The 70,353-nt window shown below is 48.8% G+C and overlaps 5 protein-coding genes across 5 annotated transcripts in view; 3 read left to right on the forward strand and 2 right to left on the reverse strand.

Moving 5' to 3' along the window:
• The first annotated feature begins 12,875 nt into the window (after window positions 1-12,875).
• Window positions 12,876-15,981, forward strand: LOC109779391 (cell number regulator 6-like). The gene is made up of 4 exons (XM_020338004.2): window positions 12,876-12,986; window positions 13,080-13,194; window positions 15,423-15,688; window positions 15,802-15,981. Exons 1-4 carry the CDS (start codon window positions 12,876-12,878, stop codon window positions 15,979-15,981), a joined length of 672 nt encoding a protein of 223 aa, XP_020193593.1.
• A 5,619-nt stretch (window positions 15,982-21,600) lies between these two features.
• On the forward strand, window positions 21,601-23,357 carry LOC109779390 (putative 12-oxophytodienoate reductase 11). The gene is made up of 4 exons (XM_020338003.4): window positions 21,601-21,831; window positions 21,922-22,193; window positions 22,307-22,480; window positions 22,571-23,357. The coding sequence occupies exons 1-4, from the start codon at window positions 21,668-21,670 to the stop codon at window positions 23,155-23,157; spliced, it is 1,197 nt and encodes a 398-aa protein (XP_020193592.2). The 5' UTR covers window positions 21,601-21,667; the 3' UTR covers window positions 23,158-23,357.
• Window positions 23,358-40,309: 16,952 nt separating this feature from the next.
• LOC141022043 (uncharacterized) lies at window positions 40,310-41,023 on the reverse strand. The gene is made up of 2 exons (XM_073497922.1): window positions 40,677-41,023; window positions 40,310-40,556 (listed from the first exon to the last, which is right to left on the reverse strand). Exons 1-2 carry the CDS (start codon window positions 41,021-41,023, stop codon window positions 40,310-40,312), a joined length of 594 nt encoding a protein of 197 aa, XP_073354023.1.
• A 25,167-nt stretch (window positions 41,024-66,190) lies between these two features.
• On the forward strand, window positions 66,191-69,584 carry LOC109779397 (glutathione gamma-glutamylcysteinyltransferase 1). Its single transcript, XM_020338012.4, has 6 exons — window positions 66,191-66,759; window positions 66,838-67,001; window positions 67,604-67,655; window positions 67,749-67,976; window positions 68,070-68,432; window positions 69,133-69,584. Exons 1-6 carry the CDS (start codon window positions 66,289-66,291, stop codon window positions 69,217-69,219), a joined length of 1,365 nt encoding a protein of 454 aa, XP_020193601.1. The 5' UTR covers window positions 66,191-66,288; the 3' UTR covers window positions 69,220-69,584.
• A 299-nt stretch (window positions 69,585-69,883) lies between these two features.
• Window positions 69,884-70,353, reverse strand: part of LOC109779398 (aquaporin NIP3-3-like) — a 1,512-nt gene continuing 1,042 nt past the window's right edge. The window contains exon 4 of the mRNA XM_020338013.4: window positions 69,884-70,111. Coding sequence (XP_020193602.3) covers window positions 69,964-70,111 — 148 coding nt within the window. The 3' untranslated portion in view covers window positions 69,884-69,963. The remainder of the gene's footprint in view (window positions 70,112-70,353) is intronic.

Here is a 70,353-nt window from a genome sequence, read left to right on the forward strand (position 1 = left end):
AGTTTCTACCGGAGAGTCAAGACGAAAACGTGTGCCAACCCCTATGCATAAGTTCACAATGTTACGGAACCCGCAAGTTGATCACCAAAACATACATCAAGTAGATCACGTGAATATCCTATTGTCACCACAGATAAGCACATGCAAGACATACATCAAGTGTTCTCAAATCCTTAAAGACTCAATCTGATTAGATAACTTCAAAGAGAAAACTCAATCCATTACAAGAGAGTAGAGGGGGAGAAACATCATAAGATCCAACTATAATAGCAAAGCTCGCGATACATCAAGATCGTGCCAAATCAAGAACACGAGAGAGAGAGAGAGATCAAACACATAGCTACTGGTACATACCCTCAGCCCCGAGGGTGAACTACTCCCTCCTCATCATGGAGAGCGCCGGGATGATGAAGATGGCCACCGGAGAGGGATTCCCCCCTCCGGCTGGGTGCCGAAACGGGTCTAGATTAGTTTTCGGTGGCTACAGAGGCTTGCGGCGGCGGAACTCCCGATCTCTGTTTCTTTCTGGAAGTTACTGTATATATAAGAGGTTTTGGCGTCGAGAAATGTTGGAAATATGCCCTAGAGGCAATAATAAAATGGTTATTATTATATTTCCTTGTTCATGATAATTGTCTATTGTTCATGCTATAATTGTGTTATCCGGAAATCGTAATACATGTGTGAATACATAGACCACAACATGTCCCTAGTGAGCCTCTAGTTGACTAGCTCGTTGATCAACAGATAGTCATGGTTTCCTGACTATGGACATTGGATGTCATTGATAACGGGATCACATCATTAGGAGAATGATGTGATGGACAAGACCCAATCCTAAGCATAGCACAAGATCGTGTAGTTCGTTTGCTAGAGCTTTTCCAAATGTCAAGTATCATTTCCTTAGACCATGAGATTGTGCAACTCCCGGATACCGTAGGAGTGCTTTGGGTGTGCCAAACGTCACAACGTAACTGGGTGGCTATAAAGGTGCACTACGGGTATCTCCGAAAGTGTCTGTTGGGTTGGCATGAATCGAGACTGGGATTTGTCACTCCGTATGACGGAGAGGTATCTCTGGGCCCACTCGGTAATGCATCATCATAATGAGCTCAATGTGACCAAGTGTTTGGTCACGGGATCATGCATTACGGTACGAGTAAAGTGACTTGCCGGTAACGAGATTGAACAAGGTATTGGGATACCGACAATCGAATCTCGGGCAAGTAACGTACCGATTGACAAAGGGAATTATATACGGGATTGATTGAATCCTCGACATCGTGGTTCATCCGATGAGATCATCGTGGAACATGTGGGAGCCAACATGGGTATCCAGATCCCGCTGTTGGTTATTGACCGGAGAGTCGTCTCGGTCATGTCTGCATGTCTCCCGAACCCGTAGGGTCTACACACTTAAGGTTCAGTGACGCTAGGGTTGTAGAGATACTAGTATGCGGTAACCCGAAAGTTGTTCGAAGTCCCGGATGAGATCCCGGATGTCACGAGGAGTTCCGGAATGGTCCGGAGGTGAAGAATTATATATAGGAAGTCCAGTTTCGGCCACCGGGAAGTTTCGGGGGTCACCGGTATTGTACCGGGACCACCGGAAGGGTCCCGGGGGTCCATCGGGTGGGGCCACCTATCCCGGAGGACCCCATGGGCTGAAGTGGGAGGGGAACCAGCCCCTGGTGGGCTGGGGCGCTCCCCTTGGGCCTTCCCCTGCGCCTAGGGTTGGAAACCCTAGGGGTGGGGGGCGCCCCACTTGGCTTGGGGGGCAAGCCACCCCCTTGGCCGCCGCCCCCCTTTGGAGATTGCATCTCCTAGGGCAGGCGCCCCCCAGGGGACCCTATATATAGAGGGGGGAGGGAGGGCAGCAGCACCCAAGCCCTGGCGCCTCCCTCTCCCTCCTGTGACACATCTCTCTCCTCCCGCAGCGCTCGGCGAAGCCCTGTCGGAATCCCGCTACTTCCACCACCACGCCATCGTGCTGCTGGATCTCCATCAACCTCTCCTCCCCCTTGCTGGATCAAGAAGGAGGAGACGTCGCTGCTCCGTACGTGTGTTGAACGCGGAGGTGCCGTCCGTTCGGCGCTAGGATCATCGGTGATTTGGATCACGACAAGTACGACTCCATCAACCCTGTTCTCTTGAACGCTTCCGCTCGCGATCTACAAGGGTATGTAGATGCACTCCTTCCCTCTCATTGCTAGATGACTCCATAGATTGATCTTGGTGATACGTAGAAAATTTTAAATTTCTGCTACGATCCCCAACAAGAACAAGTTAGGGGGGTCTCCAGGCTGTCCACGAGGCAGGGAGGCGCGCCCAGGGGGGTGGGCGTGCCCCCACCCTCGTGGGCAGCCCGGGACTCTTCTGGCCCAACTCTTTTACTCCATGGCCTTCTTCTGGTCCAAAAATAAGCTCCGTCAAGTTTCAGGTCAATTGGACTCCGTTTGGTTTCCCTTTTCTGCAATACTCAAAAACAAGGAAAAAATAGAAACTGGCACTGGGCTCTAGGTTAACAGGTTAGTCCCAAAAATCATATAAAATAGCATATAAATGCATATAAAACATCCAAGGTTGATAATATAATAGCATGGAACTATAAAAAATTATAGATACGTTGGAGACGTATCAAGCATCCCCAAGCTCAATTCATGCTCGTCCTCGAGTAGGTAAATGATAAAAACAGAATTTTTGATGTGGAATGCTACCTAACATAATCATCAATGTAATTTTCTTTATTGTGGCATGAATATTCAGATCCATAAGATTCAAAACAAAAGTTAATATTGACATGAAAACAATAATACTTCAAGCATACTAACAAAGCAATCATGTCTTCTCAAAATAACATGGCCAAAGAAAGTTATCCCTACAAAATCATATAGTCTGGCTATGCTCTATCTTCATCACACAAAATATTTAGGTCATGCACAACCCCGATGACAAGCCAAGCAATTGTTTCATACTTTTGATGTTCTCAAACTTTTTCAATCTTCACGCAATACATGAGCGTGAGCCATGGACATAGCACTATATGTGGAATAGAATGGTGGTTGTGGAGAAGACAAAAAGGAGAAGATAGTCTCACATCAACTAGGCGTATCAACGGGCTATGGAGATGCCCATCAATAGATATCAATGTGAGTGAGTAGGGATTGCCATGCAACGGATGCACTAGAGCTATAAGTGTATGAAAGCTCAACAAAAGAAACTAAGTGGGTGTGCATCCAACTCGCTTGCTCACGAAGACCTAGGGCATTTTGAGGAAGCCCATCATTGGAATATACAAGCCAAGTTCTATAATGAAAGATTCCCACTAGTATATGAAAGTGACAACATAGGAGACTCTCTATCATGAAGATCATGGTGCTACTTTGAAGCACAAGTGTGGTAAAAGGATAGTAGCATTGCCCCTTCTCTCTTTTTCTCTCATTTTTTGTTTTTTTTGTTTTTTGGGCCTTCTCTTTTTATGGCCTTTTTTCTCTCTTTTTTTATTTGGGCTTCTTTGGCCTGTTTTATTTCTTTATTTTCGTCCGGAGTCTCATCCCGACTTGCGGGGGAATCATAGTCTCCATCATCCTTTCCTCACTGGGACAATGCTCTAATAATGATGATCATCACACTTTTATTTACTTACAACTCAAAAATAACAACTCAATACTAGAACAAAGTATGACTCTATATGAATGCCTCCGGCGGTGTACCGGGATGTGCAATGAATCAAGAGTGACATGTATGAAAGAATTATGAACGGTGGCTTTGCCACAAATACGATGTCAACTACATGATCATGCAAAGCAATATGACAATGATGAAGCGTGTCATAATAAACGGAACGGTGGAAAGTTGCATGGCAATATATCTCGGAATGGCTATGGAAATGCCATAATAGGTAGGTATGACAGCTGTTTTGAGGAAGGTATATGGTGGGTGTATGATACCGGTGAAAGGTGCGCGGTATTAGAGAGGCTAGCAATGGTGGAAGGGTGAGAGTGCGTACAATCCATGGACTCAACATTAGTCATAAAGAACTCACATACTTATTGCAAAAATCTGTTAGCTATCGAAAAAAAGTACTACGCGCATGCTCCTAGGGGGATAGATTGGTAGGAAAAGACCATCGCTCGTCCCTGACCGCCACTCATAAGGAAGACAATCAATAAATAAATCATGCTCCGACTTCATCACATAAAGGTTCACCATACGTGCATGCTACCGGAATCACAAACTTTAACACAAGTATCTCTCAAATTCACAACTACTCAACTAGCATGACTCTAATATCACCATCTTCATATCTCAAAACAATCATAAGGAATCAAACTTCTCATAGTATTCAATGCACTTATATGAAAGTTTTTATTATATCCCTCTTGGATGCCCATCATATTAGGACTAGTTTCATAACGAAAGCAAATTACCATGCTGTTCTAAAGACTCTCAAAATAATATAAGTGAAGCATGAGAGTTCATCTATTTCTTCAAAATAAAACTACTGTCGTGCTCTAAAAGGATATAAGTGAAGCACTAGAGCAAATGACAAACTACTCCGAAAGATATAAGTGAAGATCAATGAGTAGTCGAATAATTATGTAACTATGTGAAGACTCTCTAACATTTAAGAATTTCATATATTGGTATTTATTCAAACAGCAAACAAAACAAAAGAAAATAAAATGATGCTCCAAGCAAAACACATATTATGTGGTGAATAAAAATATAGCTTCAAGTAAAGTTACCGATGAACGAAGACAAAAGAGGGGATGCCATCCGGGGCATCCCCAAGCTCAGGCTCTTGGTTGTCCTTGAATATTACCTTGGGGTGCCTTGGGCATCCCCAAGCTTAGGCTCTTGCCACTCCTTATTCCATAGTCCATCGAATCTTTACCCAAAACTTGAAAACTTCACTACACAAAACTTAACAGAAAACTCGTAAGCTCCGTTAGTATAAGAAAATAAATCACCACTTAAGTACTGTTGTGAACTCATTCTTTATTTATATTGGTGTAATATCTACTGTATTCCAACTTCTCTATGGTTCATACCCTCCGATACTACTCACAGATTCATCAAAATAAGCAAACAACACATAGAAAACAGAATCTGTCAAAAACAGAACAGTCTGTAGTAATCTGTATCAAACGTATACTTATGGAACTACAAGAATTCTGAAATAAATTGGTGGACCTGAGTAATTTATCTATTAATCATCTTAAAAAATAATCAACCTAAAAGCACTCTCCAGTAAAAAATGGCAGCACATCTCGTGAGCGCTAAAGTTTCTGTTTTTTTACAACATGATCATAAAGACTTCACCCGAGTCTTCCCAAAGGTTCAACTTGGCACAAACACTAATTAAAACATAAAACCACATCTAACCAGAGGCTAGATGAATTATTTATTACTAAACAGGAGCAAAAATCAAAGAACAAAAATAAAATTGGGTTGCCTCCCAACAAGCGCTAACGTTTAACGCCCCTAGCTAGGCATGATGATTTCAGTGATGCTCACATAAAAGATACGAATTGAAAGATAAAGAGAGCACCATGAAGAATATGACTAGCACATTTAAGTCTAACCCACTTCCTATGCATAGGATTTTGTGAGCAAACAACTTATGGGAACAATAATCAACTAGCATAGGAAGGCAAAACAAGCATAACTTCAAAACTTTAAGCACATAGAGAGCAAAATTTTTGGACACGATACGATCATGAAACAATTTGCATTGGAGATTTAAATGATCACGTTCATTGCAGAGTTCACAAGGATGGCAAAGAAATTTTAATTTTTTAGCACAAACACCTAGCCTTTCTTGCAACCATTTAGTTTCTAAATACTTATGCCTCTTGCAAAATCTATCTTCCCTATTTGATGTGTACTTGCAAACTCTATGCACTCCACAAAAATTGACATGCTTATAAGAGACATTTTCATCATGACTAGTGCAATCATCATTAGTACTATGGATATTCAAAGAGTTCATACTAACAACATTGCAATCATGCTCATCATTCAAAGATTTAGTGCCAAACATTCTAATGCATTCTTCCTCTAGCAATTGAGCACAATTATCGGAATCCTTATTTTCATGAAAGATATTAAAAAGATGAAGCATATGAGGCACCCTCAATTCCATTTTTTTGTAGTTTTCTTTTATAAACTAAACTTGATAAAACAAGAAACTAAAAGATTCAATTGCAAGATCTAAAGATATACCTTCAAGCACTCACCTCCCCGGCAACGGCGCCAGAAACTGCTTGATGTCTACTACGCAACCTTCTTATTGTAGACGTTTTTGGGCCTCCAAGTGTAGAGGTTTGTAGGACAGTAACAAATTTCCCTCAAGTGGATGACCTAAGGTTTATCAATCCGTGGGAGGCGTAGGATGAAGATGGTCTCTCTCAAACAACCCTGCAACCAAATAACAAAGAGTCTCTTGTGTCCCCAACTCACCCAATACACTGGTAAATTGTATAGGTGCACTAGTTCGGCGAAGAGATGGTGATACAAGTGCAATATGGATGGTAGATATAGGTTTTTGTAATCTGAAAATATAAAAACAGCAAGGTAACAAATGATAAAAGTGAGCGAAAACGGTATTGCAATGCGTTGAAACAAGGCCTAGGGTTCATACTTTCACTAGTGCAAGTTCTCTCAACAATAATAACATAATTGGATCATATAACTATCCCTCAACATGCAACAAAGAGTCACTCCAAAGTCACTAATAGCGGAGAACAAACGAAGAGATTATTGTAGGGTACGAAACCACCTCGAAGTTATTCTTTATGATCGATCTATTCAAGAGTCCGTAGTAAAATAACACGAAGCTATTCTTTCCGTTCAAACTATCATAGAGTTCGTACTAGAATAACACCTTAAGACACAAATCAACCAAAACCCTAATGTCACCTAGATACTCCAATGTCACCTCAAGTATCCGTGGGTATGATTATACGATATGCATCACACAATCTCAGATTCATCTATTCAACCAACACATAGAACTTCAAAGAGTGCCCCAAAGTTTCTACCGGAGAGTCAAGACGAAAACGTGTGCCAACCCTTATGCATAAGTTCACAATGTTACGGAACCCGCAAGTTGATCACCATAACATACATCAAGTAGATCACGTGAATATCCCATTGTCACCACAGATAAGCACATGCAAGACATACATCAAGTGTTCTCAAATCCTTAAAGACTCAATTCGATAAGATAACTTCAAAGGGAAAAACTCAATCCATTACAAGAGAGTAGAGGGGGAGAAACATCATAAGATCCAACTATAATAGCAAAACTCGCGATACATCAAGATCGTGCCAAATCAAGAACACGAGAGAGAGAGATCAAACACATAGCTACTGATACATACCCTCAGCCCCGAGGGTGAACTACTCCCTCCTCATCATGGAGAGCACCGGGATGATGAAGATGGCCATCAGAGAGGGATTCCCCCCTCCGGCAGGGTGCCGGAATGGGTCTAGATTGGTTTTCGGTGGCTACAGAGGCTTGCGGCGGCGGAACTCCCGATCTTGGTTTCTTTCTGGAAGTTTCTGTATATATAAGAGGTTTTGGCGTCGAGAACAAGTCAGGGGGTCTCCGGGCTGTCCACGAGGCAGGGAGGCGCGCCCAGGGGGGTGGGCGTGCCCCCCACCTTCGTGGGCAGCCCGGGACTCTTCTGGCCCAACTCTTTTACTCCATGGCCTTCTTCTGGTCCAAAAATAAGCTCCGTCAAGTTTCAGGTCAATTGGACTCCGTTTGGTTTTCCTTTTCTGCAATACTCAGAAACAAGGAAAGAACAGAAACTGGCACTGAGCTGTAGGTTAATAGGTTAGTCCCAATAATTATATAAAATAGCATATAAATGCATATAAAACATCCAAGGTTGATAATATAATAGAATGGAACAATCAAAAATTATATATACATTGGAGACGTATCACTCCACACATCGACCGCTATCCAGCATGCATCTAGAGTATTAAGTTCATAAGAACAGAGTAACGCATTAGGCAAGATGACATGATGTAGAGGGATAAACTCAAGCAATATCATATAAACCCCATCTTTTTATCCTCGATGGCAACAATACAATACGTGCCTTGCTGCCCCTGCTGTCACTGGGAAAGGACACCGCAAGATTGAACCCAAAGCTAAGCACTTCTCCCATTGCAAGAAAGATCAATCTAGTAGGCCAAACCAAACTGATAATTCGAAGAGACTTGCAACGATATCAAATCATATATAAAAGAATTCAAAGGAGATTCAAATATTATTCATAGATAATCTTGATCATAAACCCACAATTCATCGGATCTCGACAAACACACCGCAAAAAGAATTACATCGAATATATCTCCAAGAGAATCAAGGAGAACTTTGTATTGAGATCCAAAGAGAGAGAAGAAGCCATCTAGCTAATAACTATGGACCCGAAGGTCTGTGGTAAACTACTCACACATCATCGGAGAGGCTATGGTGTTGATGTAGAAGCCCTCCGTGATCGATTCCCCCTCCGCCTGAGCACCGGAAAAGGCCCCGAGATGGGATCTCACGGGTACAGAAGGTTGCGGCGGTGGAAATAGGGTTTCGTGGTGCTCCTCGATGTTTTCGGGGTATATGAGTATATATAGGCGAAAGAAGTCGGTTGGGGGAGCCACAAGGGGCCCACAAGGGTGGGGGCGCGCCTACCCCCTGGGCGCGCCTCCCTGCCTCGTGGCCACCTTGTCACTTCCTTGAAGTCCACTCCAAGTCTCCTGGATTGCGTTTGTTCCAAAAATCACTCTCCCGAAGGTTTCATTCCGTTTGGATTCCGTTTGATATTCTTTTTCTGCGAAACACTGAAATAGGCAAAAAAACAGCAATTTGCACTGGGCCTTTGGTTAGTAGGTTAGTCCTAAGAATAATATAAAAGTGTATAATAAAGCCCATTAAACATCCAAAACAGATAATACAATAGCATGGAACAATAAAAAATTATAGATACGTTGGAGACGTATCAATGATCACCATCGTCACCGGCGCGACACCTTGATCTCCATCGTAGCATTGTTGTCGTCTCGTCAACTATTGCTTCTACGACTATCGCTAGCGCTTAGTGATAAAGTAAAGCAATTACATGGCGATTGCATTTCATACAATAAAGCGACAACCATATGGCTTCTGCCAGTTGCCGATAACTTCGTTACAAAACATGATCATCTCATACAATAAAATTTAGCATCATGTCTTGACCATATCACATCACAACATGCCCTGCAAAACAAGTTAGACGTCCTCTACTTTGTTATTGCAAGTTTTACGTGGCTGCTACGGGCTGAGCAAGAACCGTTCTTACCTACGCATCAAAACCACAACGATTTTTCGTCAAGTATGTGTTGTTTTAACCTTCACAAGGACCGGGCGTAGCCACACTCGATTCAACTAAAGTTTGAGAAACTAACACCCGCCAGCCACCTGTGTGCGAAGCACGTCGGTAGAACCAGTCTCGCTTAAGCGTACGCGTAATGTCGGTCCGGGCCGCTTCATCCAACAATACCGACGAATCAAAGTATGACATGCTGGTAAGCAGTATGACTATTATCGCCCACAACTCACTTGTGTTCTACTCGTGCATATAACATCTACGCATAAACCTGGCTCGGATGCCACTGTTGGGAAACGTAGTAATTTCAAAAAAATTCCTACGCACACGCAAGATCATGGTGATGCATAGCAACGAGAGGGGGAGAGTGTTGTCTACGTACCCTCATAGACCGTAAGTGGAAGCGTTATGACAACGCGGTTGATGTAGTCGTACGTCTTCACGATCGACTGATCCTAGCACCGAAGGTACGACACCTTCGCGATCTGCACACGTTCGGCTCGGTGACGTCCCACGAACTCACGATCCAGCAGAGTGTCGGGGAAGAGCTTCGTCAGCACGACGGCGTGATGACGGTGATGATGAAGCTACCGGCACAGGGCTTCGCCTAAGCACTACGACGATATGACCGAGGTGGATTATGGTGGAGGGGGGCACCGCACACGGCTAAGAGATCAATGATCAACTTGTTGTCTATGGGGTGCCCCCTCCCCCGTATATAAAGGAGTCGAGGAGCGGGAGGGCCGGCCCTCCTATGGCGTGCCCCATGGGGAGTCCTACTCCCACCGGGAGTAGGATTCCCCCCCTTGCCTAGTTGGACTGGGAGTGGAAGGAAGGGGGAGGAAGGAGGAAGGAAAGGGGGGGCCGGCCCCCCTCCCAATTCGTATTGGGCTTGGGGGGCCCCTCCTTTTCTCCCTTCTCCTCTCTCCCACTATGGCCCAATAAGGCCCATATACCTCCCGGGGGGTTCCGATAACCTCCCGGTGCTCCGGTATATGTCCGATCTCACCTGGAACCATTCCGATGTCCAAATATAGTCGTCCAATATATCGATCTTTATGTCTCGACCATTTCGAGACTCCTCGTCGTGTCCGTGATCATATCCGGGACTCCGAACTACCTTCGGTACATCAAAACACATAAACTCATAATACTGATCGTCACCTAACGTTAAGCGTGCGGACCCTACAGGTTCGAGAAATATGTAGACATGACCGAGAGGCATCTCCGTTCAATAACCAATAGCGGAACCTGGATGCTCATATTGGTTCCTACATATTCTACGAAGATCTTTATCGGTCAAACCGCATAACAACATACGTTGTTCCCTTTGTCATCGGTATGTTACTTGCCCCAGATTCGATCGTCGGTATCTCTATACCTAGTTCAATCTCGTTACCGACAAGTCTCTTTGCTCGTTCCGTAATGCATCATCCCGCAACTAACTCATTAGTTACATTGCTTGCAAGGCTTATAGTGATGTGCATTACCGAGAGGGCCCAGAGATACTTCTCCGACAATCGAAGAGACAAATCCTAATCTCGATCTATGCCAACTCAAGAAGTACCATCGGAGACACCTGTAGAGCACCTTTATAATCACCTAGTTATGTTGTGACGTTTGGTAGCACACAAAGTGTTCCTCCGGTATTCGGGAGTTGCACAATCTCATAGTCATTAGAAACATGTATAAGTCATGAAGAAAGCAATAGCAATATACTAAACGATCAAGTGCTAAGCTAACGGAATGGGTCAAGTCAATCACATCATTCTCTAATGATGTGATCCCATTAATTAAATGACAACTCATGTCTATGGTTAGGAAACATAACCATCTTTGATTCAACGAGCTAGTCAAGTAGAGGCATACTAGTGACACTCTGTTTGTCTATGCATTCACACATGTACTAAGTTTCCGGTTAATACAATTCTAGCATGAATAATAAACATTTATCATGATATAAGGAAATATAAATAACACCTTTATTATTGCCTCTAGGGCATATTTCCTTCAAGATTGTTGTCCCCGGCTCTAAAGACAAGTTTAGAGGCTACTAACGGTGTCCTGGACTAAGGGGTACCAACCTAGTTGGCCCACAGTCCATGGGCCGAGCTTATGGCCCATCAATTGCATAACGAAGGAATCCGGAGGCCTCGAACACTCGCGTGGTGATGATGGACTCTGCCGAAGACTTGATGTGTACCCCAAGGATTGCTCCGGCTATTGGCATGTGTTTCTACAGTTAGTAACCGATCATATGTAACCCTAAATACCCCCGGTGCCTATATAAGCTGGGGGGTTTAGTCCGTAGAGACAGACTCATCTTTACTCACCTTAGGGTTAGAACACAACATACGATCTCGAGGTAGATCAAGCCTATACTCGGTACATCATAATCAATACAATCAAAGCGGGACGTAGGGTTTTACCTCTTCGAGAGGGCCCGAACCTAGGTAAATATTGTCCCCTTCGTTTCCTGTTACCCATCGATCCGAGATCCATAGCTCGGCCCCCCCTACCCGAGGTCTGCCGGTTTTAGTACCGACACTTATGATCTCCATGGTTGACGAGCCCAATGGTGCATCGCAAAAGTTCATGATGGTGTACCACCGATGCATTAGTGACTTCACAATGCGCACATGGATAACATGCATGTCGTAGGGCGCGAAGTTCTTTCGCTCATGAAACGAAGCATGCAAGCTTTGCCAAAAGGACGGACCCTTGTCTCAGAAACTGCCAACCTTGCATCGCACAACAAAGTCGCCATTAAACACCGAGTACCCTGCCATCGTGCTTCTCTGAAAAACAACAAGAAGTTCAAAAAAAAAACTCAATGACATTTGACTAAACACCAACCAGGCGCGGTATCCGTCATGGACGGCGTCAGTAGGGGTTAGAAGGGTACCTAGCTGCGGAGGGATTCTTGGGTGGACATCGGCGTAGTCCAAGGTGGCCAGTCGCGTGAGTGGGGTCTGTGGACGTCCGAGGATGCCTAGGGGCGGCCGGAGAGGTACATTGGCGGCGGCAGACCACGAGGGTGCGGATGAAAGGAAAGGGAGCAGGATGGAGTGCAAGAAAAAGGGACCAGGAGGGGATTTCAGTGAGGTGGGGGTGTCAGAGACCTACGTGGCTAATGTCCGGATTCCCGCACAACCTCCCTAACCTTGCCTGTAGTTTGCGGAAAAACGGACGTTCGGACCGGTTCATCGGATGGATGAAGTACCGCATTGGATGATAATCACGTCCGGACAGCTTAGCGCGAAGGGATGCCGATGGTTTGATAGTCGCCTTAAACGGCAGAATGAACTCCCCGCTGGCCGTGTGATCGGGACGGAGCCGTGCGACGCGAACGGAGCCCAATGGCGTACTGGGATGGAGCCGTGCGACGCGAACGGTCCGGATTGTCTCGCCCGAAACTACTTTGCATGAATCTGATCGTCCAATCCTTCCCTAGGACTCGGGCCCATCGTGCCTGGCCGGCGAGGAAAGCGACCAATGGCGGAGGAGAGCCAGGCGCCGCGCTACGTGAAGCTCACCCGGGACCAGGAGGCGCCCGCCGAGGACATCTGCCCCGGCGAGCTCAACCAGCCCGTCCACGTCCCACGGGTACGTTCTCCTTCCTCGATCCATCTCGTTCCATCCTCATTGATTCTCAATCCACTGATCCCTTGCCTATAATTTGATCTGGTCGATGCACAGCCCGGGTGCAGATGGTGCGCCGAGTGCGGCCAGGTCCTGCCGGAGTCCTACCAGCTGCCGGCCGACGAGCCCTGGAGCACCGGAATCTTCGGATGCACCGCCGACCCCGCGAGCTGTACGTAATTAAACCTGCCTTCCCATTTCCATTCTCTGATCCGTTGTCTCGGCCACTCGATTGATCGGAGAAAACAAAAACGATGCGGTCATGCATGTGCCCATCGATCTGATGGGACGCTGCATTGTCCCTTTCCTAAATTTTCAGCATTTTTCCTACATGCTGTTTTTTCAGAATAATTCTCTCCATTCATGTTGAATCAACATACTGTCACAGGCATGGAGATTCTCAGTAGATCGACTAGTAAAATTCCTACATTTGAGTTTATAACCATCTAAATTTTGACCGTTTAACGCAATTTCAAGGAATTTGAACAGGAGGAACGCTCATTTTGAAGTTGTGTAACGCAATTTCAACTATGTGCAGAAAATGTCCCTCTAGTATGTGAACCCCATTTAAATAGATCCTGGTTTACCAAGAGTTCGATCCCGCTACCTTGAGTACTATCTATCCTATGCCAACAGGTCAAATGTTGACCAGTAAGTGTTTGTCCAAGATTAATAGTGTACGATACTCAATCTAAAACAGAGGTGATGGTGGAGTCTTTGTTGCCCCCCCCTGGGGGCGTCGCCTTTGGAGGCCCAGCCTGCATCTGTTGGTTGTGCTATTGCCGTGTTGATTGGTCTTGTTGGCGGAGGTAGTGGAAGTCGAGACTGTGGTCTCGAGTTTGCTGGTTGGATGCCGGGGTGGCGAACCCGGGCTGCGGTGCGGTGGTGGCCCTATGAGGTGGGGCCGTAGCTTCGCTCCGTGTTAGTGGCATTCCGGCGCTTCATGAGCGGTGGGGTCTGTCATGGTTGTTCTGGGTTTTGCACGTTATGCCTTAATCAATCGTGTGATCGGGGTCTTATCACGATTATCCCTAAATCAATCGTGGGGGCTCTTTTTTTTTTGCATGGTTGTTCCTTTATCAGTCGTGTGGTGTGTGCGTGGTTTTTGCCACTTTTTCTCAATTAACTGTGCCTCTGTATCGGGTTTTCGCCCGGTTATCCATATCCCTGATTAACCGGGCAATTCTCTTCTTCTGTAATGCGATGCAGGAGCTCCCTGTCCCTCTCGGGGTGTTCTAAAAAACAGAGGCGATAGTGGCATTTATATTCTGTAGGTATTAGAAACTTCCTCCGTAATTACCTTGAGCAACATTTTAATAAGACGGCACTTATTTTGTTCGATCAAGGTCCTGAATCCCCAATTCACCACTGAGAGCATATACATATACAAGTTTAGAGTAGAACTAACTATGTTTAACACTACATTTAAGTATGTATGGTCAGAGAGCAAGGGAGCACTCACTTCCCATCTGTGCAGATAATAGGATTAAGAACAGTGCTTATTTTTCATAAATCATGGAATAAATGTTATACTTACAGTGTCTGAAATTGTTCCTAAGCAACCTTGAGTAGTAAATTGTTCTGACTTATGTTATATTAAGCGCCTCACCTATCTCTTCACCATTCGCCCATATATTAGTATATATTGTTTCTTGATTTTGTACTGCAATGCAGATCAGGATAAATTTATGTTGGTTGATTGTATATTCATTCTTTGCTTGACTTATTAGATGTTTACTTATGTTTTCTTTTGCCTCTTGCGTGTCACCTGCAAATCTTTGCTAAGCAGTTATGCATATCCACACCCTTCTTGAGCATAAGTGGATCGTATAATAGAATGTATCTTTTAGCCAACATGTGTGGTGGCATAGTCGTCGGAGAGGACCTCCACACTCTCCTACATAGTCAATTTTTCAGTCTTATATGACTTTAATTTTGCCTTATGTCTTCTTTACACTATGAGACTGTTTGTTTTGACTATTTGCATCCTAGTCATGCCGAGGCCGGATGCCTACTAAATATGCTTTGTACCCGCTTGATACTACAATATGAGTTAATAAAAGTTCCCTTTATCGAGAAAACAAGGCATGCACTATCAAGTTGCCTCACTTGTTTTAAACCTATTTGTTTCTGCTGGCATTTGCCATAGATGTAGTGTCTTCGACTTGACTATACTCTATTGTTAGGTATGCGCGCATGTGCTGTATCTGTATACATTGTTAGTTCATATATATTGGTCCCATGGTCATGCTGCTTATTAAGAAATCGTCGAAAGCTGACTCATAATTTTTGTCTTCCATTCTTTTAACTAATGTATCCTTCTTGATGAGGCTATGTCTAGAATGTTGTTTCCACAGAATGCTAGCTGACTGTAAAACTGTGCATTTCTTCATGTGTTAGGCCGAACTGGATGCTTCTGTCCATGCGTGTTGTTCGGGCGCAATGTTGCGGCTCTTAAAGAGGATACCCCATGGACAGCACCGTGTGTTTGCCATGCCGTCTTTGTGGAAGGAGGGATCGCCCTTGCGATCCTGACAGCAATATTCCATGGGGTTGATCCAAGATCGTCGTTTCTTATTGGAGAAGGTCTACTGTTCAGCTGGTGGCTGTGCGGTACCTATACCGGCATTTTCCGTCAGGAGCTCCAGAAAAAGTACCATCTCAAGGTGGAAATATGAAACCCTTCACTACATTCTGTGGTTATGTCTGGCCCTCATTTGTTGTGTCAAAATTTGCAACTTTGATTCTAGTGATTTTACCTCCTACTTGTATCCACTAGAACTCGCCATGCGACCCTTGTATGGTCCATTGCTGCCTGCACTGGTGCGCAAACTGCCAGGAGCATCGGGAGAGAAGGGGCCGCCTCACGGAGAGGGAGGATGGAGTGCAGATGACCATCGTCGACGCGCCTCCGGTGGAAGAGATGGGCATGCCAAGAGAATCATCGTGCTGCCTCTGATTGAGGGTGCCCGGCCGGATACATAGACGCCCAACAACAAAGACAGATAAATCAGGAAAATAAGGGAATTTTGATTTATTAAGATAGCACGAGTGAGTAAGTGAGGCTGAGATTGAACTCCATGACGAACCTGGTAGGTAGGCATGCTGTTACGTTGGCTGAACTGAACTGCTGATCAGTCGGTCAAATGTTCTTATGTCATGTAGAACTGCTGATGACCTGCTATATACTCAAAGAGGTATTAATTTCACAGGTTTGTATCTCTATTTAATATCCCTTTGAGCAGTCGTGAACTGTTATTTTTTTGGGTAAATTGTGAACTGTTCTTTTAGCAAATTAATGATCCAAATTTAGTGATTTATTAAGTAAAGTACATCAAATCGAACAAACTGAAATACAAATGAAGAAAAAGATCCATGATAAAACTAAAAGTTACACTCGGATTCTTCGAAGTCAGTCATCTCTAGTTTCACCTTTTGCATCTCAACTTTCCACCATAACTTGGGTTATGAATCCGAAGAAGATGGAAATTACATTGAGCCACAGACTGAGATAATATCGAAAGTTCTGAAGAGCTGCATAAGTCCACGCCATAATCTATAATCATTGAACATGGTGTGGTTGGGGATACACCCATCACAAGGCAGGTTGTCAAACCGTTGATTTATCACCGAACTGTCGGTCAAGAAGATCGGGAACACATAAGATCAAAGCGGGAATCTAATCAAAGCACGTGTGACACTTCTTCGCTGCCCACCAACCCCCAAGGCAGGTCAAAGAATGAGACGCCGAACTTCAAGATCGGGGCTTGCCGATCTGCAGGGCTCCAATATCACACGCGCTTTGGTGTTGGACGCATTAATGATGCCGAGAACACATGAACATAGCATATGATAAATTACTAGATCTCCATTAGGGCTTCTCTTTCCCTCTCCAGTTTGTGGCAGCTAGGGTACCCATCCCCTCCAAGCTTGTTGGCAAGATCGTAGGTGCACTTCCCCTCTGCCTACCGCTCAGGCGGCCAGTGCCAAGGAGGGGGTTTAGGTGCCTCGGCTCCAGCTAGCAGTTTAGGTTGGCTTTTTTTTTCTCGCAGGGGTGTTCCGGCCGATGGCGGTGCTTCATCTTTGATTTGGTCTTTCAAGATCTGATCTTCCTTGAGTTTTTCCATTGGGATGGAGTCGACGGAGCTCCGTCGTAGATTCCCGCCTTCTCCTTCGGAAGGCAAGGTTAGGGTTTCTCGCTGTGTGCGCGCCGGCGAGATTTGGTGTCAAGTTTTATATCAATTCAAGGGTTCAATAGCAATGCCAACAGCTATGGGGCGCTGGTCCTTAGGGGCACGTGCATGAAGACTTCTTGACTGTCATCGACAAGGTCAAGCCGTCTCCAGTACGGGAGCGGCGACATTGACGCGTTGATGACTCGTTCCAGCGGTATTAGTGGTCGTTCCGTGGTGCATGGTCCTTAATGTAATTTTTATTATGTTAGGGTGCTTGGTACTTCTTATGAACCTTTTTAATAGATTTGGGCCCTTCTTCACAGAAAGAAGAAGAAAGGACTAGAACTGCTCTATAACATGTCATCAATGTGTGGTTCCCCTCACCTCATGGTGTGCGGGAAATGATGGGAACCAGAAGACACTGATGACAGAACCCAGTTCTTCTCCTTCCTCGACTATATTAGTTGTATCGCTAAATTGACATGAGATTCGATGAAATCATGCGAACCCTAACCGCCGCCACATTCTTCCTTCTCCTCATCTCTCTCGCACGCTGCCATCATCAGAGGAGTCGTCGGCAAAGCCCTGGCGATGCTGTAGAAGGTGGCAGCGGGGCTCGTGCGCTCGCCTTTCTTGCGATGACGACACTACTTATGGTGGCAAGGATCTGGCGGTGACACTTGTTGCGTGGCGACGGGGCGCGAGAGGTGGCGGGCCTAGTCAACCGTGTCCAACGTGGCACAGGCATATGGTTTGGTCTCCCGTGGCCAACGGTGGATGGTCGGATTCTTGACGCTCTTCAAGCGTGCACCCGCGCAGGGGCCGGTGTGTCGGCTAGGTGGCAGGGATGGTTGCGGTTGCGGTTGCATGCGAACCTCCGGTGAGCGATGGCATGGCATTTGGTGGATCTTCGGGTGAGGATGGCGGTCCATCGGATGCATCCTTGGTCGGATCAGGAGAGGCCAGATCTGGCCCATGGAGGCCCCCCTGCCACGACGACTCGACGTGTTTTGATGTTACTTCGGCAGTGTGATGTGGGTAGGGGCCAATGATCCCTATTCCCGAACAGATCGATTGGTGTGGGGCTGAATCCAGGCGGGATCTGGACTCTAGAGCCAGGGTTCCTCTGCACTAATTGGTTGTTGGGTACATTCCAAGGTACGTGCTTTTCCGGCAGGTTAATGTCTTGGGGCGGCCAAGAGTTCGTCTTGGACGCCATGGCGACACTGGAAGGTGAGCTTGCCTGGTTGGCTCTGCGGCAAGCTGCACCGCAACTTCAACTGTAGTGTCACCTCATCTTGGTGATGTGGGTAGTAGCAAGGGAATTGGTGGGTGTGATCCCGGTGTCACTGTAGCTTCGGCGATGGCTGCTCTCTGGTCTGGATCTAGAGGCTTCGAGCTGGCGGCGGCGACCCACCCTCCAGTTGAGTCGGCACCTAGGTGCTGCGAGTGGCACATGTAAGGTTTCGAGTGAAAGCTCTACACTCCGGCGCTGGCAATGTTGCTTGTGGGTGTTGCTTCCCTCTTGGAGGCGTCGTTGCGGGTCCCCTAACGGTGCCATGTCCGAGTGAAAACCCTAGTCCTTCTTTTCAGACTTGATGGTGGCGCTTGGCGTCGTGACCCTCTGGGAGACGTCGCCATGGAGCTCCGATCCCTTTTGGTTGCACTAGGCCAGCGGCTTTGGGCATGCCTTGATGGCTTGATCCTTACATGTGGCATCCTTGACACTGGCATGGGGTGGCCTCGATGGTCTCCTATCCTATACATGTTCCCGCGTTGTCACCGTGGTTCTAGCAGCACTCCATGGCCCGGAGTGAGAGGGCAGGCTTGGTGTGTTCGATGCAACGGTGTCCAGTGGCCTCTCAAGGGGGCATGGTTCCGTCCTAGTAGTCTAGGTTGGTTCTGTTAGGTGTGGCGTCTCCTGTATTCGTGCTCGGCATTTAGTTAATAGCTTTTGTGCTACTCGCTTGGATGCTGTTTTTCTTTGACCTGAAGTGTTTAAGGATTTCCTCGCTACTCACTGGGCGATGTCACTTTTGACAAAGTGACATGAGCAAAAAAGTTTTTTTTACAGGAGCCGGGAGCTACCGGTGAAGCATCCATCGTTGATTCTGGCATTCAGATGTGTGCAGGCAGTCGAAAAGATTCGTTTGTGCAATGCATTTCTATATACAGCTGACACCTTCTGACAAATACCTGACCATGCCCCCACTACTTGTATATCAAGTACTGCATGCACACGCACAGTCCTCTTCACCCATAGAGAAAATAGCATTTATTTTCTTGTGAGATATTAATTCACCAATATCTCTTAAAAAATCTGGTTATTTCATATTTTATATATATTTGATTTCTTGACAATGAGATCTTTAAAACAAGACTAATCTTGAACATATTTCAAACGAGTTTAAAAAAACCAATTTTACTCATTAAAAAAATGATTTCACTCATTTCAATGAACAAAGTTTACTCATTCCAAACAAATTATTGCACTAATTTGAAAATACAGATTCACTAATTTACATAATGATTTCACTCTTTTGAAATACTAAGTTTCAGTCTTTTGTAAAATATGATAGTGAAATATGTTTTTGAAAGGATTTAAATCTTCTTTTTGAAGTATTGAAATCAGTTGTTTGATAGTTGAAATAACCAGTTCGCTCATTGTGAAATATGAAATTGAAATAGGAATGACTGAAACGACATTGCAAAAAAATAAAATTAATTTTGCCACTCTTTTGAAATACTAAGTTTCAGTACTATTTTTTAAAATATGGTAGTGTATGTTTTTTATTGGATTGAAATATTCTTTTTTGAAGAATTGAAATCAGTTATTTGAGAGTTGAAATAATCAGTTTCAATCATTGTGAAATATGAATTTGGAATTGGAATAATTGAAATGATACTGCAAAAAAATAAAATTATTTATGCCACTCTTTTGAAATACTAAGTTTCAGTATTTTGTAAAATATGGTAGTGTATGTTTTTTATTGGATTGAAATCTTCTTTTTTGAAGATCGAAATCAGTTCTTTGAGTGTTGAATAATCAGTTTCAATCATTGTGAAATATGAAATTGGAATATGGCCTTTAAAAGACTTGAAATCGGCTTCGAAAATTGAGTGAAGTTATTATTTAGAAACAAGTGTAATTATTTTTTGAAATAATTGAAATAGAGTTTTTGAAAGAACTGAAATCTATTTTAACTAGTTTTTTTTAACGATTGACTTGTGTTTTTTGAAAGATTGAAATCTGTTGTTTGAAGCGAGTGAAATGAGTTTTTTGAAATAATTCAAATATATTTCTTGAAAGAGTTGAAATCGGTGAGATATGTATTGAAATAACTATGTGTAGTTGAGTTGTACAAAATATGTGAAACTGATATTTCGATGGGTTGTTGCAAGTTGTGAAACTAATTTCTGAGAAAATAATGAAATTACTTCTCTGAAATATATGTAACTGCTATTGGGAAAAAATTAATCGAAACTTGTAAGTTAACTTATTTGAAATGCGTTATGTGACTACTTTCAAATAATCAGTTTCACTCTTTTCTGCTTATTACACATACTTAAAAGTAAAATAATCCATTTCAAATATATTGAAGAGTGAAATTTCAATTTAAAAGAGTGAAAATGATTATTTAAACTGTTATTTCCAATTTCACTTATAAACAGATTTCGCTCTTTTAGAAGTCAAATATACTGAAACTGGTAAGTTTACTAAATATTTCACTCTAAACTTTTATGTCACTCCTTTGTAATAATCATTTTACGTGAAAAAATACATTGGAATAACTAAAAAAATAAGTGATATGAAAACTGAAATATGTGATTGAAAGAATTCAAATAAGTGTTTTGAAAAAGTGAAATACGTGGTTATGCTGCCGGGACATGCACGTGATGTGGCGTCTTGGATATGCATGTGGTGGGGCATCCTAGGTGGTGGGACCTAGCTTAGGGAATACAGAGTAGGAATCCTGCCGAAAGGGGGGAATTCAACTCCCGTATATAAATGACTTGATGTGGTGTCTTGCTCTTATTGGCTAGGGGTTCACCGGTAGATCCCGGCACCGGTAAAAAGAGGTTTGCGGTGACATGAGTTGCAGATATCATCGGCAAGTAGCTGATCCTTACCTTACCTTGGGGGTGGGCCGTTCGCATCAACACGCCAACTGTTGATAGATGCTTTTCTTTTGGTGCAATCGCTGTACATATGAGTTCGTCGCCTTGCTTTGATTGGTCGAAATTTACGCAGTCGCACAGGCACGCACGAAAGCAGCCATATGCATGACACAACAAAGTTAAAACAAACCTAGACAATTACACAGCCAGAAAGGTCAATCACGTGCATTACCACTAGTCAACTTAACTTAATTTGACGCAATGGAAGCTCGACAACACGGGGCTGAAGGTGGACTACTCCGGGACTGGACGTGGATTTTCGGGACTACTCCGTCTCCTCTCATCGGATATATGGTCCATCGAGCAACCGCGAGCTCGCCACTACTCTTACTGACGTCGGTAGAAGAAGGCCGTGGTGCTGAAAAATCCACTTCCCTTGAAGGAAGCATGGAGACGAAGACGACTACTCCGCTCCTGACTCCGTACAAGATGGGCGATTTCAACCTGGCGCATAGGTCAGTTGATTACTGTAGCTAGCTCGTAACCCGTTTCCTTAGAATCTTGGGTCACTGACGCCGCGCGCCATGGTTGACAACGCAACGCAGGGTTGTTCTCGCGCCGCTGACGCGGTGCAGGTCGTACGGGAACCTCGCCCAGCCGCACAACGCGCTGTACTACGCGCAGAGGGCGGCGCCGGGCGTCCTCCTCATCGCCGAGGCCTGCGCCGTGTCCGAGGCCGCGCGGGGCTACCCGCACGTGCCCGGCCTGTGGAGCCAGGAGCAGGTGGAGGCGTGGAGGCCGGTGGTCGACGCTGTGCACGCCAAGGGCGCCGTCTTCTTCTTCCAGCTATGGCACACGGGCCGTGTCTCGCCCACCGGTACAACATTATCCTCGTACCTTTTTTCTTTTCAAAGGATTATCCTCGTACCTATGGTGTTCGTTTTCGAATGGATGAATCGAAGTGTCAAGTCTCAATCATGGTGCATACAGAGTTCCAGCCTAATGGGCAAGCTCCGGTGTCGAGCACGGATAAGCAAGTGCCGCCTGAGGTCGCCCATGACGGTAGTGTCCTGGAGTTCGCGCCCCCTCGAAGGTTGGAGACGGAGGAGATACCCCACATCGTCAACGACTTCCGGGTCGCCGCTAGGAACGCCATGAGAGCCGGTAATTAATGATCAACCATGCATGTGCCCCACAGTCCTCATCTTTGCTACGTACGTAGTTTGCAACGCTGATCATCATCGGTGATCGAAGGGTTCGACGGCGTGGAGATCCACGCCGGCAACGGGTACCTGATCGACCAGTTCATGAAGGACGGCGTCAACGACCGGACCGACGAGTACGGCGGCGGCCTGGACAACCGCTGCCGCTTCGCCGCCGAGGTGATCGCGGCCGTGTGCCACGAGGCCGGCGCGGGCCGCGTCGGCGTGCGCCTCTCCCCGTTCGCCGACTACGTCGACTGCGTGGACTCCGACCCGGAGGCGCTCGCGCTGCACGTGATGGGCGTCATGAACGGGCTCGGTGTCCTCTACTGCCACATGATCGAGCCGCGGATGTGCGTCAACGAGTGGATGATCCCGCGGCGCCTGCTGCCGTTCAGGAAGGCGTTCAAGGGCACCTTCATGGTGAACGGCGGGTACGACCGGGAGGAAGGGGACAAGGCCGTCGCCGAAGGCTACGCTGATCTTGTGGCGTACGGGCGGCTCTTCCTGGCCAACCCCGACCTGCCAGAGAGGTTCAGGAGGAACGCGGTTCTGAATAAGTATGACAGGAGCACGTTCTACACATCTGATCCTGTTGTTGGGTACACCGATTACCCTTTTCTTGAAACGGAGGATTAGCTAAGGGCATGAACAGTGATTGATAAGACATTCTTATCTTAATCCTTTCATGCAATTTAGAGATGACAATAAAACCATGTCTACGATAGAGTATGTCTTAGTCTTATCTTAAATAACTAGTTATTTGTAATATATAGTGAGACATATTATGCTAGGAGATCATCTCTTAAATAAGAGAAAACGAGTCTTTTCTTGTGATTTCTTTCTTCTCCACCTCAACATTTATCCTATGTAACAATTTTAACATAGCACCATTGTACATATCCTAACTGGTTGGTTCACTCTTGTCGTGCTTGGGATTTGGGAGCTTCTGCCATCATCGTTGATTGAGAAGTAACTCAAGGCTCACGCTCGACCTTGCATAGCACACAAAATCAGGCTAGAGGAATGTTTTTATGTGGTGTTAGCTCAGGATTGTATTATGGTAGGGCATCTCTAGCAGTCCCTAGAGTGGGGAGGAAGAACACCCTCTAGACCAGGATAACTTACTAATTCAATTGACAAAGCGAACTAAATTGGAGTTTTTGACCCCTAAAACTTGCCCCGTATCTTTCTTATATTTTTTCCGATAAAGTGCGCTTTATTACTTAAAAGGTTTAAACATTACACACAACCTCTGCATAACTGGAAAACTGGAGCAATTCCCTCCCAACCCTAGCCGCCCCTCCTCCTCACCCCCCCTTCTTCCCTTCCTCGCCGCCGCCTGAGGCAGCCGCCGGGCAAGCTCGGGGCGCCAAGGATGGTGGCGGCGGGGCCTCGGTTGCCCTGCCTCTGCGTGGGGAACCCCGGATCTGGAGCGGCGGCTCCATTGGCAAGGCACGGCCGGCTAGCGGCCGTGCGGGCGGTGGATCTGGCGTCCCGACCGCGCGGGCGGCGGGATCCGGTGGTCGTTGGCGGTCGGCGGCGGCTTCTGCGGCGGTCGATGCGCGCGATCTGGCGCCTCCCCTCCTCCCCTGTTCGGCATGCGGGCCAGCCTGGTTGGGCCGCGCTTCCTCTTGGTCGCCGGTTCTGTACAGGAGGCGCTGCTGGTGGCAGGGATCTAGTTCGGACGAAATCCCTGGCCGGCCATGACTGGTCGCGCCGACGGCGAAGCCTAAGGGCGCGGTTCCCCTCCTTGGAGGCGTCGGTATGGACTGATCTCCTTACTCCCCCTTCCCCTAGGTCTCCCGGGCGAAAGCCCTAACTTTGTTGGGCGGCGGCGGCGCTCACGGCGCCGTTCCCTTCTTGAAGGCGCCGCTTTGGGAACCTTGGGGTTGGGTGGCGCTTGTGGGTGGTGGGCGACGGCGGTGGTGCGGCCCTATCCTAGCATGGATTTACGTCGTTGCTTGTAGATGGACTCGCGTAGGTGGAGGTCGTCGTCTGTCGTCGTGGTGGCGTCAATGGCGGAGGACCTGCCAAGGCTCGCGTAGGTGGAGGTCGACGTTTGGCGTCGTGGTGACGTCGATGACGGAGGACCTCCCAAGGTTGTCACCTCAATCTGCTCTGAAGATGGACCACTGGATGATGGCGGCGACGACACATGTGAGTGCGTCAGACCGGTTTGGGCCCCGGACCTGGCAGATGGCTCGGTCTGGGCCTCCGGCTTTAGATGTTAGGGTTAGGTGAGAGGTCTGGGTATGTGTCGTGGTGGGCGCACGGCAGATGCCAAGGGATGGATCATGATAGGAGGAGGCTCGAGGGCACTGGTGGGCTCCGGAGGCGAGGTCGGCATGAGCGAGCGCGGGACACAAGACATACCCAGGTTCAGGGCTCTCCGGAGAGATAACACCCCTAGTCCTGCCGAGTGTAGTTGATATGTATCAGTACAGAGTTGCTCCTAGAGCTGTATGGAGGAAGAAGGAAGGCGAGCCAAGGCTTAGGCTGCTCCCTCTCCTTGGGTGTTGCTTGCTACGTGAGTGATCGCCTGTGCGAGTGAAAGAGTTGCCCGTATGCATGAGGGCTCCTGGGGGGTTTTATAGGTCAACCCCCCAGGGGTACGATGGTAATGTTACAAGGCCGTGGGGCCGGGTTGTCATTGTCCGGGAAGCCGGTGCTGGGACCCGCCGGGGGTCAGGGCTCGCCGGGCTCTCTGGGCGCGGGGCCCGCCAGGTACGGGGGCATTGTTGGCCGTCTTGTCGATCATCAGGGAGTGGCTGGGTTGAGTCTGCTACAGTGGCGCTCCGTCAGGTCGCCGCTTGCTGGCGCCATGGGTGACGACGGGTGCACTGTCGCCACGCCGACCCTGGTCAGCGGGTAGGTGGGGGGCACTGTTGCCACGCCCGGCTGACCAGAGGCATGGGCGGGGCACTGTGGCTTTGGTCATCAGTTGGTGGAGACTCGTCCCATTGTATGGCTGGGATGGGACGGCCACTGACCCTCGGCCGGGTTGGAGAACATGCCGAGGGAGGAGCTGGCTTGTTGGAGAAGTCTTGACGTGCTGGGTCCGGCTGCCTTGAGCTGGTTGTTGGGGCCGAGTCGAGGAGTCTGGCCGGGTCGAGGATTAGGCCGGGTCGAGGGGCTTGGCCGGGTTGAGCGACTCGGCCAAGCGTGAGCCATCTTGAGGGGCGATGCTGGCCCCGTTGTTTTTGAAAAGGATCCGGGTTTCGTTGCCTCCCCGGGGTTCATCCCCCCGACAGTAGTCCCCGAACCTGTGAAGGTCCGCCGTCTTCGGATGGGAGGGCCTTCGCAGTTTCCCCCTTTGAAGGAGGCGAATTTTGTGACTGCCGTGTCCGGCAACACCCACTGTGTGCCGGCTTCCGGAAGCCGGATCGCGGCATCCCGGCAGCGGCGGGAAACCGAGGAGTCCACCAAATCTTTGAGGCAATCTTTTGGGCTTCGCGGCGGTGCCACGTGGTGTCTGGGAGCCGGAAGGGCCTGACAGGCCACGGGCGTGATAGGACAGGGCGACGCTGGGGCCCGCGGCCGCGCGCCCTCGGCCCACGCGCGCGGATTTATTGCAGCGTCTGCAAGTCGGTTGCCATTCTCGAGGCAGTTATTGCGCACGTACGTGCGCAGTTATTGTGGGGAAGTGGGAGAGGCGGGCGCAAACGATCGCACTCCCCCACGTTTCAAACCGCGGCTTATAAATTGGGGCGAGGAGGGGGCGGCGGAAATCATTCTCGCTCGCGCCCCCTGCCTTCGTCTTCCTTCCTCTGCTTCTTGCGACCGCCGCGCACCGCGACGCCCATTGCTTTGAGCAGAGCTTCGTAGCCACCTTATCCTTCTTCTCACGTATCTTTGTCGATGGCGCTGTCGTCGGGCTCGTGGATGGGCTCAAACGTCACCCTTGATGACATCGCTTACCTTCGCACCACCAGGCGCCTGCCGGGGGCGACGGAGGTCGCCACGCGCCTTCTGCAGGGCGAGCGGGAGCCGCGGCCCGAGGGCACGGAGCACGTGGTCTTCTTCCCGTACTTCAAGCGTGGGTTCGGGCTTCCCGCGAGCGGCTTCTTCCGCGACTTCCTGGAGTTCTTCGGGCTCCAGCCCCATCATCTTGGCGTCGGCGCCATCGTGCAGCTATCGGGCTTCGTCACCCTCTGCGAGGGGTACCTGGGGGTCGAGCCTTCGATCGACCTCTGGGTACGCTTATTCTCCTTGAAGCAGCAGGGGCCGAAGGCCGGAGAGATGTCCGAGTGTGGGGACGCCGTCATCTCCAAGCGGTCGGGCGCTGACTGCCCGAAGATGCCGCTGGAGGATTCTGCCAAGAAGTGGCAGAATTCTTTCTTCTACGTCCGCAACCTTGGCGGGAACCGCATCAACTTGCCGCCCTTTGTCAACTCGCCGGCGAGGGAGAAGCAGAATTGGGGGTACTACCCCAAGCATCCGTCCCAGGAGGTGCTCAACCTGTGCGAGCGGGTGTCGGTGATGAAGGAGCGGGAGGGGCTCACCGGCACCGACCTTATCACCACCTTCATCATCCGCCGGGTGCTGCCGCTGCAGCAGCACAGCCACCTCATCGGTCAGATGACCGGCCTTCAGGACCCCAACCGCATGGCAAACTTGCGGCTGGGGGCGGACCAGGTCGCGCGTCGGGTTAACGACATCTCCAAGGCCTGCCTGCGGGATGACTGGCAGTTTGGGAAACCCCCATACAGCCGCGTGAACCCGGCACCGACGGTGAGTCCTTGGTCTCCATATTTCGCTGCTGCTTATCTTCTTGTTCGCCCTGACGCGACGCGGGAGGTGCTTCTGAACGCCATCCGGCATCCTTACGACCGGGCACGGGTGCAGGTGGTGCGCGTTGCCTCGGAGGAGCTCGAGGCCCACGGCGGAGAGGAGGAGACGACCGCTGACGTGGGCGCAGGGCGCTGAGCCGGTAAGTCTTATGTTCACTTCTTGAGTCGCCGGTCGCAGTACGGTCTTGAGAGGCTGACGCGAGTTGCTGTCGCAGTGGCGCCCGGTGGAGGAGGCGGCGGCGCGGCCGGAGCCGGGTCGTCTCGAGGGGCGCCGGCGGCGAGGCGGCCGCACGGGAAGGACAGCATCGCGTCGCGGGCCCCGACAGGGAAGCGCGTGGCGGACCCGGTCGGGGGTGCGAACCCGCCCGCCAAGAGGAGGCGCGCCGCTCCACAGGAGAGGGCGACGAGGCCCGTCGTTTCGGTGGTGTCGGGGTGAGTTTCTTTTGCTTGAACCGAGTAGCCGTGCGGCTCTGCTTGGCTCGTATTTAGCTTGTCTTGGGTTTGAGGTCGCCGATCTCGCTGGCGCTGGCGGCGGCGGACGCGGCATCCAACAAGGGTGCCGCGTTCCGGAGGAGCCGGTCCGGCACCGTCGACCAGGACGAGGAGGAGGAGGAGGAGCGGACGGACCCGAATCTCGGCCTGGACCCGGCCGATGCCAAAGGCCTGGCCTGGCGGGACCGAAACCGGGCCGAGGCAGAGCTGGAGGCGGCGTCGGCCCAGGCCTGGGTTAGCGCCACGGCGACGTGGGCGCGAGCCGGCGTTGCCGGCAGGGACGGTGGTGGCGGCCACGGTCTTTGTGCCGTCGTCGGAGGGGGAGCACGGCCAAGGCGGCCGTGCAGATGTGATGGACCTCGACCGGGAGGTCGTGGTCGTTGGGGATGACACCCCGCCGCGGACTGATGTGGTCGAGCGGATGGGGACCGACGGAGGCGGCGGTGACGCCGTCACGGAGGAGGCGCCGAAGGGAACGCCCCAGGCGCAGACGAACGAGGAGCCGTTGGTGGGGGAGCCGCGTGTCGCTCCGGCCACCAAACCGGAGAGGGCGCCGACCGCAGGGGACGCGGCCAGCGGGGAGCACGCCCTGGTGCTCAGGTCAGGGGGTTGTCGGGTCGCCGAGTCAAAGCCGACGCGGAGCGGGACCAGCGAGGTCTTCTTCGGGCCTCCGACCCAGGAGGAGGCGGCGATGGCCGCCGTGCCCCGGCGCCTGCGAGGGCGGATGGACTGGATCCAGGCCTTCTCCCAGGCCGAGGTGGAGGCGACGCAGGAGCTGGAGCGCGCCGTGTTTGTAAGTTTTCCATTGCTTCTTCTTCGTGGGGGCGCGCCAGCGCACCCACTGGGTGTAGCCCCCGAGATTCGGGCCAACTGCGTACCAGTGGGGTCGAATCTTAACTTGTTGTCTTGTATTGGTTGTGGCTTTCTACAGCAACTGGACTCCTATCGGGTCAGCGTCTTCAACCGGCTCCTGGAGACGCATCGGCGGCTCAAGGAACGGCTTGCCGCCAAGGAGGAGGAGCTCCGCGCCGCAGCAGTACTTTTCTTGCGTGCTCTTTTTTAGTGGGGGCGCGCTAGCGCACCCACTGGGTGTAGCCCTTAAGATTCGGGCCAACTGCGTAGCAGTTGGGTCGAATCTTAAAATAGTACTTTGTTTCTGAATCTTTCTTCTGCAGCCGAGGTGCTGTCTCGGAGGACCCGGTTGATTCGGGCCAGCTTCCACTACGACCAGCTCGTTGCTGACGCCGGTCGGCTTGGAGCCGAGGTGGAGAGGGCGAGGGCGGAGGCGACGGGAGCCCGGCGGGCGCTTGACGAAGCCAGCCAGCTGCGGGAGCAGCTGGCGGGCGACAAGGGCCGTCTTGAGGCCGAGGTGTAGCGCCTCAAGGCGGAGGCCGCCAAGGCTGTAGCGGCGCAACAGGCCCTTGCCGAGGCGGACCAGCAACGCGGCAAGCTGGCCGACGACAAGGGGCAGCTCCAGGCCGAGGTGGAGCGCCTGAAGGCACTGGTGGCCACGGCGGAGGAGACCCGGCAGGGGGAGACCCGGCGCCACGAGGAGCCCGTGAAGGCGGCCGAGGACAAGGACTCCGACCTCAAGGCGGCCCTTGCCAAGGTCGCCGATTTGAAGAAGACGCTCCAGGAGCGTGAGCGCACCATCGCCCGGGAGCGGCGCGGTACGTTGCTCGAAGCGCAGCACCTGGAAGAGTCCTTCTCCAGTAAGTGCTTTCCTTGGATTTTTTGCCGGGCTGGGACCCCGGCTTTTTGTCCTTGGTGACTTTTCTTCTGACTTGCTTTTCTTCTTGACAGGGGCCTTCCCGGAGACGTGCCAGCTGGCGGAGGAGGCGGTCCGCTTTTAGCGCGACCCGCAGGGGATCATCGGCTTCAGGACTGACCCGCTGGTGGCCTGGACCTTCCCGGAGATCGTGACCGCCGCCGAGGCCAGTCTGCGAGTCTTGAGCGAGCAGATGGGGCGGCTCTCTGAGGCCGGCACGCCGATGACGGCAGCCCTCTGGCCGGGTTCCGTCGCGCCGAACAGCTTCACGCGGCTGGCACGGTGGTTGGAGGCGGGCCCGGACAGTCTTCATGAGTGGCAGGTTTCCGCCGCTCGTGCCGGCGCCGAGATGGCGCTCAGGTTCGTGATGTCTTGGCATCCGGACCTGGCACTGGATGCGCTGATGGGCCAGCGAGCCGGCTGCAGGCGGAGGCTGGACGGATCGCCACCCGAGCCAGCTACATCGCTGGGTTCGCCTTCCATGACGAGTTCCAACCGGAGCGGGCGGAGGATGGCGGAGTCGTGCCTGCTGACGACTACGGCCTGCTTCTGGACGACCCGGAGGGCAGCTCTGAGGAGACGGACATCTACCGCGACGCGGACGCCGGGGAGGAGGACACCGGTACCTCAGCGGACCCGGGAGCTACGCGATCCGGCGGCGGGAATGCCTGATTTTTAACTTAGTAAAAATTTCTGTTAGGTAGCAGGTCCACCCACCCACTGGGGGTTAACTGGGTGTAATGAACTCTGGCCTTGGGCCTGTTTTTGAACTTATGATGTATGAGCTTTGTGAATGTTTGCGCCTTTGCTTTTCGTTTTTTCGACCGTTTTCCTGCACTTTCCCCTCCTTGGCTTCTCCCCCGCGAGTCTGACGGCTGAGGCTCCGGTCCGTGACAAGGGGTTTGGCCTTTGAGAAGAGCGTGCAGTACTTAGGCTTCCGAAACGTTGAGCGCGAGCGAAACACCCACTGGGCCGGCTGGCGGCAATCCGGCGGGGCCGGGTTGGCGAGCAGCCGGTCGTGCGGCAACTTAAAGCGGTGAGGCCGGGTTGAGCGACCCGGCGGTAAGCAGAAACTTTGTGGATGCCTGCGCTTTTGCTTTTCGTCTTTGGAGTCGTTTTCTCGCAACTTTCCCCCTTTGGGTCCCCCCCCCCCCCCCCCCCGCGAGTCTGACAGCCGAGGCTCCGGTCCGTGACAAGGGGTTCGGCCTTTGAGAGGAGTGTGTGATACTTAGGCTTTCGAAATGTTGAGCGTGAGCGAAACACCCACTGGGCCGGCTAGCGGCAATCCGGCGGGGCCGGGTTGGCGAGCAGCCGGTCGTGCAGCAACTTAAAGTGGCGGGGCCGGGTTGAGCGACCCGGCAGTAAGCAGAAACTTCGTGGATGCCTGCGGTTTTGCTTTTCGTCTTTGGAGTCGTTTTCTCGCAACTTCCCCCCTTTGGGTTTCCCCCTCGCTAGTCTGACGGCCGAGGCTCCGGTCTGTGACAAGGGGTTCAGCCTTTGAGAGGAGCGTGCGATACTTGAAGGAAATATGCCCTAGAGGCAATAATAAAGTTATTATTTATTTTCTTATATCATGATAAATGTTTATTATTCATGCTAGAATTGTATTAACCGGAAACATAATACATGTGTGAATACATAGACAAACAGAGTGTCACTAGTATGCCTCTACTTGACTAGCTCGTTAATCAAAGATGGTTATGTTTCCTAGCCATAGACATAAGTTGTCATTTGATTAACGAGATCACCTCATTAGGAGAATGACGTGATTGACTTGACCCATTCCGTTAGCTTAGCACCCGATCGTTTAGTATGTTCCTATTGCTTTCTTCATGACTTATACATGTTCTTCATGACTTATACATGTTCCTCTGCAACTCCCGTTTACCGGAGGAACACTTTGTGTGCTACCAAACGTCACAACGTAAATGGGTGATTATAAAGGTGCTCTACAGGTGTCTCCAAAGGTACTTGTTGGGTTGGCGTATTTCGAGATTAGGATTTGTCACTCCAATTGTCGGAGAGGTATCTCTGGGCCCACTCGGTAATGCACATCACTATAAGCCTTGCAAGCATTGTGACTAATGAGTTAGTTGCGGGATGATGTGTTACGGAACGAGTAAAGAGACTTGCCGGTAACGAGATTGAACTAGGTATCGAGATACCGACGATCAAATCTCGGGCAAGTAACATACCGGTGACAAAGGGAACAACGTATGTTGTTATGCGGTCTGACCGATAAAGATCTTCGTAGAATATGTGGGAGCCAATATGGGCATCCAGGTCCCGCTATTGGTTATTGACCGGAGACGTGTCTCGGTCATGTCTACATAGTTCTCGAACCCGTAGGGTCCGCACGCTTAAAGTTACGATGACAGTTTTATTATGAGTTTATGTATGTTGATGTACCGAAGGAGTTCGGAGTCCCGGATGAGATCGGGGACATGACGAGGAGTCTCGAAATGGTCGAGACGTAAAGATCGATATATTGGACGACTATATTCGGACTTCGGAAAGGTTCCGAGTGATTCGGGTATTTTTCGGAGTACCGGAGAGTTACGGGAATACGTATTGGGCCTTATTGGGCCATACGGGAAAGAAGGAAAAGGGCCTCAAGGGTGACCGCACCCCTCCCCTTGGTCTGGTCCGAATTGGACTAGGGAAGGGGGGCGCCCCCTTCCTTCCTTCTCCTTTTCCCTTCCTCTTTTCCTATTCCATATGGGAGGTGGAATCCTACTAGGACTAGGGAGTCCTAGTAGGACTCCACACTTGGTGCGCCCCCTCGTAGGGCCGGCCTCCTCCTCCCTTGCTCCTTTATATACGGGGGCAGGGGGGCACCCCAGAGACACAACAATTGATCCTTGAGATCTTTTAGCCGTGTGCGGTGCCCCCCTCCACCAAATTACACCTCGATAATATCATTGCGGAGCTTAGGCGAAGCCCTGCGTCGGTAGAACATCATCATCGTCACCACGCCGTCGTGCTGACGAAACTCTCCCTCAACACTCGGCTGGATCGGAGTTCGAGGGACGTCATCGAGCTGAACGTGTGCAGAACTCGGAGGTGCCGTGCGTTCGGTACTTGATCGGTCGGATCGTGAAGACGTACGACTACATCAACCGCGTTGTGATAACGCTTCCGCTGTCGGTCTACGAGGGTACGTGGACAACACTCTCCCCTCTCGTTGCTATGCATCACCATGATCTTGCGTGTGCGTAGGAATTTTTTTGAAATTACTACGTTCCCCAACAGTGGCATCCGAGCCTGGTTTTATGCGTTGATGCTATGCACGAGTAGAACACAAGTGAGTTGTGGGCGATATAAGTCATACTGCTTACCAGCATGTCATACTTTGGTTCAGCGGTTTTGTGAGATGAAGCGGCCCAGACCGACATTACGCGTACGCTTACGCGAGACTGGTTTCACCGTTCGGAGCACCCGTTGCTTAAAGGTGACTGGCGGGTGTCTGTCTCTCTCACTTTAGTTGAACCGAGTGTGGCTACGCCCGGTCCTTGCGAAGGTTAAAACAACACCAACTTGACAAACTATCGTTGTGGTTTTGATGCGTAGGTAAGAACGGTTCTTGCTAAGCCCGTAGCAGCCACGTAAAACTTGCAACAACAAAGTAGAGGACGTCTAACTTGTTTTTGCAGGGCATGTTGTGATGTGATATGGTCAAGACATGATGTGATATAATGTGTTGTATGAGATGATCATGTTTTGTAACCGAGTTATCGGCAACTGGCAGGAGCCATATGGTTGTCGCTTTATTGTATGAGATGCAATCGCCATGTAATAGTTTTACTTTATCACTAAGCGGTAGCGATAGTCGTAAAAGCAATAAGTTGGCGAGACGACAACGATGCTACGATGGAGATCAAGGTGTCGCGCCGGTGACGATGGTGATCATGACGGTGCTTCGGAGATGGAGATCACAAGCACGGTGCTTCGGAGATGGAGATCACAAGCACAAGATGATGATGGCCATATCATATCACTTATATTGATTGCATGTGATGTTAATCCTTTATGCATCTTATCTTGCTTTGATTGACGGTAGCATTATAAGATGATCTCTCACTAAAATTTCAAGATAAAAGTGTTCTCCCTGAGTATGCACCGTTGCAAAAGTTCTTCGTGCTGAGACACCACGTGTTAATCGGGTGTGATAGGCTCTACGTTCAAATACAACGGGTGCAAAACAGTTGCACACGCGGAATACTCAGGTTAAACTTGACGAGCCTGGCATATACAGATATGGCCTCGGAACACAGAGACCGAAAGGTCGAGCGTGAATCATATAGTAGATATGATCAACATAGTGATGTTCACCATTGAAACTACTCCATCTCACGTGATGATCGGACATGGTTTAGTTGCTTTGGATCATGTAATCACTTAGATGATTAGAGGGATGTCTATCTAAGTGGGAGTTCTTAAGTAATATGATTAATTGAACTTAAATTTATCATGAACTTAGTCCTGATAGTATTTTGCAAATTATGCTGTAGATCAATAGCTCGCGTTGTTGCTTCCCTGTGTTTATTTTTGATATGTTCCTAGAGAAAAATTATGTTGAAAGATGTTAGTAGCAAAGATGCGGATTGGATCCGTGATCTGAGGATTATCCTCATTGCTGCACAGAAAAATTATGTCCTTGATGCACCGCTAGGTGACAGACCTATTCCAGGAGCAGATGCAGACGTTATGAACGTTTGGCTAGCTCAATAAGATGACTACTTGATAGTTTAGTGCACCATGCTTAACGGCTTAGAATCGGGACTTCAAAGACGTTTTGAACGTCATGGACCATATGAGATGTTCCAGGAGTTGAAGTTAATATTTCAAGCAAATACCCGAGTTGAGAGATATGAAATCTCCAACAAGTTCTATAGCTAAAAGATGGAGGAGAATCGCTCAACTAGTGAGCATGTGCTCAGATTGTCTGGGTACTACAATCGCTTGAATCAAGTGGGAGTTTATCTTCCAGATAAAATAGTGATTGACAGAATTCTCTAGTCACCATCACCAAGTTAGTAGAACTTCGTGATGAACTATAGTATGCAAGGGATGACGAAAGTAATTCTCGTGCTCTTCGTGATGCTGAAATCGACGAAGGTAGAAATCAAGAAAAGCATCAAGTGTTGATGGTTGACGAGACCACTAGTTTCAAGAAAAGGGCAAAGGGAAGAAGGGGAACTTCAAAAAGAACGGCAAGCAAGTTGCTACTCAAGTGAAGAAGCCCAAGTCTGTACCTAAGCCTGAGACTAAGTGATTCTACTGCAAAGGGACTGGTCACTGGAAGCGGAACTACCCCAACTATTTGGTGGATAAGAAGGATGGCAAAGTGAACAAAGGTATATTTGATATACAGATTATTGATGTGTACTTTACTAGTGTTTATAGCAACCCCTCGGTAATTGATACTGGTTCAGTTGCTAAGAGTAGTAACTCGAAACGGGAGTTGCAGAATAAACAGAGACTAGGAAAAGTGAACAAAGGTATATTTGATCTACAGATTATTGATGTGTACTTTACTAGTGTTTATAGCAACCCCTCAGTAATTGATACTGGTTCAGTTGCTAAAGAGTAGTAACTCAAAAACGGGAGTTGCAGAATAAACAGAGACTAGTAAAAGGCGAGGTGACGATGTGTGTTGGAAGTAGTTCCAAGATTGATATGATCATCATCGCACACTCCCTGTACTTTTGGGATTAGTGTTGAAACTAAATAAGTGTTATTTGGTGTTTGCGTTGAGCATGAATATGATTTGATCATGTTTATTGCAATACGGTTATTTATTTAAGTTAGAGAACAATTGTTGTTCTGTTTACATGAATAAAAAACCTTCTATGGTCATACACACCAACGAAATTGGTTTGTTGGATCCTGATCGTAGTGATGCACATATTCATAATATTGAAGCCAAAAGATGCAAAGTTAATAATGATAGTGCAACTTATTTGTGGCACTGCCGTTTAGGTCATATTGGTGTAAAGCGCGTGAAGAAACTCCATACTGATGGGATTTTGGAATCACTTGATTATGAATCACTTGATGCTTGCGAACCGTGCCTCATGGGCAAGATGACTAAAACGCCGTTCTCCGGAACTATGGAGAGAGCAACAAATTTGTTGGAAATCATACATACAGATGTATGTGGCCCGATGAATATTGAGGCTCGTAGCAGGTATCATTATTTTCTAACCTTCACAGATGATTTGAGCAGATATGGGTATATCTACTTGATGAAACACAAAGTCTGAAACATTTGAAAAGTTCAAAGAATTTCAGAGTGAAGTGGAGAATCATCGTAACAAGAAAATAAAAGTTTCTACGATATGATCGCAGAGGTAAAATATTTGAGTTACGAGTTTGGCCTTCAGTTAAAACAATGTGAAATAGTTTCACTACTCACGCCACCTGGAACACCACAGTGTAATGGTGTGTCCGAACGTCATAACCGTACTTTATTGGATATAGTGCAATCTATGATGTCTCTTACCAATTTACCACTATCGTTTTGGGTTATGCATTAGAGACAGCTACATTCACGTTAAATAGGGCACCATCAAAATCCGTTGAGACGACGCCTTATGAACTGTGGTTTGGCAAGAAACCAAAGTTGTCGTTTCTTAAAGTTTGGGGCTGCGATGCTTATGTGAAGAAACTTCAACCTGATAAGCTCGAACCCAAATCGGAGAAATGTGTCTTCATAGGATACCCAAAGGAGACAGTTGGGTACACCTTCTATCACAGATCCGAAGGCAAGACATTCGTTGCTTAGTATGGATCCTTTCTAGAGAAGGAGTTTCTCTCGAAAGAAGTGAGTGGGAGGAAAGTAGAACTTGATGAGGTAACTGTACCTGCTCCCTTATTGGAAAGTAGTTCATCACAGAAATCTGTTCCTGTGACTCCTACACCAATTAGTGAGGAAGTTAATGATGATGATCATGTAACTTCAGATCAAGTTACTACCAAACCTCGTAGGTAAACCAGAGTAAGATCCGCACCAGAGTGGTACGGTAATCCTGTTCTGGAGGTTATGTTACTAGACCATGACGAACCTACGAACTATGAAGAAGCGATGGTGAGCCCAGATTCCGCAAAATGGCTTGAGGCCATGAAATCTGAGATGAGATCCATGTATGAGAACAAAGGGTGGACTTTGGTTGACTTGCCCGATGATCGGCAAGCAATTGAGAATAAATGGATTGTCAAGAGGAAGACGGACGCTGATAGTAGTATCACTATCTACAAAGCTAGAATTGTCGCAAAAAGGTTTTCGACAAGTTCAAGATGTTGACTACGATGAGAGTTTCTCACTCGTATCTATGCTTAAGTCTGTCCGAATCATGTTAGCAATTGCCGCATTTTATGAAATCTGGCAAAGGGATAAACAAAACTGCATTCCTTGATGGATTTATTAAAGAAGAGTTGTATATGATACAACCAGAAGGTTTTGTCAATCCTAAAGGTGCTAACAAAATATGCAAGCTCCAGCGATCCATCAATGGACTGGTGCAAGCATCTCGGAGTTGGAATATACGCTTTGATAAGTTGATCAAAGCATATATTTGTATACAGACTTGCAGTGAAGCCTGTATTTACAAGAAAGTGAGTGGGAGCACTACAGCATTTCTGATAAGTATATGTGAATGACATATTGTTGATCGGAAATAATGTAGAATTATTCTGCAAAGCATAAAGGAGTGTTTGAAAGGAGTTTTTCAAAGATAGACCTCGGTGAAGCTGCTTACATATTGAGCATCAAGATCTATAGAGATAGATGAAGACGCTTGATAAGTTTTTCAATGAGTACATACCTTAACAAGATTTTGAAGTAGTTCAAAATAGAACAGTCAAAGAAAAGAGTTCTTGCCTGTGTTACAAGGTGTGCAATTGAGTAAAGACTCAAAGCCCTACCACGGCAAAAGATAGAAAGAGAATGAAAGTCATTCCCTATGCCTTGGCCATAGGTTCTATAAAGTATGCCATGCTGTGTACCAGATCTATTGTATACCCTACACTGATTTTGGAAAGGGAGTACAATAGTGATCTAGGAGTAGATCACTGGACAGCGGTCAAAATTATCCTTACTGGAATAAGGATATGTTTCTCGATTATGGAAGTGACAAAAGGCTCGTCGTAAAAGGTTACGTCGATGCAAGTTTTGACACTAATCTAGATGACTCTAAGTCTCGGTCTAGATACATATTGAAAGTGGGAGCAATTAGCTAGAGTAGCTCCATGCAGAGCATTGTAGACATAGAAATTTGCAAAATACTTACGGATCTGAATGTGACAGACCCGTTGACTAAAATTATCTCACAAGCAAAACATGATCACACCTTAGTACTCTTTGGGTGTTAATCACATAGCGATGTGAACTAGATTACTGACTCTAGTGAACCCTTTGGGTGATGGTCACATGACGATGTGAACCATGGGTGTTAATCACATGGTGATGTGAACTATTCATGTTAAATCACATGGCGATGTGAACTAGATTATTGACTCTAGTGCAAGTGGGAGACTGAAGGAAATATGCCCTAGAGGCAATAATAAAGTTATTATTTATTTCCTTATATCATGATAAATGTTTATTATTCATGCTAGAATTGTATTAACCGGAAACATAATACATGTGTGAATACATAGACAAACAGAGTGTCACTAGTATGCCTCTACTTGACTAGCTCGTTAATCAAAGATGGTTATGTTTCCTAGCCATAGACATAAGTTGTCATTTGATTAACGAGATCACCTCATTAGGAGAATGACGTGATTGACTTGACCCATTCCGTTAGCTTAGCACCCGATCGTTTAGTATGTTGCTATTGCTTTCTTCATGACTTATACATGTTCCTCTGACTATGAGATTATGCAACTCCCGTTTACCGGAGGAACACTTTGTGTGCTACCAAACGTCACAACGTAAATGGGTGATTATAAAGGTGCTCTACAGGTGTCTCCGAAGGTACTTGTTGGGTTGGCGTATTTCGAGATTAGGATTTGTCACTCCAATTGTCGGAGAGGTATCTCTGGGCCCACTCGGTAATGCACATCACTATAAGCCTTGCAAACATTGTGACTAATGAGTTAGTTGCGGGATGATGTGTTACAGAACGAGTAAAGAGACATGCCGGTAACGAGATTGAACTAGGTATCGAGATACCGACGATCAAATCTCGGACAAGTAACATACCGGTGACAAAGGGAACAACGTATGTTGTTATGCGGTCTGACCGATAAAGATCTTCGTAGAATATGTGGGAGCCAATATGGGCATCCAGGTCCCGCTATTGGTTATTGACCGGAGACGTGTCTCGGTCATGTCTACATAGTTCTCGAACCCGTAGGGTCCGCACGCTTAAAGTTACGATGACAGTTTTATTATGAGTTTATGTATGTTGATGTACCGAAGGAGTTCGGAGTCCCGGATGAGATCGGGGACATGACGAGGAGTCTCGAAATGGTCGAGACGTAAAGATTGATATATTGGACGACTATATTCAGACTTCGGAAAGGTTCCGAGTGATTCGGGTATTTTTCGGAGTACCGGAGAGTTACGGGAATACGTATTGGGCCTTATTGGGCCATACGGGAAAGAAGGAAAAGGGCCTCAAGGGTGACCGCACCCCTCCCCTTGGTCTGGTCCGAATTGGACTAGGGAAGGGGGGCGCCCCCTTCCTTCCTTCTCTTTTTCCCTTCCTCTTTTCCTATTCCATATGGGAGGTGGAATCCTACTAGGACTAGGGAGTCCTAGTAGGACTCCACACTTGGTGCGCCCCCTCGTAGGGCCGGCCTCCTCCTCCCTTGCTCCTTTATATACGGGGGCAGGGGGCACCCCAGAGACACAACAATTGATCCTTGAGATCTTTTAGCCGTGTGCGGTGCCCCCCTCCACCAAATTACACCTCGATAATATCATTGCGGAGCTTAGGCGAAGCCCTGCGTCGGTAGAACATCATCATCGTCACCACGCCGTCGTGCTGACGAAACTCTCCCTCAACACTCGGCTGGATCGGAGTTCGAGGGACGTCATCGAGCTGAACGTGTGTAGAACTCGGAGGTGCCGTGCGTTCGGTACTTGATCGGTCAGATCGTGAAGACGTACGACTACATCAACCACGTTGTGATAACGCTTCCGCTGTCGGTCTACGAGGGTACGTGGACAACACTCTCCCCTCTCGTTGCTATGCATCACCATGATCTTGCGTGTGCGTAGGAAATTTTTTGAAATTACTACGTTCCCCAACAATACTTAGGCTTTCGAAACGTTGAGCGCGAGCGAAACACCCACTGGGCCGGCTGGCGGCAATCCGGCGGGGCCGGGTTGGCGAGCAGCCGGTCGTGCAGCAACTTAAAGTGGCGGGGCTGGGTTGGGCGACCCAGCGGTTCTTAACTTAGTGTTCGTGGTGTGCTGGTGCTTTGGTCTCATGTGCTTGCCAGCCAACAATCGAAGCCGGTTCTGCGACTTAGGGTGAAGCGAGAGGCCGTGGCGATCCAACGCGTCAGGAGCCGCTAAGGAAAACGGCGGGTGGTCAAGCCGGCCAGCCCCCGAGCCCCCGGGTCGAGCGAGTCGACCCCGTGGTCGGGTTGCTTTAAGAGGAAAGTAATGCACGAATGTAGGAGACACAATAGCTTGGTCAGAAAGGGCAGCCCTCGAGCGTCGTTCGGGGATCCCATAGTTTTCAGATGATTACAAAAGGCAGTGATACATACGTGCACACGGCTAACCGTAAAACGAGCGGAGGAGCTCTGCATTCCATGGCCGGGTTGTTTCTTCGCCGGCGGTGTCCCTCTTGCGCTTGTTTGACTTGCGGGGGTCGATGAGGTAGTACGCGTTACGATCGCACAAGGCCTTGCTGACGATGAAGGGGCCCTCCCATGGGGAGGACAGCTTGTGTTGGCCGGTCTGCTCTTGGACGAGCCGGAGGACGAGGTCTCCCTCCTGGAAAGCGAGGGGCTTGATCTTCTTGCTGTGGTAGTGCCTCAGGCCTTGCTGGTAGATGGCTGAGCGGCTGAGCGCTAGGAGGCATGCTTCTTCGAGCAGGTCGACGCCGTCTTCGCGGGCTTCTTTGGCTTCGGCTTCGATGTACATCGTGACGCGCAGCGAGTTGAACTCGACGTTGGTCGGGATGACGGCTTCTGCTCCATAGTCAAGGAAAAACGGGGTGAACCCGATCGACCGGTTTGGCGTTGTTCGGAGACTCCAGAGGACGGCCGGCAAGTCGTCAAGCCAGCTGCTGGGTGAACGGATGAGAGGCTCGACGAGTCGCGGCTTGATGCCGAATAGGATGAGGCAGTTGGCCTGCTCGACGTGGCCGTTGGACTGCTGGTGTGCAACGGAAGCCAGGTCGAGGCGGATGCTAGAGACGGAGCAGTACTGCGCGAGCGCGCCCTTGGAGAAGTTGGTGCCGTTGTCCATGATGATGCTGTTCGGCATGACGTAGTGCACCGCGATGTCCTTGACGAACCGGACGGCCGTTGGCCCATCCAGCTTCTTGATTGGCCTTGCTTAGATCCATTTGGTGAACTTGTCCACCGCCACCAGCAGATGCATCATGCCGCCTCGAGCGGTCTTGAAGGCCCCACCATGTCGAATCCCCAGACCGCGAAGGGCCAGGCGATCGGGATGGTCCGGAGTGCCGACGCCTGCTGGTGGCTGCGCTTGCTGAAGCGCTGGCATCCCTCGCACTTGAGGACGAGCGACTCTGCGTCTTCGAGGGTCGTGGGCCAGTAGAAACCATGGCGGAAAGCCTTGGCCACCAGGGATCGCGAGGCGGTGTGGTGCCCGCACTCGCCCTGGTGTATGTCGAGGAGGATCTCAATGCCCTTGTCTTGCTCGACGCAGCGCTGGAATACGCCGGTGGAGCTGCGCTTGACGAGTTCGTTGTTGATGATGCCGTAGGCGGATGCCCGGCGCTGCACTTGCCGGGCTTCGGTCTCGTCCATGGGGAGGACCCCGTTCTCCAGGAACTCTGAGATGGGCAGTGCCCATGATGGTGCCGTCACCACGGCGAAGACGGCCACCATGGCGGGTTCAGGGGCGGCAGTCCCCGGGTCGGGTTTGGCAGTCCCCGGGCCGGGTTCGACAGTCCCCAGGCCGGGTTCGACAGTCCTCGGGCCGGGTTCGATAGTCCCCGGGCCGGGTTGAGGTGCGGCCGGGTCGGGTGGAGCAGTCCCCGGGCCGGGTTGGGGTGCGGCCGGGTCGGGCGGGACGTGGATGGACTCCGAGTCCGGCGACGGCTTGACGGACGGCTTGTGCAGTGATGACCCACAAGTATAGGGGATCTATTGTAGTCCTTTCGATAAGTAAGAGTGTCGAACCCAACGAGGAGCAGAAGGAAATGATAAGCAGTTTTCAGCAAGGTATTCTCTGCAAGTACTGAGATAAGTGGTAACAGATAGTTTTGTGATAGGATAATTTGTAACGAGCAACAAGTAACAAAAGTAAATAAAGTGCAGCAAGGTGGCCCAATCCTTTTTGTAACAAAGGACAAGCCTGGACAAACTCTTATATAGAGAAAAGCGCTCCCGAGGACACATGGGAATTATCGTCAAGCTAGTTTTCATCACGTTCATAAGATTCGCTTTCGGTACTTTGATAATTTGATATGTGGGTGGACCGGTGCTTGGGTGCTGTTCTTACTTGAACAAGCATCCCACTTATTATTAACCTCTATTGCAAGCATCCGCAACTACAACAAAAGTATTAAGGTAAACCTAACCATAGCATGAAACATATGGATCCAAATCAGCCCCTTACGAAGAAACGCATAAACTAGGGTTTAATCTTCTGTCACTCTAGCAACCCATCATCTACTTATTACTTCCCAATGCCTTCCTCTAGGCCCAAATAATGGTGAAGTGTTATGTAGTCGACGTTCACATAACACCACTAGAGGCTAGACAACATACATCTCATCAAAATATTGAACGAATACCAAATTCACATGACTACTAATAGCAAGACTTCTCCCATGTCCTCAGGAACAAACGTAACTACTCACAAAGCATATTCATGTTCATAATCAGAGGGGTATTAATATGCATATAGGATCTGAACATATGATCTTCCACCAAATAAACCAACTAGCATCAACTACAAGGAGTAATCAACACTACTAGCAACCTACTAGTACCAATCCCGGACTTGGAGACAAGAATTGGATACAAGAGATGAACTAGGGTTTTGAGAGGAGATGGTGCTGGTGAAGATGTTGATGGAGATTGCCCTCTCCCGATGAGAGGAGCGTTGGTGATGACGATGGCGATGATTTCCCCCTCCCGGAGGGAAGTGTCCCCGGCAAAACGGCTCTGCCGGAGCCCTAGATTGGTTCCGCCAAGGTTCTACCTGATGGCGGCGGAGTCTCGTCCCGAAAGGTTGCTTATGATTTTTCCCTTGACAAAAGACTTCATATAGCAGAAGATGGCCACCGGAGAGCCAACAGGGGGCCCATGAGGCAGGGGGCGCGCCCTGGGGGGTAGGGCGCGCCCCCCACCCTCGTGGCCAGGTGGGTCCCCCTCTAGCGTACTTCTTCCGCTCAATATTTTTTATTATTTCCAAAAATAACTTTCGTGCAGTTTCAGGACTTTTGGAGTTGTGCAGAATAGGTCTCTAATATTTGCTCCTTTTCCAGCCCAGAATTCCAGCTGCCAGCATTCTCCCTCCTTATGTAAACCTTGTAAAATAAGAGAGAATAGGCATAAGTATTGTGACATAACGTGTAGTAACAGCCCATAATGCAATAAATATCGATATAAAAGCATGATGCAAAATGGACGTATCATGCAGGTGCTCGAGGGAGACGCCGGACGGGATGGACTGCCGAGACGAGGCGATCTTCGCGAGCGTGTCGGCCGCCTTATTTTCCGTGCGCGGGACATGGAGGAACTCGCAGCCTGCGAAGAATCTGGACAGCTTCTGGACGAGGAAGCGGTAGCTCGCCATGTTGGAGTCGTGGGCGTCCCACTCGTCGGAGCACTGCTGCACCACCAGGTCCGAGTCGCCATAGCACAGGATGTGCCGGATGCCGAGTTCCTTGGCAAACCGGAGGCCGTGCACAAGGGCTTCATATTCGGCGACGTTGTTGGAGGCGGCGAAGTGGATCTGCAGTGCGTACTTGAGCCGGTCGCCCTTCGGAGAGGACAGCACAATTCCGGCCCCTAGGCCAAGACGCATCTTCGAGCCGTCAAAGTGCATTCGCCAGTGTGTCGAGTCCGGGTGGCGGCGGCACGTACTGGGTCTCGGTCCAGTCGACGAGGAAGTCGGCCAAAGCTTGGGACTTGATCGTAGTGCGGGGCTCGTAGAGGATGGTGTGGCCGGCTAGCTCGAGCGCCCACTTGGCGACCCGGCCGGAGGCATCCCGGCACCCGATGATTTCGCCGAGGGGGGCCGTGCTGACCACGGTAACAACGTGCTCTTGGAAGTACTGCTTCAGTTTCTTGGTGGTGAAGTACACGCCGTAAAACATCTTCTGGTAGTGCGGGTAGTTCTTCAAGGCGGAGAGCACCTCACTCAGGTAGTAGATGGGACGCTGGACGGCTTGGACCTGGTCCTTCTCTGGTCGCTCGACTACCATCACCGTGCTGACCGACCGCGAGGTCGCGGCGATATAGAGCAACAGCGGCTCCTTCTCGGCCGGTGCGGCCAGGACTGGTGCAGTGGAGAGCATGCGCTTGAGATCCCGGAAAGCCTTGTCCTCCTGGTCGTTCCATTCAAACGGCGTCGTCTTCTTCATCAGCTGATACAGGGGCAAGGCCCTCTCGCCTAGCCGGCTGAGAAACCGGCTGACCGAGGCCAAGCAGCCGGTGAACTTCTGAACATCGCGCAGCCGAGCCGGCTTGCGCATGCGCTCGATGGCCTTGATTTTCTCCGGGTTTGCCTCAATGCCGCGCTCCGAGACGAGGAAGCCGAGTAGCTTTCCGGCCGGCACGCCGAAAACGCATTTCTCCGGGTTGAGCTTGACCTTGTACTCGCGCAGGTGGCGAAGGTTTCCTTTAGATCATCGAGGAGCGTAAGGTGCTGCTTGGTCTTCACCACGATGTCGTCCACGTAGACGTGGATGTTGCGACCGAGTTGCGGCAGCAGGCATTTCTGCATGCAGCGCTGGAAAGTGGCGTCGGCGTTCTTCAAGCCGAACGACATGGTGATGTAGCAATACGCCCCAGAGGGCGTGATGAAGGACGTCTTCAGGACGTCGGCCGGGTCCAGCTTGATCTGATGATAGCCGGAGTAAGCATCCAGGAAGGACAGGAGCTCACACCCGGCAGTGGAGTCGATGACTTGGTGGATCCGCGGGAGGGCGAATGGGTCTTTGGGGCAGGCCTTGTTCAGGCTGGTGTAGTCGATACACATGCGCCAGGTCTTGTTCTTCTTCAGGACGAGGACTGGGTTGGCCAGCCACTCGGGGTGAAACACTTTCATGATGAAGCCGACCGCCAAGAGCTTGGCGACCTCTTCACCAATGGTTCTTCTCTTCTCTTCGGAAAAACGTCGGAGGGGTTGACGGACAGGCTTGGCGTCCTTGCGGACGTGGAGTTTGTGCTCGGCGTACTTCCTCGGGATACCTGGCATGTCCTTTGGGGTCCATGCGAAAATATCCCGATTCTCACAGAGGAAGTCGACGAGCTCGCTGATACGTCTCCAACGTATCTATAATTTTTGATTGTTCCATGCTATTATATTATCCATCTTGGATGTTTTACGGGCTTTACTATGCACTTTTATATTATTTTTTGGACTAACCTATTGACCCAGAGCCCAGTGCCAGTTCCTGTTTTTTCCCTTGTTTCAGTGTTTCGAAGAAAAGGAATATCAAACGGAGTCGAAACAGAATGAAACCTTCTGGAGAAGTTATTTTTGGAAGGAAAGCAACCGGGGAGACTTGGAGTCCACGTCAAGGAAGCAACGAGGAAGGCATGAGGCAGGGGGCGCGCCCACCCCCTGGGCGCGCCCTCCACCCTTGTGGGCCCCTCGTGGCTCCCCTGACGTACTTCTTCCTCCTATATATATATCCATATACCCTAAAACCTTCGGGGATCAGAATAGGTCGGGAGTTTCGCCGCCGCAAGCCTCTGTAGCCACCAAAAACCAATCGGGACCCTGTTCCGGCACCCTGCCGGAGGGGGAATCCCTCACCGGTGGCCATCTTCATCATCCCGGCGCTCTCCATGACGAGGAGGGAGTAGTTCACCCTCGGGGCTGAGGGTAGGTACCAGTAGCTATGTGTTTGATCTCTCTCCCGATGTTCTTGATTTGGCACGATCTTGATGTATCGCGAGCTTTGCTATTATAGTTGGATCTTATGTTGCTTCTCCCCCTCTACTCTCTTGTAATGGATTGAGTTTTCCCTTTGAAGTAATCTTATCGGATTGAGTCTTTAATGATTTGAGAACACTTGATGTATGTCTTGCCGTGCGTATCTGTGGTGACAATGGGATATCACGTGATTCACTTGATGTATGTTTTGGTGATCAACTTGCGGGTTCCGCCCATGAACCTTTGCATAGGGGTTGGCACACGTTTTCATCTTGATTCTCCGGCAGAAACTTTGGGGCACTCTATGAGGTTCTATGTGTTGGTTGAATAGATATATCTGAGATTGTGTGATGCATATCGTATAATCATACCCACGGATACTTGAGGTGACATTGGAGTATCTAGGTGACATTAGGGTTTTGGTTTATATGTGTCTTAAGGTGTTATTCTAGTACGAACTCTTGAATAGATTGATCCGAAAGAATAACTTTGAGGTGGTTTCGTACCCTACAATAATCTCTTCGTTTGTTCTCCGCTATTAGTGGCTTTGGAGTGACTCTTTGTTGCATGTTGAGGGATATTTATATGATCCAATTATGTTATTATTGTTGAGAGAACTTGCACTAGTGAAAGTATGAACCCTAGGCCTTGTTTCCTAGCATTGCAATACCGTTTACGCTCACTTTTATCGCTTGCTACCTTGCTGTTTTTATATTTTCAGATTACAAAAACCTATATCTACCATCCATATTGCACTTGTATCACCATCTCTTCGCCGAACTAGTGCACCTATACAACTTACCATTGTATTGGGTGTGTTGGGGACACAAGAGACTCTTTGTTATTTGGTTGCAGGGTTGTTTGAGAGAGACCATCTTCAACCTACGCCTCCTACGGATTGATAAACCTTAGGTCATCCACTTGAGGGAAACTTGCTACTGTCCTACAAACCTCTGCACTTGGAGGCCCAACAACGTCTACAAGAAGAAGGTTGTGTAGTAGACATCACTCGCCTTCTTATTTGCTGTCGAGGCGGGTGCCCACGACACGTACTTGCTGCAGCTGGGGCCTTCCGGGTTCGGTTTCACTTTCTTGTGCTCCTTGGAGGGCTTGAACGAGGCCTCATCGACCGGGATCGGTGCGGCCGACGCTTTTTGGGCCAAGGCGACGATCCGGTCGAGTTGGCGCCGCTCCTCGGCTACGACCAGCGACTCGGCCAGCTTGGCGCCGTCTCGGGCGCACTCTATGGACTTGTGGTAGTCGCCGGTGACGGTGATGAGGCCCTTCGGACCCGGCAGCTTCAGCTTCAGGTAGGCGTAGTGAGGAACCGCCATGAATTTGGTGAGCGCGGGCCGTCCCAACAGCGCGTGGTACACGCTGGACAGGTCCACCACCTCGAACCAGATCGGCTCGCGTCGGAAGTGGCTACTTTCGCCGAACAGGACGTCGAGCCGGATTCAGCCGATCGGGGAGCAGGAGAGGCCGGGAACGATGCCGTGGAAGATCGTCCGTGTTGGCTCCAGGTCTTTGGCCTCGAGGCCGAGCTTGGTGTCGCGGTAGAGGATGTTGATGCTGCTGTTGCCGTCGATGAGAACCCGGGAGAACTTGCACGTGCGCCGAGGTGCGACTATGGTAGGGTTGAGGACGAGGGCGTAACCACCCGAGTTCGGCATGACGGCCGGGTGGTCCTCCCGAGTCCAGGTGACAGTGCGCTCCGGCCAGTGCATGTACTTGGGCTTGGCCGGGACGACGGTGTTCACCTCCTGCCGAAGGAGGCGCTCGCTGCGCTTGTCGTCGCTGAGGCTGGTGAAGACGACGTAGGTCGCGTTCTGGGCCGGGTAGGCGTCATCGCGCATCGCGCCGCTAGCTGGTGGCGGTGGTGGAGGTGGAGGCGGCTGCCCCGCTCCCGGGGCCGAGGCCGGGGCCGGAGGAGGCTGGATGTTGCCCCTCAGGAGGCGCTTGGTGATGGCGCACTGCCGAAGCGTGTGCGGCGAAGGCCTTGCGCCACTGTGGTGCTTGTAGGGAGCGTCGAGCATCTCCTCGAAACTCATGGCGGGTTGTCACGTCGTCTTGCCGGTCTGCCGGCGCTTGGCGGCCGGGTCGATCGCGGGCGCCTGCTCAGCGGCCGCGACGAGCCGGTTGTCGTAGCGCTGGGCCGGCTGATCGGCCTTGCGCTTGTTGTTCTGCTGGTTGTGCTGCTGCCGGATGCCTTCCCCGGCGGGCTTCGGGGGGAACCGGCTTGGCTTTGCCGGCTTCGTCCAGCGCCACCTGGATCTTCATGGCGGAGTCGGCGTTGGCGTACTTGTCCGCCGTTATCATGAGTGCGTCCATGGTGGCCGGCTCGGAGCGTAAGAGTTTGTGCTTGAGGAGGGTGCCATCCCGGCACCCGTTGACGGAGTATTGGATCGCTTGGACTTCATGGACGCCCTCGCAGCTGTTCCGGAGCTCGGTCCAGTGTGCGAGGTACTCGCGGCCGGTCTCCGCCGGCCCCTGCACGCACATGGCGAGCTGACTGGGCGGCCGGGCCGCTTGTAAGTGTCGGTGAAGTTGCGCACGAAGGCCTGCTCAAAATCGACCCACGCGTTGATGATTCCCGCCGGCAGACTGTTCAACCAGGTGTGGGCCGACCCCTGGAGCATGAGAGGCGCGTAGCGGACGGCGAGGCGGTGGTTACCGCCGGCGATGCCGATGGCGGTGGTGTAGTCGGTGAGCCAGTCCTCCGGCTTCATGGTGCCGTTGTACTTGGGGATGTCGCGGGGGAGCGTGAACCCTTTAGTAAAGGGCTCACCCCGGATGCGTGGCCCGAAGCACGCCAGCCCGACGGGGCCGGTCTCCTCCAGCTCTTGGGAGAGGACGAGTCGGTCGAGGCGGTGGCGTGCGTCGGTGTCGTCGATGGCGCGCGGGCCCAGCCAGTTGGTGACCGTGCCGCGGGGGGCCGGGTCGGCTCCAGTCGGACGTCGGCCGGGTTGGAGCAGAGGGTCGAGTCGGCGTTGGACCTCCGAGGCTAGCTCGTTGCCCAAGCCGCCGGCGGTCGTCGGGGCGGGGTTGCGCCGGGTCCGGGTGCGGCCGGAGTGCGCCTCGCCAGGCGGTGAAGATGCCGTGTGCTAGATGTCGCCGGGTCCAGCGATGCGGGCGGAGCCGGATCCGGCCGGCTTGACGAGTTGGTTGAGGCGGTCCTGCTATGCGTTGGCCGTAGCGAGGAGGTCGTTCACCCTCTTGAGGCGGTCCTCCAGCTCTTCGCCTGCGAGCTGGTCCAGGCCGACCGCGGCCGCCTGGGCAGCGGGCATGTTCTTCACGGGAGTCTCGTAGACGGGAGGAATGGCGCCGAAGGCGCGCCCGATCACGCTGCCCCGGGCCCGCACATCGGCGACCCGGCTTGGCTCGGGCGCGTCCGGCGTGAAGCCGTAGGCTGCGTTGCGCTCCAGCTGAGTGGAGTCGAGGCGGCGCTGCAAGGCAGCGAGCGTCTCGGTGAGGTCCAGCAGGCGCTGGCGGTCCTCGTCGAGGCGAGTCCGGGCCTCGGCGATGTCGGAGGCGTCGATTTTGGTGCCGATGGGGACGAGAAGGCTCTGCATCGTGGCGCACAGCGGGTTGGCGGGCTGGCCCGCTCCGCTGCGGCCCTGGCTTCGGCGGCCTTCCTCGCCGCGCTGGACGAGGAAGCGGCGCCGGTGTCGGTGATGAAGACCTCCACGTAGAGGTCCATTGCCCCGGCGGGAGTGCTACCGCTGAGGGAAAGGGGGGAGTCGGAAAAGTCAAGTACCTCACTAGGGTAATCGTCGGCCGCAGGTGCGTCGGAGATGCGCAGCGCGGCGAAGGAGGCAGCGAGTGCGTCGACGACGTTGTCCGCCAGCGTGACGGGCTCGTCGAAGTCGGAGAGGAGCCCCGTCTGAAGCATGCTCCCGGCCAGGACCTCGAGCCGCACCATGGTGGGCGCCAACTGTCGTGGTGGGCACATGGCAGATGCCAAGGGATGGCTAAAGATAGGAGGAGGCTCGAGGGCATTGGCGGGCTCCAGAGGTGAGGTCGGCATGAGCGAGCGCGGGACGCAAGACATACCCAGGTTTGGGGCTCTCCGGAGAGATAACACCCCTAGTCCTGCCGAGTGTAGTTGATATGTATCAGTACAGAGTTGCTCCTAGAGCTGTATGGAGGAAGAAGGAAGGCGAGCCAAGGCTTAGGCTGCTCCCTCTCCTTGGGTGTTTCTTGCTACGTGAGTGATCGCCTGTGCGAGTGAAAGAGTTGCCCGTATGCATGAGGGATCCCGGGGGGTTTTATAGGTCAACCCCCCAGGGGTACGATGGTAATGTTACAAGGCCGTGAGGCCGGGTTGTCATTGTCCGGGAAGCCGGCGCTGGGACCCGCCGGGGGTCAGGGCTCGCCGGGCTCTCTGGACGCGGGGCCCGCCGGGTACGGGGGCACTGTTGGCCGTCTTGTCGATCATCAGGGAGTGGCCGGGTTGAGTCGGCTACAGTGGCGCTCCATCAGGTCGCCGCTTGCTGACGTCATGGGTGACGACGGGTGCACTGTCGCCACGCCGGCCCTGGTCAGCGGGTAGGTGGGGGGCACTATTGCCACGCCCGGCTGACCAGAGGCATGGGCGGGGCACTGTGGCTTTGGTCATCATTTGGTGGAGACTCGTCCTATCGTACGGCTGGGATGGGACGGCCATTGACCCTCGGCCGGGTTGGTGAACATGCCAAGGGAGGAGCTGGCTTGTTGGAGAAGTCTTGACGTGCTGGGTCCGGCTGCCTTGAGCTGGTTGTTAGGGCTGAGTCGAGGATTCTAGCCGGGTCGAGGATTAGGCCAGGTCGAGGGGCTTGGCCGGGTCGAGCGACCCGGCCAAGCGTGAGCCGTCTTGAGGGGCGATGTTGGCCCCGTTGTTTTTGAAAAGGATCCAGGTTCCGTTGCCTGCCCGGGGTTCATCCCCCCGACAGTATGTGGCCCAGCTTGCACCCCTTCATCATTTGGATAGGAGTAGCGACAGATGTTGCCAAGATGGCGGATTCAGCATATTGTTGTTCTATTTTTAAGGTCCTCGAGAATAATCAATAAAATGGCCGCATGCATCTCCCAGATGCAGAGGCCGGGGGTATCCTCCTTTTCTAAAAAAAAGCCTCTACATAACTAAGATGCACACAGCCATAACCAAGTTATGTTCCAAATAAAATAAAAGGCGAAATACAAGTAATCATGACTGTAGAATGCCTAATACGTAGGAGGGCCAATCCAAAGATCATGTTGCCATCCATTTCGGGTAAAAGTATCCCTCGTCGTGGCCTCCAAGCGTGTAAACACCTCCTTAAACAGGTCTCGATTCTCCACATGTTGTAGAAACAACCATAAACAGAGTGTACCGGTACATCTATAGATAACCTGTAGAAGAGAAGAACTTTTATCTCTCTTATATTTGGTGGTGAGTAAAACTCCCGCCCCCCTCCCGCCTACCCCACTGCTTCCCTCCACCACTCGTCGCCGCCATTGCAATAGCCTCTGTTGGCCGGCCCTTCCCTATTGATGGGCGGAATGGGTAGGCCCTCCGCCCGCTGCACCCCTAGCGCCAATGTCGGAGACCCACTGGCGGCCATGAATTTGGTGGCGCGGCCACTAGAAAGACGACGGCAAGGAAGGAACCTCATCGGCAGCAGAGAGTTGACGGCTTTCGTCGGTAGTTCTCCGGAGTGACCACAATATCTACCTTGGCCAAGCCGACCGGCATAAGGGACCGTCGGATGAAGGCCAAGGTGGCGGCCAACATGGCGGCGCTGGCGATGGAAAATAAGAATATTGCGACCAACAGGTCGCATCCCCCTCAATGTGATGCGACTCCGGCAAGGACTACTTGATTACTTGCTTTGGTGATCCGGAAATGAAACAGAAAGGATTCTCACCTTTTTTCCAAGAGCTGACCCTGAGTTATCGAACCCACGGGAGGACGGTGTCCTTTAAGCTTGGGTCTCAAACAAGTTTTCGCTTAAGAATTAATTTCAGCATTTGACTCGATTGTAAATCGAACTTGACACTGAAAACACTTATAATAAAACACATGCATGGGAACGAGATCTTAATTCTTACAACCATATATTTGTAACGGGACCAAATATGATCTTAATATGTGCGCTGGAAGTCACCCATCGAGATGTGCTTGTTACGAATCAAAGTGGGGGATGTGCCCAAATTACATCTTGACCGTCACGCGTCTTGTATCAAGAGTCAGTTGTCCAGATGAAGGCCCTATCCGATGTGCGGGGTTGCCTCGATAATAAAGATTGCAATAATCAGACAAAAGCATTGGGCGTGCCTACACCGCTTGTATCCCCTGGGATAGGATCTGTCTTACCGTACTAAACCTTTTCTATCGCTGGTGTTTAGAAACACTTCACGGTTTCCCTGCCCTTTGTCACTCCGTGGATCGTTCTCCATGATCATGGGCATCTGCAAGGATGGAAAACGCGAACGAGACAAGAGACAACTACGAAACAATTTTATTTCACACATATAGGACGTTAATTCAAAGCACTTCCATTGATTCCTCCAACAAATACATCGGGTTGCAAGGCTCTTGCCTCAACCCATACCTTACCTGACTATTTACACATGAAGATTGATTAATTGATAATATGTCTTACAATGGATGCAGTGCGTGATACATGATTACAAGTATGACTAGATTTTTGAGAACTATAGTGCTGGTGAAGGTGGTGGCTATGGAGATGGAACTGGCAGCAGCTAGGGTTGATGGAGATGGGAATGATGATGGCTGGTCTGTTCTGCGCTCCCCTCACGATGTTCTCGATGTTCTTGTGTTGGGTAACGTAGTAATTTCAAAATTTTCCTACGCACACGCAAGATCATGGTGATGCATAGCAACGAGAGGGGAGAGTGTTGTCCACATACCCTCGTAGACCGAAAACGGAAGCGTTAGCACGGCCCGGTTGATGTAGTCGTACGTCTTCACGATCCGACCGATCAAGTACCAAACGCACGGCACCTCCGAGTTCAGCACACATTCAGCCCGATGACGTCCCTAGAACTCCGATCCAGCCGAGTGTTGAGGGAGAGTTTCGTCAGCACGACGGCATGGTGACGATGATGATGTTCTACCGACGCAGGGCTTCGCCTAAGCACCGCTACAGTATTATCGAGGTGGACTATGGTGGAGGGGGGCACCGCACACGGCTAAAAGATCAAACGATCAATTGTTGTGTCTATGGGGTGCCCCCCTGCCCCCGTATATAAAGGAGCAAGGGGGAGGCGGCCGGCCAAGGAGGAGGGCGCGCCAAGGGGGGAGTCCTACTCCCACCAGGAGTAGGACTCCTCCTTTCCTTGTTGGAGTAGGAGAGAAGGAAAGAGGGGGAGAGGGAGAAGGAAAAGGGGGCTGCACCCCTTGTCCAATTCGGACCAGAGGGGGGGTGCACGCCTCCTTCCTTTTGGCCTCTCTCCTCTATTCCCGTATGGCCCAATAAGGCCCAATACTTCTCCCCGGCGAATTCCCGTAACTCTCCGGTACTCCGATAAATACCCGAATCACTCGGAATCTTTCCGAAGTCCGAATATAGTCATCCAATATATCGATCTTTACGTCTCGGCCATTTCGAGACTCCTCGTCGTGTCCCCAATCTCATCCGGGACTCCGAACTACCTTTGGTACATCAAAACACATAAACTCATAATATAACCGTCATCGAACTTTAAGCGTGCGGACCCTACGGGTTCGAGAACTATGTAGACGTGACCGAGACACGTCTCCGGTCAATAACCAATAGCGGAACCTGGATGCTCATATTGGCTCCCACATATTCTACGAAGATCTTTATCGGTCAGACCGCATAACAACATACGTTGTTCCCTTTGTCATCGGTATGTTACTTGCCCGAGATTCGATCGTCGGTATCTCAATACCTAGTTCAATCTCGTTAGCGGCAAGTCTCTTTACTCGTTTCATAATACATCACCCCGCAACAAACTCATTAGTTGCAATGCTTGCAAGGCTTAAGTGATGTGCATTACCGAGAGGGCCCAGAGATACCTCTCCGACAATCGGAGTGACAAATCCTAATCTCGAAATACGCCAACCCAACAAGTACCTTCGGAGACACCTGTAGAGCACCTTTATAATCACCCAGTTACATTGTGACGTTTGGTAGCACACAAAGTGTTCCTCCGGTAAACGGGAGTTGCATAATCTCATAGTCATAGGAACATTTATAAGTCATGAAGAAAGCAATAGCAGAATACTAAACGATCGTGTGCTAAGCTAACGGAATGGGTCAAGTCAATCACATCATTCTCGTAATGATATGATCCCGTTAATCAAATGACAACTCATGTCTATGGCTAGGAAACATAACCATATTTGATCAACGAGCTAGTCAAGTAGAGGCATACTAGTGACACTCTGTTTGTCTATGTATTCACACATGTATCATGTTTCAGGTTAATACAATTCTAGCATGAATAATAAACATTTATCATGATATAAGGAAATAAATAATAACTTTATTATTGCCTCTAGGGCGTATTTCCTTCAGTCTCCAACTTGCACTAGAGTCAATAATCTAGTTCACATCGCCATGTGATTTAACATCAATAGTTCACATCTTTATGTGGTTAACACCCATAGTTCACATCGATATGTGACCAACACCCAAAGGGTTTACTAGAGTCAGTAATCTAGTTCACATCGCTATGTGATTAACACCCAAAGAGTACTAAGGTGTGATCATGTTTTTCTTGTGAGATAATTTTAGTCAACGGGTCTGTCACATTCAGATCCGTAAGTATTTTGCAAATTCTATGTCTACAATGCTCTGCACGGAGCTACTCTAGCTAGTAGCTCCCACTTTCAATATGTATCCGGATTGAGACTTAGAGTCATCTTGATCAGTGTCAAAAACTTGCATCGACGTAACCCTTTACGACGAACCTTTTTTCACCTCCATAATCGAGAAACATATCCTTATTCCACTAAGGATAATTTTGACCGCTGTCCAGTGATCTACTCCTAGATCACTATTGTAATCCCTTGCCAAACTCAGTGGTAGGGTATACAATAGATCTGGTACACAGCATGGCATACTTTGTAGAACCTATGGCATAGGGAATGACTTTCATTCTCTTTCTATCTTCTGCCGTGGTCGGGCTTTGAGTCTTACTCAATTTCACACCTTGTAACACAGGCAAGACATCTTTCTTTGACTGTTCCATTTTGAACTACTTCAAAATCTTGTTAAGGTATGTACTCATTGAAAAAACTTACCAAGCGTCTTGATCTATCTCTATAGATCTTGATGCTCAATATGTAAGCAGCTTCACCGAGGTCTTTCTTTGAAAAACTCCTTTATGCTTTGCAGAATAATTCTACATTATTTCCGATCAACAATATGTCATTCACATATACTTATCAGAAATGTTGTAGTGCTCCCACTCACTTTCTTGTAAATACAGGCTTCACCGCAAGTCTGTATAAAACTATATCCTTTGATCAACTTATCAAAGCGTATATTCCAACTCCGAGATGCTTGCACCAGTCCATAGATGGATCGCTGGAGCTTGCATATTTTGTTAGCACCTTTAGGATTGACAAAACCTTCTGGTTGCATCATATACAACTCTTCTTTGATAAATCAATTAAGGAATGCAGTTTTGTTTATCCATTTGCCAGATTTCATAAAATGCGGCAATTGCTAACATGATTCGGACAGACTTAAGCATAGATACGAGTGAGAAACTCTCGTCGTAGTCAACACCTTGAACTTGTCGAAAACCTTTTTGCGACAATTCTAGCTTTGTAGATAGTAACACTACTATCAGCGTCCGTCTTCCTCTTGAAGATCCATTTAATCTCAATAGCTCGCCTATCATTGGGCAAGTCAATCAAAGTCCATACTTTGTTCTCATACATGGATCTCATCTCAGATTTCATGGCCTCAAGCCATTTCGCGGAATCTGGGCTCACCATCGCTTCTTCATAGTTCGTAGGTTCGTCATGGTCTAGTAACATAACCTCCAGAACAGGATTACCGTACCACTCTGGTGCGGATCTTACTCTGGTTGACCTACGAGGTTCAGTAACAACTTGATCTGAAGTTTCATGATCATCATTATTAACTTCCTCACTAATTGGTGTAGGTGTCAGAGGAACCGGTTTCTGTGATGAACTACTTTCCAATAAGGGAGCAGGTACAGTTACCTCATCAAGTTCTACTTTCCTCCCACTCACTTCTTTCGAGAGAAACTCCTTCTCTAGAAAGGATCCATTCTTAGCAACGAATATCTTGCCTTCGGATCTGTGATAGAAGGTGTGCCCAACTGTCTCCTTTGGGTATCCTATGAAGAAACATTTCTCCGATTTGGGTTTGAGCTTATCAGGATGAAACTTTTTCTTATAAGCATCGCAACCCCAAACTTTGAGAAACGACAACTTTGGTTTCTTGCCAAACCATCGTTCATACGGTGTCGTCTGAAATGAATTTAGATGGTGCCCTTTTTACGTGAATGCAGCTGTCTCTAATGCATAACCCCAAAACTATAGTGGTAAATCGGTAAGAAACATCATAGATTGCATTATATCCAATAAAGTACGGTTATGACGTTCGGACACACCATTATGTTGTGGTGTTCCAGGTGGCACGAATTTGTGAAACTATTCCACATTGTTTTAATTTGAAGACCAAACTCGTAACTCAAATATTTGTCTCCGCGATCAGATCGTAGAAACCTTATTTTGTTGTCACGATGATTTTCCACTTCACTCTGAAATTCTTTGAACTTTTCAAATGTTTCAGACTTATGTTTCATCAAGTAGATATACCCATATCTTCTCAAATCATCTGTGAAGGTCAGAAAATAATGATACCCGCCGCGAGCCTCAACACTCATCGGATCGCATACATCAGTATGTATTATTTCCAATAAGTCAGTAGCTCGCTCCATTGTTCCGGAGAACGGAGTCTTAGTCATCTTGCCCATAAGGCATGGTTCGCAAGCATCAAGTGATTCATAATCAAGTGATTCCAAAAGCCCATCAGCATGGAGTTTCTTCATGCGCTTTACACCAATATGACCTAAACGGCAGTGCCACAAATAAGTTGCACTATCATTATTAACTTTGCATCTTTTGGCTTCAATATTATGAATATGTGTATCACTACGATCGAGATCCAACGAACCATTTTCATTGGGTGTGTAACCATATAAGGTTTATTCATGTAACAGAACAACAATTATTCTCTAACTTAAATGAATAACCGTATTGCAATAAACATGATCAAATCATATTCATGCTCAACGCAAACACCAAATAACACTTATTTAGGTTCAACACTAATCCCGAAAGTATAGGGAGTGTGCGATGATGATCATATCAATCTTGGAACCACTTCCAATACACATCGTCACTTCATCCTTAACTAGTTTCTGTTCATTATGTAACTCCCGTTTCGAGTTACTACTCTTTAGCAACTGAACCAGTATCAAATACCGAGGGGTTGCTACGAACACTAGTAAAATACACATCAATAATCTGTATATCAAATATACCATTGTTCACTTTGCCATCCTTCTTATCCACCGAATACTTGGGGCAGTTCCGCTTCCAGTGACCAGTCCCTTTGCAGTAGAAGCACTTAGTCTTAGGCTTAGGTCCAGACTTGGGCTTCTTCACTTGAGCAGCAACTTGCTTGCCGTTCTTCTTGAAGTTCCCCTTCTATCCCTTTGCCCTTTTCTTGAAACTAGTGGTCTTGTTAACCATCAACACTTGATGCTCTTTCTTTGATTTCTACCTTCGTCGATTTCAGCATCGCGAAGAGCTCGGGAATTACTTTCGTCATCCCTTGCATACTATAGTTCATCACAAAGTTCTACTAACTTGGTGATGGTGACTAGAGAATTCTGTCAATCACTATTTTATCTGGAAGATTAACTCCCACTTGATTCAAGCGATTGTAGTACCCAGACAATCTGAGCACATGCTCACTGCTTGAGCTATTCTCCTCCATCTTTTAGCTATAGAACTTGTTGGAGACTTCGTATCTCTCAACTCGGGTATTTGCTTGAAATATTAACTTCAACTCCTGGAACATCTCGTATGGTCCATGACGTTCAAAACGTCTTTGAAGTCCCGATTCTAAGCCGTTAAGCATGGTGCACTAAACTATCAAGTAGTCATCATATTGAGCTAGCCAAACGTTCATAACGTCTGCAGCTGCTCCTACAATAGGTCTGTGACCTAGCGGTGCATCAAGGACATAATTCTTCTGTGCAGCAATGAGGATAATCCTCAGATCACGATCCAATCCGCATCATTGCTACTAACATCTTTCAACATCATTTTTCTCTAGGAACATATCAAAATAAACATAGGGAAGCAACAACGCGAGCTATTGATCTACAACATAATTTGCAAAATACTATCAGGACTAAGTTCATGATAAATTTAAGTTCAATTAATCATATTACTTAAGAACTCCCACTTAAATAGACATCCCTCTAATCTTCTAAGTGATCACGTGATCCATATCAACTAAACCATGTCCGATCATCACGTGAGATGGAGTAGTTTCAATGGTGAACATCACTATGTTGATCATATCTACTATATGATTCATGCTCGACCTTTCGGTCTCAGTGTTCCGAGGCCATATCTGTTATATGTTAGGCTCGTCAAGTTTAACCTGAGTATTCCGCGTGTGCAACTGTTTTGCACCCGTTGTATTTGAACGTAGAGCCTATCACACCCGATCATCACGTGGTGTCTCAGCACGAAGAACTTTCGCAACGGTGCATACTCAGGGAGAACACTTATACCTTGATAATTTAGTGAGAGATCATCTTATAATGCTACCATCAAACTAAGCAAAATAAGATGTATAAAAGATAAACATCACATGCAATCAAAATATGTGACATGATATGGCCATCATCATCTTGTGCCTTTGATCTCCATCTCCGAAGCATCGTCGTGATTTCCATCGTCACCGGCATGACACCATGATCTCCATCATCTTGATCTATATCAATGTGTCGTCACATGGTCGTCTCGCCAATTATTGCTTTTGCAACTATTGCTATCGCATAGCGATAAAGTAAAGCAATTATTTGGCGCTTGCATCTTATGCAATAAAGAGATAACCATAAGGCTTCTGCCAGTTGCCGATAACTTCAACAAAACATGATCATCTCATACAACAAATTATATCTCATCACGTCTTGACCATATCACATCACAACATGCCCTGCAAAAACAAGTTAGACGTCCTCTACTTTGTTGTTGCAAGTTTTACGTGGCTGCTACGGGCTGAGCAAGAACCGTTCTTACCTACGCATCAAAACCACAGCGATAGTTTGTCAAGTTAGTGCTGTTTTAACCTTCTCAAGGACCTGGCGTAGCCACACTTGGTTTAACTAAAGTTGGAGAAACTGACACCCGCCAGCCACCTGTGTGCAAAGCACGTCAGTAGAACCAATCTCGCGTAAGCGTACGCGTAATGTCGGTCTGGGCCGCTTCATCCAACAATACCGCCGAACCAAAGTATGACATGCTGGTAAGCAGTATGACTTGTATCGCCCACAACTCACTTGTGTTCTACTCGTGCATATGACATCTACGCATAAAACCTGGCTCGGATGCCACTGTTGGGTAACGTAGTAATTTCAAAATTTTCCTACGCACACGCAAGATCATGGTGATGCATAGCAACGAGAGGGGAGAGTGTTGTCCACGTACCCTCGTAGACCGAAAGTGGAAGCGTTAGCACAACGCGGTTGATGTAGTCGTACGTCTTCACGATCCGACCGATCAAGTACCGAACGCACGGCACCTCCGAGTTCAGCACACGTTCAGCCCGATGACGTCCCTCGAACTCCGATCCAGCCGAGTGTTGAGGGAGAGTTTCGTCAGCATGACGGCGTGGTGACGATGATGATGTTCTACCGACGCAGGGCTTCGCCTAAGCACCGCTACAGTATTATCGAGGTGGACTATGGTGGAGGGGGGCACCGCACACGGCTAAAAGATCAAACGATCAATTGTTGTGTCTATGGGGTGCCCCCCTGCCCCCGTATATAAAGGAGCAAGGGGGAGGCGGCCGGCCAAGGAGGAGGGCGCGCCAAGGGGGGAGTCCTACTCCCACCAGGAGTAGGACTCCTCCTTTCCTTGTTGGAGTAGGAGAGAAGGAAAGAGGGGGAGAGGGAGAAGGAAAAGGGGGCTGCACCCCTTGTCCAATTCGGACCAGAGGGGGGTGCACGCCTCCTTCCTTTTGGCCTCTCTCCTCTATTCCCGTATGGCCCAATAAGGCCCAATACTTCTCCCCGGCGAATTCCCGTAACTCTCCGGTACTCCGATAAATACCCGAATCACTCGGAACCTTTCCGAAGTCCGAATATAGTCGTCCAATATATTGATCTTTACGTCTTGGCCATTTCGAGACTCCTCGTCATGTCCCCGATCTCATTCGGGACTCCGAACTACCTTCGGTACATCAAAACACATAAACTCATAATATAACCGTCATCGAACTTTAAGCGTGCGGACCCTACGGGTTCGAGAACTATGTAGACATGACCGAGACACGTCTCCGGTCAATAATCAATAGCGGAACCTGGATGCTCATATTGGCTCCCACATATTCTACGAAGATCTTTATCGGTCAGACTGCATAACAACATACGTTGTTCCCTTTGTCATCGGTATGTTACTTGCCCGAGATTCGATCGTCGGTATCTCAATACCTAGTTCAATCTCGTTGCCGGCAAGTCTCTTTACTCGTTCCGTAATACATCATCCCGCAACAAACTCATTAGTTGCAATGCTTGCAAGGCTTAAGTGATGTGCATTACCGAGAGGGCCTAGAGATACCTCTCCGACAATCGGAGTGAAAAATCCTAATCTCGAAATACGCCAACCCAACAAGTACCTTCGGAGACACTTGTAGAGCACCTTTATAATCACCCAGTTACGTTGTGACGTTTGGTAGCACACAAAGTGTTCCTCCGGTAAACGGGAGTTGCATAATCTCATAGTCATAGGAACATTTATAAGTCATGAAGAAAGCAATAGCAGAATACTAAACGACCGTGTGCTAAGCTAACGGAATGGGTCAAGTCAATCACATCATTCTCCTAATGATATGATCCCGTTAATCAAATGACAACTCATGTCTATGGCTAGGAAACATAACCATCTTTGATCAACGAGCTAGTCAAGTAGAGGCATACTAGTGACACTCTGTTTGTCTATGTATTCACACATGTATCTTGTTTCCGGTTAATACAATTCTAGCATGAATAATAAACATTTATCATGATATAAGGAAATAAATAATAACTTTATTATTGCCTCTAGGGCATATTTCCTTCATCTCGATTATCTATTATCCATTTGTCGTCGGCCCCACTATAAAGGTTTTTCAGGTGGACAAGGAATCTCGGTTTCCACGCCATACGACCGCTCATACGAGCGGGCGTGGTCGCATGGAACACCGCCTTTTGCTTTTTTTTCCTTTGGTGCGCCTCCCACTTGATCTCCTCTATCTCCACTTCCTCCTTTCCATGTGTTGGCTTGATTTTGGCTATAACTATCTCATTTCCTGTGGAAACAAAATAAGGATAGGATATTTGGAATCCTATACATTCATTAGTCATTAGTGGCAATATTGTTACGAATATCTCAGTTTTAAGGAAATATATCGGTTTAAACTCAGGTTACAGGAGTGTGAAAGTAACACTCATCAACTGCCTCTAGGCAAAGTTAGAAGCCATCCTTTTGCTTTTCCTCTCGGAGATATAGGAAATAGACGCAATTTCAAAGCGTCTAGATCATAATCTCTAATGCATGTCATCTTGCACAATTCAGAAAAATTATGCAAGTGCAGACCGACAACCTCAAAAGCAGAGCCTCCAAATTGGTCATGTTGAACCATAGAGACTAGGTTTGGTTTTATCTCACACTCAGCGGCAGCAGCATCAGGTTGTCCTATAAGTTCACACATGAAACTATTGGTAGGAGTAGCAAAGCTTCCAAGATTACGAGCCATAATATTTTTTTGTGGTTTTCTATTCAAAAGACTTGCAACAAAAATTAAACTAAAAACTATAACAAAATTTTAACAAAATTTTAACAAAAACTCTAAACACGAAGATTAGGCACACAAAGCCTTCTCCGCAACAGTGCTAGAAATTCTTTGATTACTTCCCCAGAGGTGAAAGGATTCAAACAAGCTTTCATGTTTATTGGTGACCCGCAATGGAGCAGAAAGGATTCTCGCTTTTATCCCCAGAGGTGATACTGAGTTATCGAACCCACGGGAGGACGGTGCCCTTTAAGCTAGGATCTCAAACAAGCTTTCGCTAAAGAATTAATTCCACCTCTTGACTAGATCATAAATCAAACTTGACACTGAAAACACTTATAATAAAAACAGGCATAGGTATAAGGTCTTAATGTTGACAACAATATATTTGTGACGGGACCAAATATGATCTTAATTTGTGCGCTAGAAGTCACCTTCGAGATGTGCTTGCTACGAATCAAAGTCGGGTGTGTGTCCAAATTACATCTTGACTAGCACGCGTCTTGCATCAAGAGTCGTTGTCCAACCAAAGGCCATACCTGTCGCGTGGGGTTGCCTCGATAGTTAAGATTGCAATAATCAGACAAAAGGATTGGCGCTTAATTACTACACCTCTTGAATCCCCAGGGGTAGGATCTGTGTTACCCTACTAAACTTTTCTGTTGCTGGTGTTTAGAATAACACTTCACGGTCTCCCTTCGCCTAGCCTCTCGATGGACCGTTCTCCATGATCCTGAGTACCTGCAGGGGTGAAGAACACGAACAAGACAAGAGACAACTATGGAAGAATTTTATTTCACACACACATGACGTTAATTCAAAGCACTTCCATTGATCCCTCCAACAAATACATCGGGTTACAAGGCTCTTGCCTCAATCCATACCTTACCGGACTACTCACACTTGGAGATCAAATCACACGAAGAACACATCATGAAAATTGATTGATAATATGTCTTACAATGGATGCCATGTGTGATACGTGATTACAAGTATGACTAGATTGTTGAGATTTATGGTGATGGTTAAGATGGTGGCTATGGAGATGGAAATGACAGCGCCTAGGGTTGATGGAGATGGGGATGATTATGAGTGGTCTGCTCTGCGCTCCCCTCATGGTGTACTCAATGTTTCGATGCTCTTGATGTTCTGTTATCTATTTGGCATCGACTCCTTTATAAAGGTTGTTCAGGTGGACGAGTAGCCTCGGTTTCCATGCCATACAATCGCTCATACGAGCGGCGTGGACGCATGGAACATCGTTTTTGCTATGTTTCCCTTGGTGCGCCCCAGTTGATCTAATATATCTCCACTTCACTCCTTTTCATATCTTTAGCTCGGTTTCATCTATAAATAGCCCATTTCCCGTGGAAAGAAAATAAAGATAGGATATTTGAAATCCTATGCATTCATTAGTCATTAGTGGCAATATTGGAGGAATATCTCAGTTTTAAGTAAATATATGAATTAAACTTAGATTATGGGAGTGTAAAAGTAACATTCATCATGTAAGTGCATCTAGTGACACCCCTAGTTGGTTTTGGAGTATTGACGACAAACTTGGCTGAGGGACTATGTTTGTGAGATTCACAGGAGAACACAGGTAGAAGTCCCTATTGATTCGGTTTACTCATCAAAGATGACCCCTAAAAATGTATGAAGAAATTGAATACAATGGTGTTTCGTGTCGAAGAAAATGACACGTGAAGACATTCGTTTGAAGACAATGGCGTGCGAAGACATAGTTTCATTCATAGTTTTATTTTCTTCTTTCTTGAGTCATAGGAACCACCGAACTGTTAAGTGGGGTCCAGGTGAACAAAGTCAGAAAACTGACGTGATGCTCAACCCAAATCCTATGTCTTCTAGCGAAGATAAATGAGAGTAAATCTTATCCTGAGTTGGATGAGTCAGCTTTGCTTGTAGCCCAAGCCAAGCTGCCGCGTGTGTTTGAAATCCGACCGTTGGACACGTGTTGGTTCCTTAATGACCCAAGGTCATTTCAGACAGATCATATCTGGTTGCTCCCTGGCTATAAATAGCCACCCCCTTCCGTCAATATTTGGTGGCGGCTCAGAGTTAGTGCATGGCTTTTGTCGTTTCAGAGCAACGCACCTCCGAAGCCTTTGAGAGAGAAACCTCGTGAGGACAAAACCCAAACCACCCAAAGCCCAAAGAGTGTTTGGCATCATTGAAGTCTATCTGTTCTGCGTCATCTGAAGACTTATTACACTTGAAGACTGTGATCTTCCAGTCAGTTAGGCATCGCGTTCTGAGCATCCAAGAGTCATTGTGGATTGCCGGTGAATGAATTCTGTGAAGGTTTGGAAGTCTACCTTGAAGACTTACCTGAGTGATTGGGCGAGGACTAAGTGACCTTAGCTCAAGGGGAATAAGGTGAAGACGTGGTCTTCTGAATTCAATCTCAGCCTTCCTAACCAGATGTACAGTTGTCAGAGCAACTGAAATTGGTCTACCAAATCCGTGTCTTCGTCAAGCAACTAGTTCTATCACTTCACCCTTTACTTACTGTTTAGCTTTGTGAAGTCATTGCTTGCCTGCTCTCGTTGAATTCACTGTGTGAAGACATTCTCCTTTGATTGCATATTTGGATTCATACTGTCTTCCTATTCCGATCTGTTCTACCTAGCAGCTATGTGTACTTGAGCTTTCTTTGCATTGCTTCCTTGACTATGGCTTGACTAGTGTAGCTCATCTTTCGCTGCATCCTATTTAGGTGTTATTTGTTTGTCTGTCTTCGAAGACATTGCTTGTTTCGAAGACTTCCATAAAAATCGCCTATTCACCCCCCTCTAGTCGATAACTAGCACTTTCACATCACTACTCCATGGTACGGGCGCGTCTGCCACGTTAGACTGATAGGCAGGACGCACACGAACACAAGTGTAAACACAGCGGTCCGATGAGGATACATTCATGTCGACACTCTAGCGCACCACCCGAGACTTCAAATCTAGCTATTTAAGTCGGACGATGGCACCCCAATCCTAGTCGGGCTCATTTCCACCCTCTCCCTTCCCTCTAGGCCGCCCCCATCCAATTCGCCCGAGTTTGCAGTCCGCCGGTAGCCTTGGCCCGGCAGCGGATCACCATGTACATGATGCTCATACTCAAGCTGCGGTTGGAGCTCCTGGAGGATATCCAGGCCAGGTGCACCGCTCAGATTGTAGCCAGCCTGCCTCTGGACTCGTCGAAGCCGGAGAAGGATGAGCATGAGAAGGCATCGGACGCGGCTATGGATGACGCGGAGCCGGAGGAGGAAGGCGAGACAAATCCAGCACATCTGGCTATCGGATTTGGCATGGCTTACACATTGGGTGAGTTCGAGGTCACCCAAACGAAGGAGGCGGCGGAGCGGTAAGCCAGCCTTGACTCCATCCACTCGGAGGCGGAGATGGAGGCAAACCATCGAGAGGCTCTGGCGCGGTGCATGCACTCTTCGCGGACATGGAGTCCGACGACGAGCCGGAGCTGCGGGAGGCGGCCATCCACCAGAAGGTAGGTCTGCCCGGCACTGCCAGTACAGAGGTCGTGTACAATCTCCAACGACGATCAATTTAGACTCATTTTATCTGTTTGGGTTGCATGGTGTAGTCTAGATTTAAGGTATGCGGTTGCAACTGACACGAAATGAAGGGCGACCGGGCTCTCTCCGCGGACGTGTCCGTAGATGTACGCGGGTCCTATGTGTCGTACGTGGCGGTAGATGCTCTTACTCGATGGATCACTCGAGTTCGAAAGGATCGGGCGGAGAGCGTGCGCGAGTCCTACACTCAGCAAGTTCTCTGTTAATTTCAAAAAAAGAAGCAAGTTCTCTGTTCTTTCTTTATTCGCATTTGCTATTACTCCCTGATGAATTTCTTTTTGCACGGTCAGTCGCGTGAGAGCAAGGCAACATAGAGGCTGCGGCATCCCGACGAAGGAGGGAAAGCAGGTTCACCGGTGCGGATGGAGGGCCTTTCACTTTTGGTCGCCGCTCGGATTGGACAGCCAGCCGGCCGAACCCGAGACAGGGACACCGCGGCCGGCATCACTGCCGGTGAAGTGCCAATGTTTGGAGGAGGAAGGCGAAGGTTCTTGAGAGCAGCAGTAAACCCAGCCTAGGTGCCGGCCGCCCCAGGGACACAGTCACGAATTTATACTCTGCCGTAATGGATCTGCAATTTACATTCGACACGAATTTATACAGCTAGGTTAAATCCAGAAAGGTGGTGGGAAAACTTCGAGTAAAGTTTACGCGAGCATCGAAAAAAAGGAGTGGGCAGCACTCGTGGATTCCAAACGACGACGACTCCCGGTTCGAAAAACGGAGGAGGAATAAAATACTTGGCTCGGCACGTGGTAGCAGCAGATCGGCTAGCAATGGAGGTGGCGTCGCTGTACCGGCGGGTGCTCCCGACGCCGCCGGCCGTGGAGTTCGCGTCGCCGGAGGGGCGGCGGCTCTTCGCGGAGGCGCTGGAGGGCGGCACCATGGAGGGCTTCTTCAGCCTCGTCCCCCACTTCCAGACGCAGTCGGAGCCGGCCTTCTGCGGCCTCGCCTCCATCGCCGTCGTCCTCAACGCGCTCGCCATCGACCCGGGCCGCCGCTGGAAGGGGCCCTGGCGGTGGTTCGACGAGTCCATGCTCGACTGCTGCGAGCCCCTCCACGTGGTCCGCTCCCAGGGCATCACCTTCGGCAAGGTCGTCTGCCTCGCGCGCTGCGCCGGCGCCAGCGTCCGCTGCTTCCGCGCCGACCACGCCGCCGTCCACGACCTCCGCGCCCACCTCGCCCGCTGCGCCTCGTCGCGCGACTGCCATCTCATCGCCTCCTACCACAGGGGCCATTTCAAGCAGGTATGCTCTGCTTCTTCTTCTTCTTGCTTGGTCCAAGATCCCCTTACAACTCTGGACTGATGCGGCGGCGTTCTGCAGACTGGGGGTGGCCATTTCTCGCCGATCGGCGGCTACCATGCCGGGACAGACATGGCGCTCATCTTGGATGTGGCGCGCTTCAAATACCCTCCTCATTGGGTTCCATTGACACTTCTCTGGGAAGCCATGAATACGACTGACAAAACAACTGGATTTCCCAGGGGGTATCTATCTTAATTTTTGTATCTTCTTTTAGCCGGCGCTGTATGCCGTATAAGATGCTGTTGTGCTCAATATAGTTTAATTTGCTGTCTTGTTACCTTGTGGTAGCCAAAGCCAAACAGGAGATTTGGGATTAGCTTAATCAGAACGAAATTTCCGATATTATGGAGGGGGCCGAATACTTATAGCCTGAAATTTCAAGCCAGATTCAATCTAAAATTTAAATTAGGTTAAAATTACTTAAAATTTATTGAATCTTGAAAACTCAAAATTCAAAAGAATATGTGAAATTTCCTATGTTTTGTATATTTCAGTGACGTCCGAAAGTTTTTCGTTTCCGAAATTAAAAAACCTTGGATTAAGCAACTGCATTTGGACCGTTTTACTTCTGGAATTCTTACAGCTAGCTGTATTCCAGATCATGACATCACATTACACATGTTTTCATCTCCTGTACATTCAGATTTTTCAGGAAAGCAACTGTTATCCTGCCTGTTCTTTTGGAGCACTCTTGTTCCAGTTTTCCCATATGCATAAAACAGAGTACATTGTTGCAGTGTTGCATGACAGCTTCTTGAAATGATGGTGTCTTTGTATTTCATAGGTTCATGCTTGTCTCAAGGCAAACTTCAGCTCCTTCATTGCTCTACACAGTGGTAAGCATGCCAATGCTATATGCTGCATAAAATGCAAATGTACGGACCTTCGCTGCTTTTCATCTTCCCATTGTTGCTTCCAATTTTTTGCAGAGTTGCGGGGATGAAAGTTGGAAAAGCATGGCCAAGTATTGTGTGGAAGACGCCCCCAATCTTCTGAAGGATGAGAGCCCAGACAATGTCACAACACTTTTGTCCCGCCTAGTGGGATCTCTCCCGGCCAATGCCGGAGATCTCATCAAATGTGTCGTTGAAGTCAGGAGAAAGGACGATGGTGGATCATGCTTGAGCAAAGAGGAGAAAGAGAGGCTTCTTCTGAAGGTCAGTTTCCTTTTCCTTTTGCTGATGCTGATGTACTGTTGTGCTGTTGCCCCCTTCCGTAACACACCATATACTCTCTTAATTTATTTTCAGGAAACAGTAGTACAGCAAGTCCGTGATACCAAGCTTTTCAGAATAGTCCAGGAACTGCAATACCCCAAGCGGCTTCGTCAGGCACACACAAAGAATGTTATCTCAGGCACCGTGGTATCCGAAGGGAATAGACAAGCAAATGGTGTTGATTTGCTTTTACCAGCAACCCCATCGGAGAAAACCTTATGCAGTCCAAACTCGACGAACGAGGCTGTCAAATATCCATCAAGCACAGATGTCCTAACTGTCCTACTGCTGGTTTTGCATCCCGGCACATGGTTTGGCATAAGAGATGAGAGAGTGAAAGCGGAATTTCAGAGTCTTGTTTCAACAGAGAGCCTTCCTGACCTTCTTAAACGGGAGGTGCGGTGATTCTGCCCAAGTACAGTATCTATTTTGCCTTTTTTTTCTCCTTAGCAATATATTTTAAGTTTATTATTTTTCATGTGGTAATCATATCAAGCTTTGTGCTACTGCTAAATGGATAAGTAATTCAGTATCCTATAAATACCTAGTAGGAAACCTGACATGGGTATCCGGAACCAGCACCACCAATAAAAAACAAGTAGAAATCACAAAGGGGATCATCAATGAAATGGAAAGAAACTGCACATTCATGAAGTTACTAAAATTATGTAACTCCTTGTATATAGGCACATACATGATGAGCTGTGTATCAAACTGTTATCGGCACATACACGAATTGTACCTTTGGCTAAGGATATAAAAAACAGATACATTACCGCAGCAAGTTTAGTAGCGGGTAGGTACTTGAAATAGGCTTTCGCCCCGTTTTATAGAAAGCAAACCACCACGTCCATACATAATCAAGTCCCGAGTGAACGAAAGAAAACAATGCTGGTAGGTACTCAGGTGGCTGTCAGCCGGTTACTGTCTTGTTGTTCTTTTATGTATGTTTTCCTCCTCAAAGTGTGTGATTCTTTGGTGATTCTGAGCGTTGACATCAGGTTTTCATTTGGATAAGTGTTGAAACACCTCTTTCATGAATTCCAGAAACAGGCTATTTTGTATGCATAATATGAACTCTCTTTCTTGTTGACAGATACTGCATCTAAGGCGGCAGCTCCATTATTTAACTGGTTGTGAAGGAGAGGAGGCATGTCAAGAGCCTATGCCACTATCCCCTTAGGGATGATGTTGTCACTTGACTAGGAGGGGAAGCCCTTGGAGATTACGCGAGCATAACATAATAAATATGGCTATGCGCATCGCTTGATGCAAAGTCCGGGGTTATCCTCCTTTTCTAAAAAGTATCAGACTAAAATATAGTATGATTCAATAAACAAATTTAATTCCTGAGGCAGTAGGGCATACTACGAAGGATCGAATAACAGCATTTTGAGGGACTACTGAAGGCCAAGACCAACACTAGCTACTAATTTATGTCTGTTAGCTACATATGTGTAATTATCCATGTTGAATGTATTCACACCAAGATTTTATGCAACTAGCAAAATACCCGTGAGCCGAGGAAATTTGAAATAACTTCCAAAACAACTCTGTCACTGATGTGCAGAACTGTTCAATTCCCAAGACAAAACTGTACAAAATGCCATATATCGAAGTGAAACTGAAATTGGTATTAACAACAGATATGCTATTTCGTATCCAATTGTCAGATTTAAGCCTGCATCTACATGGCTGATAGTGATAGCTAGCCACCGGACAGTCACTGTTGGTAAAATTCTATTGAAAGTAGAACCGGCCGTTCCCACGGACCTGTTTTCATCAAAATATGATTTATATGTACAACACTTAAGTATAAATTGTTGATATCAATCAAAACTTCAGCAATACGCACCTAATCCCTTTTCTTTTTTCCTTTTTACACTCTACAACTGTGTTTTTTTTTCTAGGTTGTCGATGTTTCTGACTACAACTTAATTGCCATGTAGGATCCAACTCCAGCAATAGCTCCCAGTGGTTCAGCCACCAGATAAACCCAAATCTTGGTGTATCTCCCTGTGGCAATGGCTGGTCCAATTGTACGCGCTGGATTCATAGATGCTCCTGTTGACGGCCTGCTTATAGTTTTCAGTCGACGTAGATAAATAACAGTTTGTGAACTTACTTGGAAAAGAAACAAAAATGAACCACAATAATAATGTCATGTAGCACTACACATTCTAGCTACTTAGACCTCCTCCAATGCAAAGGTGCTTAGATAAGGTGCTAAGTATATTAAATGTCAACTCTAGTCCACAATGCAAAGGTGCTAAGCTTCATGCATTTAATTAGTTATAGACTCAGAATTGTGCTTCCA

The sequence above is a fragment of the Aegilops tauschii genome, chromosome 4 (assembly GCF_002575655.3).
Source record: "Aegilops tauschii subsp. strangulata cultivar AL8/78 chromosome 4, Aet v6.0, whole genome shotgun sequence".
Lineage (NCBI taxonomy): Eukaryota > Viridiplantae > Streptophyta > Magnoliopsida > Poales > Poaceae > Aegilops > Aegilops tauschii.

What these genes read in the sequence shown, in the direction of transcription:
- LOC109779391 (XM_020338004.2), top strand. Translation starts at nt 12,876, where the DNA reads ATGGCGGAGGAGAGCCAGGCGCCGCGCTACGTGAAGCTCACCCGGGAC. An exon ending in AGCCCGTCCACGTCCCACGG is followed by an intron (nt 12,987 to 13,079) that starts GTACGTTCTCCT and finishes GTCGATGCACAG; the next exon opens with CCCGGGTGCAGATGGTGCGC. An exon ending in CACCGCCGACCCCGCGAGCT is followed by an intron (nt 13,195 to 15,422) that starts GTACGTAATTAA and finishes TTCATGTGTTAG; the next exon opens with GCCGAACTGGATGCTTCTGT.
- LOC109779397 (XM_020338012.4), top strand. Translation starts at nt 66,289, where the DNA reads ATGGAGGTGGCGTCGCTGTACCGGCGGGTGCTCCCGACGCCGCCGGCC. An exon ending in ACAGGGGCCATTTCAAGCAG is followed by an intron (nt 66,760 to 66,837) that starts GTATGCTCTGCT and finishes GGCGTTCTGCAG; the next exon opens with ACTGGGGGTGGCCATTTCTC. An exon ending in ACAACTGGATTTCCCAGGGG is followed by an intron (nt 67,002 to 67,603) that starts GTATCTATCTTA and finishes TGTATTTCATAG; the next exon opens with GTTCATGCTTGTCTCAAGGC.
- LOC141022043 (XM_073497922.1), bottom strand. Translation starts at nt 41,023, where the DNA reads ATGCCGAACAGCATCATCATGGACAACGGCACCAACTTCTCCAAGGGC. An exon ending in AACTCGCTGCGCGTCACGAT is followed by an intron (nt 40,557 to 40,676) that starts GTACATCGAAGC and finishes GCACTACCACAG; the next exon opens with CAAGAAGATCAAGCCCCTCG.
- LOC109779390 (XM_020338003.4), top strand. Translation starts at nt 21,668, where the DNA reads ATGGTCCATCGAGCAACCGCGAGCTCGCCACTACTCTTACTGACGTCG. An exon ending in GATTTCAACCTGGCGCATAG is followed by an intron (nt 21,832 to 21,921) that starts GTCAGTTGATTA and finishes AACGCAACGCAG; the next exon opens with GGTTGTTCTCGCGCCGCTGA. An exon ending in GGGCCGTGTCTCGCCCACCG is followed by an intron (nt 22,194 to 22,306) that starts GTACAACATTAT and finishes TGGTGCATACAG; the next exon opens with AGTTCCAGCCTAATGGGCAA.